General features: G+C 32.6%; 1 protein-coding gene across 1 annotated transcript; it reads left to right on the forward strand.

Annotated features, from left to right (window-relative positions):
- Positions 1-332: 332 nt before the first annotated feature.
- Positions 333-16,588, forward strand: LOC114325867 (pancreatic triacylglycerol lipase). The gene is made up of 7 exons (XM_028274001.2): positions 333-580; positions 795-884; positions 2,384-2,580; positions 8,282-8,597; positions 11,148-11,336; positions 13,605-13,758; positions 16,470-16,588. The coding sequence occupies exons 2-7, from the start codon at positions 830-832 to the stop codon at positions 16,525-16,527; spliced, it is 969 nt and encodes a 322-aa protein (XP_028129802.2). The 5' UTR covers positions 333-580; positions 795-829; the 3' UTR covers positions 16,528-16,588.
- Positions 16,589-72,089: the final 55,501 nt, after the last annotated feature.

Consider the following 72,089-nt stretch of genomic DNA (forward strand, 5'->3'; position numbering starts at 1 on the left):
AAAACCGAAATCCGGTTTTTGGAACAATTGTTTTTTTTTGTACGGTTATAACCGCCAGGTTAAACCGTAAATATAAAAAACCGGTATAACCGAAAACCGGTGTTTTGTTAAAAACCGCCATCCCTATGTCAGAATGAATAATGGGCGGTGGACGCAAAAATTACTGTGTGGAGACCAGCAGACAAAAGGAGCAGAGATATAACAATGGATAAACAAGAAGTATAACAATGAACACACGACGTCAAAATATTCGCGGAGAATTGCAGTGCATCATGGAGTAAGCTTAAGACCGACAGAACTGGAAGAAATTAAGAGAAGTGTATGTTCAACTTTTGACGCAGTAGGCTGGACAATAATGATAATAGACACTTAAAGGGTGTGAACTTTAATCAAGAATTTGTTTTACATTTTAACTTCAAGTACTGTAGATATTATGATAATAAACATGATAATTGATATTATCCTAATGATTTGACTAAAATAGTATATAAAAGATCGAACATGCTATTTATTGCACCAATTAATCCTTTTTACTTCGTACGTGTATACCTATAAGAAAAATCAATAAAATACATATTCGGTGAGTATAACATAGATAAGCTTGAAAACATTGTTTGCTTATGTACAACTGCGGTCACTGAATAGTTTACACCTTAATTTATATTGTTTTTTTTTATTTCAATCAACCTACTCTGGGTCCGCCACGATTGTAAGGATGTAAACTATTCAATGGCCGCATCTGTACCATAAATTCTTTATAATTAATAGAGCCGATAATTATATTATATTTACAGATAGTTCACTTGCTAAAGTGACATACAAAGAGAAAATGAAGGTGATTCTTTGTTTACTGGGGGTTGTTACCTTAGTACTGAGCACTCCAGGTAAGTAAACTATTTTTTCTAATAACACCGGGTATTATAAAACTAATTATTTTAAAATTCAAGAAATAAATTTTGTTATAGTTATATTTTCCTATATGACCTTTATTAACCAGTTTGCAACCGACGTCTTTCGTACTTCTGTATTCGTATCTAATTTTCATTACGACATTTCGATTATTCGACGTTTTTTTCTCGTACTGTTTTGACTATTTTCCCTTCTCCAATTCTATTTACCAGACAGACTATTTCAGTCATTCCTGCGTTTAATCATTTATAGTCTTTATTATGTTACACTCTTGCCTTTTATCTCTATTACTTTACCTATCCTAGAGTGTACTCTATAGTGTGTCCTCTATAATGACTATCTCCATTCCACATGTTTTCATTAGTGTTCTTCTTTAACAGTTATAATAGTTATATTAGTTAAATTTTGATTATAATATTTTTTATGCTTGTTACGGTCATCATTTGGAGTGGCTTGCAGTCTCTGTACTTCATCATTTGGATTACGCTTTCAGTGGGATTATGTCAAGTTTTTGTGAGAAACATAAAGCATAGGAAAATGGGTTTGTTGAAGTCAATGGACTTGTTTACTGGTTGCTGTAATACGAAAGTCGCGTCGGTTGTAGATCTATTGGTCCTGTATCCTTGTTTTTCTTCAGATATGTCTATGGTGATTTCTGTGATAAGATTTTAATTAACAATTTTAATGTACACTAGAGGATTGTTATTCCTCCTCAGCTCTTTCATTGTCAGGTATTCCAAGACTTGCAACTCAGACCGGTGAATAAATATTATCCTACAATTCTGGAGTCATATTTTTAATGGATGTGTATAGTATTAAAGGTTCAAGGTTTAATTTAAAAATAATTTATGTTTAACCAGTAAAAAATAATAGGTCTGGACCCCGCGTATGAAAAAAAAGTTGATTAATAGAAAGCTGAAAATTTGTTAATAGCTTAAGGGTGTCTAGTCGGATAAACTTTGATATATGGGAACATTGGAACAGGGGCAGTTTTAATTGTGGAACAGGTTAAAAATTTGGAACGGTCAGATCACGAAAACGGCACATTTATTTTGTCCGACAAAACAGACTTAAACTCTCCGAACAGAGATTAAACTCTCATGCAAAAATCAGACTGCTATGTATCACCTGTCATAATTCCTGTCGTTTGACATATTCTACATGTTTCACTCATTAAAACGCCCATTTGGTGATAAATAGCAGTCTGATTTTTGCATGAGAGTTTAATCTCTGTTCTGAGAGTTTAAGTCTCTTCTGTCGGACAAAATACATGTGCCGTTTTCGTGGTCTGACCGTTCCAAATATTTAACCTGTTCCACAATTAAAACTTCCCCTGTTTCAGTGTTCCCATATATCAAAGTTTGTCCGACTAGACACCCTTAAGCTATTAACAAATTTTCAGCTTGCTATTAATCAACTTTGTTTTATACGCGGGATCCAGACCTATAAAGACGTCTGTTATTTTTTATTTTAGTGTACCAGGAAGATTTACAGAAATATTATCCTCAAGGATCAATTCCATGCCCATTCTTCAAAAAAGACGCCAGTTTTAATGCATCTTCCGATGATATTAAAGTTTATTTTAGAAACAAAGATCATCCTGAGAGTTCAGTACCAATAGACATTAACCATAGTTCGGAAGTCGATGCGTTGGGATTTTCACCAAATAAAGTAAGATAGTTTTTTACTTCTTGCTTAATATAGAGCTTATTATAATATATTTCTGTTATATTGTCAATAAATGCATTCATCGTCAGCATATTCATCATTTAAGGTTTTCCGCATCTTATGTACTCTCCGGTTATGATTATATCATTGTACTAACTTGCTTTTATTGTTTCCCATTTTATTTTGCTTGATCTAACTTTTCAGTTACCTTACTTTTTGTCGTCTCCTTCATCACGTCCCTTCATCTTAAACTCATGATCGGACCTCTTATCATCCATTGTTTCTTTTCCTGTCACTCAGTCTTATTGCGAGCATACACCTTCCTATTGGCATGGTGGCACGTTTAAGAAGTATAGGCCATAGTGAAGAGCACGCATTGTTAATACTTTTCTTTTTTTTATATTTTTTAGCAGAACATTTCAGTGGTTTCTATGTTTCTCATTTTCAGTTGAAAATTCTCATTTTTATGAATTCGATAACGTCACGTAGATTGTACCTTTCATCCGCTGAATTATCTATTGAAAGAATACGTTTTCTTTTTGTATCCATTGTCACCATCATCATCAATTAGCCTATATTTGTCCACTGCTGAACACAAACTTTCCGTAAAGTTTTCCACCTGCCTCTGTCTTGAGCTTATTGCATCCATTTTGTGGTGATGCGCTTTATATCATCCTTCCATCTAGTCGGTGATCGTCCTCTGTTTCGATATGTGTCCTGTCTTGGTCGCCATTCCAGAATCTTTCTGGTCCATCTATCATCCGTCAATCTAGCAACATGCCCGGCTCATTTAGCCATTGCTATTTTTTTTTCAACTGCATCCGTGACTCCTCTTCTTCTTTTTATCTCTATGTTTGGAACTTTATCTCTGATGGTATTGTACTCTCTGAGATCAGTGGGAAAATTTACACTCAAAATAACAAAATTCAATTTGGCAACAGTGTGTGAATGTTGATAGTAACATATCCCTTTTAAGATAAACAGAACTGTAATTTAGTACAGACAAATTAATATTTTTTGCCGAAAAAATGAGATTTTTCAACCAAATAATGTTTCACAAAAGATGTTCAAAATAATTTTTAATTGGGTTCTGCTAATGAGCTTGCTTTTTTGTCATTTAAGTAGAAAAAACTTTAAATTTCACTCTTAGTCATTATCGATCAGTTATCGTCTTAATTATTTTAACTGTACTAATATCCGTCGCCTAATTCTGGATGATTAATGGGTTGTTATAACATTTTATCTGTAGCGGCTTCTGGAATGTCTTAAAAATATCGAATTTCATTGATAAAATGCTCATATCCCACTGATCTTCGCTTCGACCATTATGCCTATCTTTTCTTTTCTAGTATCCTAGTATCTTTTTTAAGTTGCTTTAATTGTTTCGTTAATCAATGATTTTCATCAGATCATCAAAGGCAAATGCTGTGACGTTCATGTTCGTTTAATAATTATTTATAGTTCGACGATAACAAATAAAAAATAGATAAAAATATAAAATAAAATTTTGTTTTTATTCTTCAACACACGTGGGGGCTTCTTTCTATTTACATACTCAAAGTATTCATTGTATTCAAGCTATTTCGTCTTTTAGACATTTTAACAATACCAAGGTATTTTATCGGACATCATCAATAATAAAATCCACTTGATTACTTACTTATCTAACACTCATTTATCTATCTATTAAAATATAGTGTTATTTTATCTGTAAAAAACAGAGGCTCTCAAGTAAGGCATCCTATTGATAACATTTACAAAAGATATTTATTTTTTATTGTATGAAGAAGCAAATAAGTACTTAAGGGATATTAATTTGATAACGATAATAACAAACTTAGAGAGAATGCTACTAAATTCACTTCATGAACTTCACGTTTTCAAACAATGATTGTATTCCATATTATATCTTGTTGCAGTGAAGTTTATATACATATAATGTAATCTCACCGTCTATTTCATACAAATGTAATTTTTATTTTAATTTATTTAATGTCTTCTAACACCAACACGATGAATTTCAAGGTTTATGTATTTAAGCGTGCAATTTATGTTTTTTATTAAGTTATTTTAATTCTACTTTTATATTATAAAGTCACCTAACTTTTCGAAACGCTGTCGGTACCTTGTGGAATTTTTTCAACATTAAATCAATAATATACCATTGTTTCACCAAACGATATATACATATTTATATTGCTTGAAGAATTCAGTTACATTTTTATATTTCTTACTCCGACTGAAAACGAATACATTGTAGTACCTTTTTCAGTAGCCCAAAGACGTAAAAATCACAAGACGGTAAATCGGGAGTATAATATGTTGAATGCTCTAATATTCTCCTTCTCAATATTGTCCGAAATTGCGCTTATTGAAATTCGATGATTTTCTCTAATCAATTCTTCCACTCAGGACACATCCATGTATGTATGTTAATGCATTAGTCAATGCATCTGGTCGTGGCCTTTCATTCATAAATATCATGTCTTCCAATCTTAAATTTCCGACACCATTCCTTGACAGTTCCACCACTACTTGCATTCTCGTATGAATTTTCAATGGTTGTAATCCTTCAGCACACTAAAATTATTAAATGACCGCACGCTGATTATTTTTAAACGGATTGTTATAGTGCAGTCACTGAAGGTGGATATGAGCTATTACCTCTGATTTCGTTGAACTTCCATCGATTTGGATGAAAATTAGTGAGTGGTTAGAGGATATCTCAAGGAACAAAGGTGACATGGTGCCAACTTGCGCTTTTACACTGGGGGGTGGATGCCACTTCTTCTCGTGGGTGAAAATTATTTTATTAAAAATAACCCCATAATTCGATAGAGGAACTAACTCTAAGCAAAATTTATTTTATAAAGTTATTGAAATAAATCAAAACTTTTGAGTTATTAAAGATTAAAAATGTTAATTTTTCGTGAGGAAAATGCATGTTTTTAACCGATTTTTTATAAATAACTCAAAAACTATGTTTTTACAAAAAAGTTATTATTACCAAAATTGAAGCTAATAAAAAATGAAATAAATTTCTTACCAGACAAACCTTTTAATGTTAACTAAAAGTGAGTTATAGATAACTGAATGTCTCTTTCTTTCGGCGACTACCCAAATCTAAGAATGCAAGCTTAAATAATGGGAAAATGACGCATTTTATAACATTAACTTATAAAACATTTGTCAAAGTATTTAAAAATATCTATCAAATGAGCCCCCGAACAAGTTGATAGCATTAAAATTTATGCTCCAAAAATTGTTCAAAATTTATCTTTTAAGATTTTTTCCAAAAAATGTTATTGTTTTCTTTTAAATAACTCCATTAGTTTTGAGATGTCAGATTTACCTAACAAATTAATAAAAGATAAAACTAAAGGCTTTTAAACCACGTTAAACTTAGTCTTTTAAACTCCTTACTTTAAAAAAAAAAAGGTTAAATGGCCCCGGTTACATGGTTTCCGCAGCAAAATTTAAGCTTTAAACGTTTGTATCTCGGTTATTTTGTACCCTGCAGAAATAGTAAAACAGGTAAAATATTTGATACAGAAAAAAATAAAATTTGGTTAAATATAATTTTTTTCTTATATTGAGTATTTTTGGAGTTATTATTAAAAGAAAATGAAAATTTGGATAGTTTGAAAAATTCTGATTTTTTAAAATTATATCTTCTTTTCAAAAATATGCATTCTAAACTGGTGAAAGTTGTAGAAATCATTACCTATGCTAATATAAAGAAATTACTGTAAGGATTTCTATAAATTTTAATGATTTATTTTTCACTTTTTCCAAAAAAAATTCGAAAGGGTTCTCTTATTTTCATCATAACTTGCTTAATTTTAATGCTATTAACTTCTTCTGGAGCCCATTTGTTAGATATTTCGAAGTACTTTGACAATTTTTTAGTAGGTATATTTTATAAAATGCATCGTTTTTCCGTTATTTAAGCTTGAATACCTAGATTTGCGTATTCGTCAAAAAAATATACATTCAATTACCCATAACTCACTTTGAATTAACATTATTGTAGTTCTTTAAATAAGGAGTTTATTCAATTTTTTATTATCTTTAATTTTGGTTATAATAAATTTTTTGTAAAAGCTTTTAATTTTTTAGTTATACGTGAATAACAGCTTTAAAACATGCATTTTTTACGAAAAAATAAAATCTAAAACAAATTGTGCTTATAATTTGTCCCTCTATCGATTTATGGTATTATTTTTAATGAACTAATTTTCACCCCCGACAAGGGGTGGCGTCCACTGCCAGGGTAAAAGCGCAAGTTGGCATTATGTCACCTTTGTTCCTTGAGGTATCCCGTAACTACTCACAAATTTTCATGAAAATCTATGGAGGTTCAACGAAATCGGAGGTGAAAACCTTCAGTGACTGCACTATTAAAAATAGGAACTAGTCAGTGTGCGACTATAGTCATAACTACACTAAATTCAAATAAGACATTCAGTGCATGTAAACAAAGATTACAGTTGTTACAGGTATTCAAAACGTATCTGCTCGTTCCATAATAACAGTATATTATTTATCACTTTGTCGCTTTTCTCGATTATTAGAGTTTATTGTATAGTATATAAATTACTGTAGTCATCGGATACATAGTTAGTGAAAAATAATACTTTTAATTAAATAACTGAATAATTTACGCGATTATACAAGTAATTGTTGTCCAAAAATATTCAAAACCTGAACGGAAATTGCCATCTCTTATGTTGCCGATGACGACATCGCTGTCAACTAATGTTTAAATCCAATGCATGTCTCATGCGATTAAACTGTAACATTGCAGAGTGTCAGTTGAGTGATTACAACTGCTTCCAAGGCTAACCTGATCAAAGATGCGTTTCAATTGAACAAGCGTATAGTAATAATTGTATTACTAGTACAGTATAACCTCGATAACTCGGATTAATCGGGACCGCGGCCGATCCGGGTTATCGAAAATCCGGGTTAGCCAGAGAATATGGTAAAAATTAATAAAATACGGTATACTTAAAGATAAACTCCGTTATAATTGAAATAACATGAAATATGTATGCACAGTACCTACACATCTAAATTATTAAGAACACGCAAACACAAACCTAAGCAAACGGAAGCAACAATACAAGACTATACTACACACAATACAGTCACAATCGGAACGATGTTATGAACAGTGAAAACTAAAACCCTTGTTTAAAAAAGATTTTTTTAAATAGTCTGTTAGTCTTTTTTAAACAATCTAAGACTGTTTGAAATAAATAAAGGAATACTACAACAGGTGCCTGTTGTTTCGGATAAACCGAGAAAATGAACATCGCCCTGCTCTGCCGCCGTGTGCCATGAATTTCTACTATCGTATAGTTCAAACTACACATTATCTCTCAAATATTATATTACATACTATCCCTTGTAAGATAATTCGGATGGAATTCCCCAGATTAAGAGACTGGACCGATATCAAGCACAAAATAATCTGGGGAATTCCATCCGAATTATCTTGCAACGGATAGTAGTTTTTTATTGTTGAAATGTTTGTCTGTTGAAAATCGGTCCGGGTTAGCCGGACTTCCCGGTTATCGGAGGCCGACTTATCGGAGTTCCACTGTAATAGTAATTATAGTAGATATTTTGTATAGTTTTATTATAAATTATAATATCTTCATAGCATTAAACGGTATATTTTTATGCTGTTAAATTTTAGGATACAATGTTTGTTGTCCACGGCTGGCACAACGGTCACGACTCGCCAGTCTGCGATGAGATATCCAAAGCTGTCCTCCAGAAAAACGACATAAACGTTTTCCTAATCGATTGGAACAAAATCGCCAGCAACCTCTACTTAGTAGCTTACAAAGCAGTTCCAGAGGTCGGTCAATTACTAGGAACACTCATTAGAAATTTGGTCAACAACAATAAATTGGATTTGAATAAAGCTTCTATCGTTGGCCATTCTTTGGGAGCTCATGTCGCTGGATTGGCCGGAGCTGAACTGAACGGACGGATTAGTAACATTGTAGGTTAGTATTTTTATCTTACTTACTAAAAAAGTATACAGGATGAGGCAGATAGACGGCCTATTAGAAATATCTCGAGAACTAAAGGCAACTGAAGCATGAAAATTGGAATGAAGCGGTTTTGAAAATTGATCTATTTAATGAAAATATTTTTATCTATTTTCTACTTCCGGATATGCCAAGATGAAAATGACGCCAGAACCTGTTCCAAAATGACACTTTTTTGTTTTATCGTTATAACCATGTCATCGGTAAATGTAACAAAAATTTTTTTGTAAGTAATACAATGAGATACAATGTCTGTTCTCATGATTATTGATATATGAGTCAATGAATACTGTTACAAGAATTGACTTTTCTAATTTGCTTTTTAGACACTAATATTTATTTTGAATTGATTGGTATTTATTTTTTTAAAACTAATGATATTTAAACTAGAGTGACTTACTGTGTACTATTTTATTTACACTTTAGACACTTAAAATAATATAATTTATTATTTAAGGCAAACACTACAAAGTCTAATTTATATACATTATAATTATTTATTTACAATTTAACTTTTCCCGACATCTGATTCCGATTATATTCACAATTTAAAATATCGCGCACAAGTTTATAACACAACTTACCACATTAATTCAAATGCACCATCTTATGGTGCACATTATTACAATGTGCTAGGCTAGAATAATAAAGATTATTACGGAAGAATTCTTACAATATAAACATCTCATTCTAGCTTAACCATCGAAGGGTTATTTACATAAATATCAAATAAACAACATTTTCTATAATAAAAAAGAATTATCGAGGTGTGTACCTGTTAACAAGGTCCCCCTTCAAAAACAAATCAATCACCAGTACGAAAAGATTCTGCTTAAATTATAATAAATAATTCTGTATAGTAGACGATTAGGAGCGTAAAATAACGTCATAATTAGTCCAGAAAGCCACTGCGCATCCGCTAGGAAAAATATTCTGATTCGGATTTTTTGCATAATCTTTCTCAAAATGGACTCCTTTTAACAAAATTGCATGTTGCCAGGACCAAAAGGTAGTCAAAAATTTTTTAAACGTTTTTTTTTCCTAAAATTATTTTTTTTGCATGGAAAAAAGTTTTTTACGTTCTTTGGATCATTCCAAATAGAAAAGGTCCTTAGCGACTTTTCTCTAAAAATGATAGTTCTTGACATATAAGCGATTAAAAATTGAAAAATTGCGAAATCGGCCATTTTTAACCCTCAAAAACTATGTGAAAAACTGAAAATTTTAATGTTACCAAGGCAGGTAGATATTCTTTAAATATCGATTGATGAAATTCCGAAGAGTTTTTTGCAATACAATATTCAAAACTCCTTTGTTTTTAATTGCTAATCAAGCGTGCGCAACACTATTTTCCACCGACAGTATGGTGTAAATGAAAGGAATAAATTCGTTATTTCGTAAACTGGCGGCTTTAAGGAAAAATCCCGAAACAGGTAGATTTTTATTTTTAAGTTATGATATTGTGGCATATATTGTATACTAGTGACGTCATCCATCTGGACGTGATGACGTAATCGATGATTTTTTTAAATGAGAATAGGGGTCGCGTGCTAGCTCATTTGAAAGGTTTTTTAATTATCTATTCAGTAATATAAACATTTACATAATTATTTATACAGGGTGTCCAAAAAAATGTTATTAGATTAAATTATTTGACAAAAAAAGAAGTAGAAGAACACCCTGTATAAATAATTATGTAAATGTTTACATTACTGAATAGAGAATTAAAGAACCTTTCAAATGAGCTACTACACGATCCATATTGTTATTTAAAAAATTATCGATTACGTCATCGCGCCCAGACGGATGACGTCACTAGTATACCATATATGCCACAATATCATTACTTAAAAATAAAAATCGACCTGTTTCGGGATTTTTCCTTCAAGTCGCCGGTTTACAAAATAACGAATTTACTTCTTTCATTTGCACCATACTGTCGATGTCGGTGGAAAATAGTGTCGCGCACGCTTGAATAGCATTTAAAAGACAAAGGAGTTTTGAATATTTTATTGCAAAAAACTCTTCGGAATTTCATCAATCGATGTTTAAAGAATATCTACCTGCCTTGGCAACATTCAAATTTTCAGTTTTTTACATAGTTTTTGAGGGTTAAAAATGGCCGATTTCGCAATTTTTCAATTTTTAATCGCGTATAATATAGTCATATATAGTAATATAATATGTCAAGAACTATCATTTTTAGAGAAAAGTCACCAAAGACCTTTTCTGTTTGGAATGATCCAAAAAACCTAAAAAAACTTTTTTCCATGCAAAAAAATAATTTTAGGAAAAAACAAAAAAAACGTTTAAAAAATTTTTGATTAAGTTTTGGTCCTGGCAACATGCAAATTTGTTAAGAGGAGTCCTTTTTTAGTAAGATTGTGCAAAAAATCCGAATCTGAATATTTTTCCTAGCGGATGCGCAGTGGCTTTCTGGACTAAATACTTATATCTAGAATGTAAGAATATTAAATGTTTTTAATAAATTTCGATTTAACACAGGTCTGGACCCTGCTCTACCATGCTTCTCATACAACGATATCAGTACAAGATTGGACCCCTCCGATGCACAATACGTCGAAGTAATACACACATGCGCAGGTTTACTCGGTTTTGATGTAGATATTGGACACTCAGATTATTACCCTAATGGCGGAAAAGATCAACCTGGTTGCACTTTGGATGTTGTAGGTAAGAAATACATACTTCACTTTTGACGTAATACTCACTTCTTAATATTTATATGCCTATACTAAATTTAAATTCAAGATACAGTAGAAATAAACAAACCAAGGCACGTTAAATGCTACTAGGAGCAGGGGCACTCTTGAATCATAATTTGCAATGTATAAATTTTGGAAATCATAATTTGGGATTTACAATATATGTCCGGGGGTATATTTATTCTCACATGTTGAGGCATTATGACATTTCGAGTTGCACAATACGTTAGACCTTTTACACTTACATAATTTGAAAGAGCATTTTTTATTGCAGTAGCATTTTATAAATCCTTGTCCTCCAAATTTAGAATCTTTTGTACAAATGCCTCTTAGAGACAGAGACAGCTTAACTTCTGGAACATCTTCGAAATTAGGAAATTTCTCTTTGCATTCTCTTATTTGATTTCTTGAAAAAAGTGTGTTTATTGTTACGTATTTCGCACCAACTCTATGTAAACTGTCAATTGTTTTATCTTGTATGCTACTCAAAATATTTCGAGCATCCTCTTTGACTGTATCAAAGCTGGGAATAGGTATTGTTACAGTTTTTCAGATCGAAATTGGAGAAAACAAATTTTTTCACTTCATTGTTTCATAGCCTCTAGGCATGAAGACCTTCAATCGCATTTCCTTTATTTATTTTAATATTTTCTGTCTGTGCACAACGCATGCTTGAACGCGTGCCAAGGAGATGCTCGAAATATTTTGGGTATCATACAAGATAAAACAATAATTGACGGTTTATATAGAGTTGGTACGAAATACGGAAATATAAACACACCTTTTTTCAAGAAATCAAATAAGAGAATTCAAAGAGAATTTTCCTAATTTCGAAGATGTTCCAGACGTTAAGCTGTCTCTAAGAGCAATTAGTACAAAAGATTCTAAATTTGGAGGACAAGGATTTATAAAATACCACTGCAATAAGAAGTGCTCTTCAAAACCATGTAAGTGTAAAAGGTCTAACGTATTGTGCAACTCTAAATACCATAATACCTCAACATGCGAGTATAAACACTAATTTTTTACAGGTATTTTTTAACACGTATTTTAATTACGACAATATAAAAAAAACAAACATTACAATTAAAAAATGACGTTCTATTAAATCTAATCTAACAAATTAGGACATGTTAATAGCTGATCGCGGTTTGACTAGTCAAACCCGGATTTCATAAAATTAAATTTCAACCTTTGCCTGACCAACGTAGTCTCTCCTAGGTTTGACTAGTCAAAGGCCGAAACTGTAATTTATTTCGGGCTTTGAGTACGACCCTCAGTCAGACCTGAGGATTGCCTCGTCAAACCTAGGAGTGCTTGAAATTCGGGCTTTGACTATAACATATCTGGACCTCGGAGGTAAACTACACTATGTCGACATGGTGTTGTTTTGTTTTGTTGATTTTAATCCACTTATTTCATTTTTATTAACATCCTAAGTGCTCTAAACTTTGTTGCAAACATAAGCTAAACACAATTGCTTGAAATGACATAGTGTAGTTTACCTCCGAGGTCCAGATATATACATTGAAAATTATGATTTAACAGTGCTCCTAGTAGCATTTAACGTGTCTTGGTTTGTTTATTTCTACTGCATCTTGATTGTAAATTTAGTATAGTACTCTACTGTAGCTCACTGTATAAGGTATAGGAGGTTACTATGCCTCCTATAGTTGTTTCTTCTCAAGTCTACTTTACCTGTTTTAACCAGGTTTTACCGTACTAACGAAAACCAACAAGTCATAAATACGCGTTTGTGGTTCGCTTCCATATTTTCTATACATTTATTTTTCCATTTCTTTACGTGCGAGCTATGCTTAACTGAAGCCTTTTTCCTGCATCAACCTGTGGCTGTCGTAGCTCAGTAAGTAGCTAAGTTACAGACATTCTAACTCGAGAAGCACGGGTTCAAATCTCGGCAGGGAAAACGAAATTTTCAATTTCTAAAAATTTTACGAGGCGTCGCTGTATTATGGAGGACACGTAAAGCCGTCGGTCCCGGCTGCATAACTGGTGGTTATCTTCTATAAGGGGCCCTCGTGCTGCCTAAAAACCCTAATACTGGACTTAAGCCAGATGGTTACTCAAATTTTACTTTTTTATTTCAATCTTTTTACTTTATAGTCATGTATGAAGCAGATCCAACAATGAATCTGGTTCAAAATACCCTAAAACCGATCAACTCTTTTCAGCTTTGCTTTATATATGTGACACTTATTTAATATTATATTTGTAGGAATGTGCAGACACAGTAGATCATATTACTACTATGCGGAGTCTTTAATTAGTGGAGGATTTGCTGCAAAACAATGTAATTGCTACAAAGATTTTAACAACAATCAATGTAATGGAGGAACATCCAATATGGGAGAATACAATATCAACAAAAGGTAAGAATTTTAATATGTAGAAATGTATTTATTATTAAGCTAAAAATAATTGATCATCGTTTATTGTCTTAAAAACAAGGCAGCTGTCGTCAATAGTTGAAACCAATAAAAATATGGATCGTAGTTTAGTTGTGGAGGTTTCGGAAAATCCTAGTTGAACGCTCTAGGATTATGTTAGTGCCATATTAAGCGTATTTGTTGACCTGTATAATCATGCTTTAAAGTTACATCTTATAATGGAACCAGATTACCAACTAAAAGTTGATGACCAATTATCTATAGAAGTCAGAATTGGAAGAGGTATTCATCAGGGTTGTATGCCACATATGCTGTTGTTCAACTTTTATAGCAACAAAATAATATATAATGAAATCTGTAACTGCGAAGAAGGTCTGACCATAAAGTATATAAAATTTGCATCCACAAGTTCTGATTTCGGATCTAACCTGAATGTAGGAAAACAAAGTAGTTGGTCATCTCAAAGACAAAAAGATTATGTAAATATTGAAAAAAATGACCTACAAGTAAAACAGGTTCAACCCTAGAAATACCTAGGTTGTCAAATTAATCAACACTGATAATAGGTAATAGGTTCGTGAAATAAACTCGAATCGGAGAGGACAGGGCATGATTTATCAAAATAAAAGCAGTTTTGTCTAGTCGCAATCTAAGCATGCCACTACAAACTCGGGTGCTATGCTGCTATATATTAAGCATTTTACATTATGGCATGAAAGTTAGTAAGTTTTACTAACGGCATGTGTAAAACACTGCTAGTCTTTAAGATTTGGTGGGACCGTGGGATGCTCAAAGTATCACTCATATTGCTCAAGGATGGACATAGTGCGTTATAAGGAAGTCCTACAAAGTTTGGATAGGAAACCCGAAAATACGTACAAACTCCTAAAATTAATAATAGTACCAAATATCGAAGAAAAAGGACCACAAGTTGTAGACGTACTTTCTTTCTGACAAAAGAACCTTGGACAATGGTATGGAGTCAGCAGAACAACTCTCTTTAGAAAACATTTCAGTTTTTTTATAAACATTAAACCGTCCGTTTGAAATACTACATCATTTCTAATATGTAAGAAATATGCAAATTGGGGAGGAATAATAGATATAGTCATAGAATTTGTATATTAAAGTACAAAAACTCACCCAAATAAGCCAAAATTATTGTCAACCATAGAAAAAAGTAAGTAGGTAAGCAAAACAGTAAGTTTTTAAATGCCTTTTCACACAATAAAACAATTAAAAAAAAATTTACTGAGCGAGCTCCCCAACATAACGTACTCATTAGAAACCTGGTCTCTTACAAAACCCAAATTTTAAAATTAATTATAGAACAAGCTGAAAATGCGAGCATTATAATAACGAAAACTTTTTTTATTTACGTATTTTAATTCATAATATGGAAAATTGCTATTATGAAAAGTTGTTGAGAATTAAAAATTATGTTTTAATGTGCAATTATATCATTCTAATTTAAATGGTGTGAACTATAAAGGTACTTTACTCTTGATCGAAATTAATATTTTTTATATACCTCGTATAAAATTAATAAAATTTGATATATGATGCTTGCATCATAAATCTTAGACCATGAAGAGGTTTTGATGAAGAATAACTTTTCTTCGTCAAATTAAAAATAAAAGAGTTATAAATGAAAATGTTGTTGGTATCCATAATTTGAGAAAAATCTTCAAATTTTTTTTCCATTAGAAGGATGTAATTGCACATATCAGACCATACTTTTTTATACCAAACAACATTTCATAAATATAGTCGGTTCGCTAAACTCAGACACAACTGGCTAGTGATTTTAGTTAGTAATTTTGCTAATTTGGCAAAAAAAATTACTAAATAGTTAATAATTACTAAATAATTAGTAATTTTAAAACAAAAAAATTACCTACTAAAATCACTAGCCAGTTGTGTCTGAGTTTAGCGAACCGACTATAATAATAATTTTCATTTCATAACAAATGGAACAGTTCATTTATCATTAGTTGGGAGGCCGTATACTCGTATAAACCTTTTTAAAGTTTGTTTTTTGAAGTTAATTGTATTTCTGAACATCTTTTATTTATTTTATATAATAATTAAATTCACTATCAAATGTCATTGATATTTTATTAATACTTCATTTAAAATTTAGTTTGACATTTATGAAGTGTCAAACTCAAATGTAAACAAACTATGCTTTGCTTAACAAATTCAGATTAAAAAACTAGCCTACTTACTAGCAACGATTTCATCTGACGTTTAGTGTGTCGGCAGAAAATAAAAGGATTGTGACGTCACATTTTAGACTTTGAGGTCGATTATCTCGAAGAACGGTTAAATATATCGAAATGCCGTTTTCAGATTTGGATTCAGAAGTCAAAACTACATAAAAATACATCGATAAATCTGCTCTAAGTATTGCAGGAGCGGCAACGCAATAACACACAGACTTTGCGAATTTATAAACGAAAAGTTTTCTTTGAAAATTATAGGAAAAGTAATAGCAAACAAAGAAGTATTGGAGTGAGGTAGCAAAACAGTAACTTATGTAGACAGTAAAGCACAAAGCGATATAGTGGAAGTTCTTAAAATATTCTTCAACTGTTGTATTATCTCTTTTCTTCTTAAATGTCGAAGTAAACTTTAAAATAAATACAAAAATAATGATTTAAACAAATCTAATTGATTTTATTTATTTTTAGTGCCAAAGGCGGATATTACCTCAACACAAATAGTCAATCACCATATGCCCAACATTGATATAAATGTATAACAGGAAAAAATAAAAAAAAATAAAAAATAAATAATTGAAAACCCTTAATTACTAACTGGTTTTTATTCCTGCATGTAATGGAAACACCTACTCTTCACCACAAATTTTGTTTTGAGGGATATTTTGATCTGGTTTTGAAGCTGCTTTCTTGTTGGATTTGTTTAGACATAAACGAAAATTGTAATTACTAAAATCCATTATCATCAATAGCTATTACGTCCATTGTCGGATGTAAGCCTCCCTTAGGTATATAAATCCATTCATTTCTGTTCGTTGATTTTTTGTATCCATTCGTACCAGCCAGTCGCTTGAAGTCATCAGTCCATCTGGTTTGAGGTCTACCTCTACTCTCTACTTCTCTTATTTGTTTTTGGTCTACATTCAACAATTCCCTTCATCCAACGGTTGTTTTCCATTATTTCCATATTATTGTGACCTGCACAGTTCCATTTCAACATGGCAATCTTCTGGATCACATCTCTTACTTCTGATCGTCTTCTTATATCTTTATTGGACTTGCGATCACTGAGCTTAATGTTAAGCATTCTCAGTTCTATAGAGAGTTACTTGAGAGTTTAAACGTGTTTCTCCCGATTTTGAATGTTAAATGATTCAGTTACTTCAAATATCCCCTAAAACAGTTTTTCGGAGTTTTGAAGGTAGCAAAACTTACGGGAAAAATCTGAACAAAATTAAAAATAAAATGTTTGATGAACTACACAAAATAAATTCTGTCGCTTGGTTCTAAAAGGGCCAATGTCAGTAATTAATTTTTTTGTACAGCTTTATTTAAAATTTAATATTGACAAAACAAAACGCAGAATATTGACATTGGCCATTTTAACACAAAGCTACATACTGTGGCTTAGTGTTAAAATGGCCAATGTCAATTTTTTGCGTTTTGTTTTGTCAATATTAAATTTTAAATAAAGCTGTACAAAAAAGTGAAATATTGACATTGGCCCACTTAGAACCAAGTCACAAAATTAATATAGGTAGACCTGCAGCCATCTCCAAAAAAAAAGACCGAGACCCCTAAGAGTCTACAAAAAATAGATATATTTTGTAAAAGCCTCAACTATGCTTGTACATTTTTTGAAATTTTTAAATTAATTGCATCTCATCTAAAATAAAACAAGAAATTACGTTTTTTATGGAGAGGTGAGGGAGAAGGCGTGGTGGCTAAAAATTGCGCTAAGTCTTGTTTTCTAATCACATGAATGTAAAAAAATTGAATTCTGGGTGTGAGAACATTTTGCCTATCTTAACATGGGGTACACTTTAATTTATTTATCCCGTCCATAAGTAGAAAGTTTGATGCGCCACTGTCGACGTATGTGCCACTGAAAAGTGAGGGCATAGTGCTCATAATAATGTGTCTTCTGTTAGGTTCTACTATTTAAGTTATAGTCTCTTACGGTACCTAAAATGATTAACAAATTTTACCTATCCGGGCACTTAGTCTATGAATACCACTAGTGATTTTTGGGAAAGTCAATAGAAAAGGTGTACTATCACGAGGGTATCGAAATTTGTATCAACATTTAAGCAAAAGAAGCAACCAACCATTTTCATTCATTTCAATATTGTGAAAGAGCTAAGCATTGTCCATAAAAACGTTTAACAGACGACTTTCTTAGTTTGCTTTTTAAAATGAGATTTTCTAAATTAAATAATGTTTATAAACACAAATTTATTGCAAATTAAACCCGAAGGTAAGCCTTTTTTCGATTGTTTATGATTATTAAAATAAACAACAAATATGTTTAAAGTACATTAAATGTTTTAACCTTTACCAAAATCAAAACACGCCATTGAAAAAGTTATAATAAAAAACACTTATTTACAAAAAATTGTATGCCCCATTGCACTGGAGATAATTCTTTTTTTATTCACAGAGCAATTGTTTATAAACATTAAGGAGTGGAAATTTAGGTACTTTCTAATGAATGTTCAGTGTTTCGTTTAAAATTTAATTAGCTTTAATATATTTATAATTAACATTGTGGAAACTTGTTAAAATTAAAGAACCAAAAAAGGCCGCCGAGGACACATGGTGGGGGAAATTCCTTTCACTCTCATGAAAACTAAAAAATGAACTTTAGAACGGAGCGCGCTTGAAAAACTGCAATATCTCGGGTTCTTCACGACGCCGCACGGTGATCCTTTTTCATAATCTATGGTTGCAAAAGGTATAAAATTCATCTTCAAGTAATCGGTTGTAATGACACTCATTGAATACCTAGATAGCCAGGTAAACAAAATAAATCATTCTTAGAACTCAACTCCCACCTCGAAGTGAACAATTGAAACCGAAAGTTGTACTTCTTTACCGAACTTACGCTCAGTAGTTTCAGGCAATTTACCAGCGCCCGCGCTCTTTCAAAGTGAATTTAAGTGTACCTAAAACTGTTATTTTAATATCTTTTTGAAATGGAAGTCGATCGAACAGGTATATTTACAATATTATGAAACAATAGTTGTACCTTTGTTGATACAAAAAATATTTGATTGTAAAGATGATGATAGATTAGCACTAATATAAGAATTTGTAAAGATTTTAATAGAGTAGAACTTTTGGGATTGTTCGGTATTTTTGCTAAACTATTTTTTTATTGTTACTTTATTTATTTATCTCTCAGAAAAAGTTACTCTTGTGTGCTTGAACGTGCCCTTTCTATATTTTTTAATTTTTGTAGGTTCTTGTATTTTACATATACAACAATGTTTTACCTGTATACGAATTTTCAGTCCCTTATATTTAGTCTAAGAGCTGGGAGAGGATTTTGTGCGTGATAAGTAATATGGAAAAACTATACGGGGATATATTGAATTAGTTGTGTACGACTTTCCTCAACGGCCGGAAACCAGAGTGGGGGCGAGGGTAGTTATAAGAGGTCAAAGTCGCGGTTTTTATTTTTTCTTTTGTGACGCTCATGATGGAGATAGTGCACCAAAATTTTTGAATAAGTAGATCATGACATTACTAAGTAAAATCTCCAGGGGCGGAACGCTGCTTGGCGGGCAAATGTTGTGATCCGTCACAAAAAAATAATACAAACTGTGATTTTGACCCCTTAAAACTACCCTCATCCCCAACTCTGGTTTCCGCTCCTGGAGATTTTGCTTAGTTACGTCATGATCTACTTACTCCCAAATTTTGATTCACTATCTCGATCACGAACGTCACCAAAATCCTTTATAATTTTTATATTCACTCCTGCCCCCACCCCTTTGTCGGCACGCAACGTTCCGCCCCTGCAGATTGTACTTACTTACATCATGACCTACTTATTACCATATTTTGGTGCACTTTCTCGATCATGAGCGTCACAAAAAAAAATAATAAAAACCGTGATTTTGACCCCTTATAACTACCTTCGTCCCCCACTCTCGTTTCCGGCTCTGGGGATTTTACTTAGTTATGTCATGGTCTACCTATTACCAAATTTTGGTGCACTATCTCAGTCACGAACGTCGCAAAAAAACCCTTTATATTTTTTATATTCACCCCTACCCCCATTTCTTTGTCGGCCACGCAGCGTTCCACCCCTGGAAATTTTACTTAGTTACACGTCATGACCTACTTATTCCCAAATTTTGGTGCACTATCTCGATCATGAGCGTCACAAAAAAAATAATAAAAACCGCGACTTTGACCCCTTATAACTACCCTCGTCCCCCACTCTAGTTTCCGGCCGTTGGGGAAAGTCATGTGCACAACTAATTCAACATATTCCCGTATAATTTTTGCCATATTACTTATCACGCACAAAATCCGCTTCTATTTCTCCGAATAATTGTGGTGTAATTTTTTTGCAACCATAGATCGTCAGAAAGGACCACTGTGCGCCGCGCCGACGGTATGTAACTCACTATATTCAAAAATTGACCTTTCGCTGAGTTTTTCAAAAATGCTGTCGTAGTTGCTGATAATGTATCTGTTTCAGTTTCGTCCGGCCACCCGGTATAAATATACATCTATTTTTTTGCCATTAAATAAAAGTCTCCTCAGTTCTATATTCAATATTAACTCACATTAAACAATGAAACTAATTTTTTCATTCGAAACTACCCCGTAACTAAACACCACTATTGCCGAACATTGTATTTGATGTTATAGAGGTAAGAGAGTTGTCTTCTGATTGTTCTCTTATTTATGTTTGGACTAAGTGTACAGTAGACCCTGATTGATGTTCACTTCAATTGTTTAACTTCATCCATAGCCACCTGTTATTCGACTGTTTACTCCTTAGCTTACTTCGATGCACTTCAAAGGGAGAATCCGAAGGGATAATTCCTTAATTATGAAGAGGAGTAGCAGACGGGTTGTATGAAATTTTAGTTATTTTCTCTTTTTCAGTACTTACTTCATGTAGACAGTGATAATTAAGTCTTATAAAGGACACGTATGAAACATAAGGAATGTGACAAAAATTCAATTGATATACTTGCTTTTTTGGTAATTTTCTACAATCTTTAAACATAATGTTTGTCTTTGTCTGAAAAATAGTACAATCTTATATTGGTTTACCATATTTATGTAACTAAAGTTATTAGTAAACTACCATTTATTGGTAAATAAAACGAAATTGGTAAGTTTTGATGGACGCAATTGGAATAGATCTTTCGTTGTTAAGTTACTGAGTTGTAAAGTGATTTTAAAGATGACAACTAAAAAGGATATAAAAAAAGCTGCATTTGTTATTCTTCTTCTTCTTCTTCTTGTAGAGGCTATTCGTTTGGCATGTTGGCGACTATCGTGTCAGTCTGTAATTTGCACAAAGCTGCTCTTAAAAGATTTGTAGTTGTTATGTTAAACCATGAGGCAACAACGCATTGTGCGAAATAAAAGTGTTAAACATTTTCACCAGAGTTTATTCCGATTTTTGAGGTAATAGTGCGAAATAAAATATTAACTATATGCGAACATTTGTATAAGGTCATAAACTATCTAAAGTGCAAAAAATAGTGGCAAAAATCGGCCTATAAGTAACTTATAGAACATTTTATTTTAATCAAAACAAACGACATTTTATAAATTCCAGTTCTTTTGACAACAGATAAGAGAACAAGTCTTGATCAAATTAAAAGCGACGTTGCCGGTTTTCCAAAAAGTTTTAAAAATCCAAGAAAGGAAATCAATCAATTAATAATAAACTAAGTAAACAAGATTTCGAAGTAAAAAGAATTTTAATATATTTAAAGTCATACTCAATTATTGCTTGAGAAGTTCTAGAGCCTTCGCCGGGTCGACTGGGGAACTAGAGCTTATCGCTTGCTTTAATATAGAGTACAAATACATAAAAAATGGTGGATAGTGATAATGATTACACCTCAGAAGACAGTAAAAAGAGAAGTCTAGAGATAGATGCAGACAATATTTTTAACAAGAGCAAGAAACTATCCAGAACACCAACCAAACAACAGAAAGATGAAAACAAAATTGATCAGCTTTTAAAAATGATGCAAAATTTAACAGATCAAACACAAAGTTTAACATCGGAGGTAAAAGGAATAAAAGAAGAACAACGAGAATATAGAAATGACCTCCGAGAATTAAGAAAAGAAATAAATGAATTCAAACAAAGTAACCAACAACTACAAAAAGAAAATGATGAAATGAAACAGGAACTAAAGATAGTGAAAATGAAGGTAGAAAAGTTCGAGAAAGAGAGAAAAGCTAACAATGTTATTGTCCAGGGTCTACCGATGGATACAAATAACCCAAATGTAGTCAATGAGGTTATGGCAGATTTCGTGGAAAGAGAATTAGGTATTAAAGTAGAAATAGAAGAAGCTTATAAAATAGGGGACAAAACATGTCTTGTAAAACTAAAAAACAAAAATGAAAAAATAAAAATTATGAAGAACAAAAACAAACTAAGGAATTCAAAGCCGGAAATATATATCAATAACGATCTAACGCAAGAAGAGATGAAAATACAACAAGAAATACGGAGAATTGCAAAATTTCAAAAAGAAAACGGTAAGAACACTAGAGTAGGTTATCAAAAATTAATTATTGACGGGACTGAATGGAAATGGAACAAAGAGAAGAATGAACTGGAAAGGGCAAAGCAGGACACGCCAAAAAACTGATAAAAAAACAAATATTGGATACAACACAAAAAACGGACACGAAAATGGCAAAGAAAAAGGACCTGAACAGATTAGATAAAATAAAACATACGAACACAAAAAAATATAATAAAAAACCGAAAAAATGTGATCAACTAAAAATAAGTACGTGGAACATCAGAACAATGCTTGAACCAGGAAAAATGCAGGATATCGTCTCAGAACTAGAAAGATACCAAATTGATATTGCAGTGATTCAAGAAATCAGATGGGCAGGTCAAGGAGAAATAAATAGAAAAAACTACACACTACAGTACTCGGGACATGAAAAACAAGGTCAATATGGAGTTGCTTTCATAATTATGGGAAAAATAAAAAATAACATTATGCAATTTAAACCAATAAATGAACGTATGGCTTACCTGAGAATTAACGCCAAACCATTTAATATATCAATCATAAACGTATATGCCCCAACTGAAAGTGCTACTGCGGAGGAAAAAGACAAATTGTATGAGGAACTCGAACGAGAAATGGAGAAGTTACCTAGAGAAGACACAATACTGGTAATGGGAGATTTTAATGCCCAAATAGGTAAGGAAGACTACATTAACCAAGTAGCAGGTAAGCACACAATACACGAAAAAACTAACGACAATGGCCAACGATTATGTAATCTAGCATCTAGTACCAATATGATTATCGTCAGTACAAAATTCGAACATCCCAAATACCATAAAGTGACGTGGATTTCCCCAGACCAAAAAACATGGTCACAAATAGACCATATTCTGATTACAAGAAGGAAGCAAACATCGGTAACAGACGTGAGGTCCTACAGAGGTGCACATGCAGACACAGACCATTTTATGGTGACTGCAAAAGTAAGACAAAAAGTCAAAAGAACACTAAAAAACACGACAACAAAAAATAAATGGCACGTAGAAAAACTGAATACTCCAGACATAAGGATTAAATATGCTGATGACATGAACAAAAAACTGAAGGAACAATCTAAACCTACAAAGGATATAGAAACAGAATGGAGAAATATAAAAAAATGTATAAATGAAACAGCGGAAGTACACGTAGGGATAAAAAGAAACAAAAAAAGACAAGAATGGTATAATGAAGAATGCCATAAAATGTTAAAAAAGAAGGTAGAAATGAGACAAATGTGGATAAGAACAAATAGACAGGATTATAGGGAAGAATACAATATAATAAGGCATGCATGTAAGAAAAAAATAAGGAAAATTAGACGTGAGTGGTTGGATGATAAGATAAAAGAAATAGAAAAAGAGAGTAAGAACAGAAACACAAAAGAATTCTATAAGAAAATTAGTGAGCAGAACAAAACGTTTAAAGGAAAGATAAAAAGCATAAAAGATAAAAATGGAAAAGTATCAGAAAACGATGAAGAGTATAAAGAAATTTGGACTAACTATTTTAAAGAATTATTAACAGAACAACAAGATCAAGACCTAAATGAAAACAGAGGAGAAGAGACAATGATGTTAGGAAACCAGCTACAAATACCAACAAAAGAGGAAGTTGGGGAAATTATTAATAGCAGCCGTAATGGTAAAGCCTCAGGATCGGACTGTATCAATATGGAGCTTATAAAATATGGTGGTGAAGAATTAAAAGATAGATTATACAATTTAATAAAAGACATATGGGACGAAGAAAAAATGCCGGAAGAATGGTACAAAGGACAAATTATCACGATTCATAAAAAAGGAGATCAACAGATGTGTAAAAACTACAGAGGACTGACGCTATTAAACACAGCATATAAAATCATGTCCGCCTTAATACAACGAAGACTGACCGAAGCTACCACGAATATCATAGGACACTATCAATGCGGATTTGTTAAGGGAAAGTCTACAACAGATGCCATACATACAGTTAAACAAATTATGGAAAAAGCTCATGGATATAAAATAGAAATTGAACTGCTTTTTATAGATTTTCGACAAGCATTTGATACAATAAATAGATCAAAACTAATGGTAGCTCTGAAAGAAATGGGAATACAACATAAATTAAGAAGATTAATACAAATGACAATGAGTAGAACTGTAGTTAGTATAAAAACTCAAGTAGGCGACACAGAAGAATTTGTCATCAATAAAGGGGTGAGACAAGGAGATTCATTATCAGCAACTCTGTTTAATCTTGCCCTAGAATACGTCGTCAGGAAGATCAACAAAGGCACCCTCCGAACGAGAGAAGGACAAATAATAGCATACGCTGATGATATTGTGCTAATAACAAAAAATAGAAAAACAATGGAACGAATGTTAAACGAAATGGTAACAGAAGGAAAAGTAATGGGATTAAAAATAAACCAAGAGAAAACTAAAATAATGAGATTTGACAAAAACTTTGAAAACAGAAAGGTTAGAGTAGGAGAATACACTTTTGAAGAAGTCGAAAAATTTAAATATTTAGGAATATTAATAACAAACAATGGAGAAAGAGAAACCGAAATCAAAGAAAGGATTATTACAGCAAATAAGAGCTTCCATGCAAATAAAAAATTACTTAAAAATAAGTTATTGAGTAAGAAATCAAAAATGAAAGTATACAAAACAATAATTCGACCGACGATGATGTATGCAGCCGAAACTCTTAGCATGACAAAAAAACAAGAGGAAAACCTTAGAATACAAGAAAGAAAAATACTAAGAGCAATATTAGGACCAATAAAAATAAATGACAATGAATTTAGACAAAGAACGAACCTTGAGTTACTGGAAGAAATTGAGGAGGATATAGTATGTAAAATAAAACAGCAAAGAGCAAAATGGCTAGGACACATATGGAGATCCGGATCAACTACGACGATATACTCAATATTGGAATGGACACCAGCTGGCAAAAGAAGACGTGGAAGACCAAGATCTACATGGTTACAAGAAGTAGTAAGTGATCTCAACAATGCGGGCATACGACATTGGAAAGGGAAAACCAGAGACAGGAAAGAGTGGAGAAAAATAACAGAGAAAATTAAATAACGAACATGAGGACTGATCTACCTCAAAACATAGATCTAGAGAGCGTAAGCGGCGTAACCCCTAAAGGGGTGTTTAGCCACTATATATATATGTTAAACCATGTACTTAGATTTTTTAGCCAGTAAACCCTTGCCCCTCCCGGTCCTTGTTTTCCTTCTACTTTTCACTGTTGGATTATTTGCAGCAGTCCAAATCTCTCTTTGTTCCTCATGATGTGACCGAGGTATTCGATTTTGGCTGTTTTTATTGTGGGTAACAGCTCTTTTTCTTTTTGTATTCTCAACAAAACACCCTGATTAGTAACGTGATAGGTATATAATATATTCAGGATTCGACGCTAAAGCCACATTTCGAAAGCCTCAAATTTCTTGCAGATGATGGCGTCTGTGAGAGTCCACGAATGGTCTCCGTACAACAGTATAGGAAAAATATAACATCGAAGTAACCTGATTTTTATGGGTATTGATAAATAATGATATTTGAATAGCTTAGGCATTTTGTCAAATGTAGATCTTACTTTCTCTATTAGTGGAGTCACTGAAGGTTTTTACCTCCGATTTCGTTGAACCTTCATCGATTTTCATGAACATTGGTGTGTAGTTAGAAAATACTTCAAGGAACAAAGGTGACATGATTCCAACTTGCGCTTTTACCCTGAGGGTGGATGCCACCCCTTATAGGGGGTGAAATTTTTTTTATTAAAAATAAAACCAGAAATCGTTAGAGGGCCAACTTCTAAGCAAAAGTTGTTATATAAAATTATTAACATAAATCAATACTTTTTGAGTTATTAAATATCAAAGATTTTATTTTTCCTTAAAAAAATGCATGTTTTAAAGCAGTTTTTCACGTATTACTCAAAAACTATAAGCTTTTGTTAAAAAATTATAATTACCAAAATTAAAGAAAATAAAAAATTTAATACACTGCCTACTTAAAGAACTAAACTAATGTTATTTCAAAGTGAGTTATGGGTAATTGAAAGTATATTTTTTTCGACGATTACTCAAATCTAAGTATTCAAGCTTACATAACGGTAAAACGATGAATTTTATAGAATTTATTTGTTAAGCACTAGTCAAAGTACTTTTGAATACCTATCAAATGAGCTCCAGTAGAAGTTAATAGCATTAAATTTAAGCAAGTTATGATGAAAATAAGAGAACCCTTTCGATTTTTTTAGGAAAAAGTGAAAAATAAAACATACGCCATTTCCACAAAAATTAAAATTTGTGGTAATCCCCACAAAAATTTCTTTAGGTTAACATAGTTAATGATTTCAACAATTTTGACCGGTTTAGAATGCATATTTTTGAAAAAAAGGTATGATTTAAAAAAATCAGAATTTTTAATATTATCGTACCTTTCATTTTCTTTTGATAATAACTCCAAAAATACTCAATATTCGTAAAAAATTATATATAACCAAATTTTATTTTTTTCTGTTCCAAATACTCTACCCATTTTACTATTTCCGTAGAGTAAAAAATAACCGAGATAGAAACGTTTAAAATTTCAATTTTGCTGCGAGAACCATGTAACCGGGGCCGTTTAACCTTCTATTTTTTAAAAAGTAAGAGGTTTAAAAGATTAAGTTCGACGTTTTTTAATGACTCTTGGAATCAATTTTGATTATTGTTTAGGTGAACCTCATATCTTAAAAATTAACGGAGTTAATATAGAGTTATTTACAAAAGAACAATAACATTTTTTGGAAAAAAATTTAAAAGTTAAAATTTTGAAACATTTTTGGTGTATAAATTTTAATGCTATCAACTTGTTCGAGGGCTTATTTGATAGATATTTCTAAGAACTTTGACAAATGTTTAATAAGATTATGTTATAAAATGCATCATTTTCCCGGTATTTAAGCTTAAATACTTAGATTTGTGTACTCGAAGAAAGAAATATACATTCAATTACCTATAACTCACTTTTAGATATTATTGAAAGGTTTTTCGAGTAGGGAGTTTATTTGATTTTTTATTAGCCTTAATTTTGATAATTATAACTTTTTTGTAAAAACTTATAGTTTTTAAATTATTTATGAAAAATCGGAAAAGAACATGCATTTTTCTCACAAAAAAATAAAATCTTTGATCTTTAATAACTCAAAAAATTTTGATTTATTTTAATAACTTTATATAACAAATTTTGCTTATAATTTGTCCCTATATCGAATTGTGGGGTTATTTTTAATAAAATAATTTTCACCCACGAGGAGGGGTGGCATCCAACCCCAGCGTAAAAGCGCAAGTTGGCACCATGTCACCTTTGTTCCTTGAGATATCCTCTAACCACTCACCAATTTTTTTTTATTTTATTTAAAACTTACAAACACCACCTAGGTAGTAATTACATGTAAGAGTGCTCATTACTTGGTATAACAATATACACACAAAAAGTACAAAAAAATACAATATACACACAAGTACAAAATAAAAGTACAGAAAGTAAACACATTAAAAAAAAGACACAAGTTAATAAAATTTTAAAATTGAGCCCATTACTTATCTATTGATGATAACATTTTTTAATATCCCTTACACTGCAGTTAAAGAGGTCTATATCACAGATATTTATTAATGCATTACACTGATATTGCATATAGTTTATTATTGCACAAGGATTATATGGACTACAAGAAAATAGGTCATTACTGTTTACTCTTAGGTTGACCTTTGGCACATGAAACCTAATAAAATTGATCAAACCACATGTCTTATATTTAACATTGTTAATAATATTATGTATAAACACAACACAATGCATATTTCTTCTTTGCTCTAATGACTGCAAGCCAAATATTTGAAGCAATTCTTTTGATGGCGTAAGGTGACTATACACATTGTATTTCTTAAGGTATAAATACCTTAGAAATCTTTTTTGTACCTTTTCTATATGATTAATATGAAATTTGGCTTCAGGAGCCCATACCACTGATGCATATTCCAAGTTTGGTCTGACTAAAGCGTTATATAGTCTAATGGTTGTGTTTATACTAAAGTGTTTGGAATTTCTTATTACAAATCCCAATATTTTGTAGGCCTTATTAACAATATGTATATAGTGTTCATTAAATTTCATGTTAGCCTGTAGGTATATTCCCAAATCTTTACATTTGGTTTTCCTAGATACTACACAGTTGTCAATTCTATAATTATTTTGAATGTAGTCGATTTTGCGAGTAAAAGATATGACTCCACATTTCTTAATATTCAAGATCATATTGTTGTCCCTAAACCATTCTATAACTGAGGTCAGGTCCTCCTGTAGTAACTGACAATCATTTGGATTATGTATAGTCTTAAAAAGCTTAAAATCGTCAGCATAGATCAAACTAGAAGAAAATTTAAGAGATTGTGGTAGCGAGTTGACAAAAATTAAGAAAAACAAAGGCCCTAAGTTGCTCCCTTGGGGGACACCAGATGTAGCCTGAAATTTATCTGAAAAACACCTACCAATTTTGACTCGTTGAAACCTTGATTCCACATACGATTTTATAAATGTACAAGCATCAGGCGAAAAACCAAACTCATTCAATCTCGATAAAAGAATGCCATGGTCAACCATATCAAATGCCTTTGAGCAGTCAGTCATTATTAGATCTAATTGGAGTTTATTATTTATTGCCTCACTAGCAAAATTAGACAGAATGCACAGATTACTAGTTGTGGATAACCCAGGCAAGAAACCATGTTGTTCTGGAGCAAATTCATTTTCAAAATTTTTCAGTATATTCATATAGAGAATAGATTCAAATATTTTAGCCAGGGAATATTTACCAATTTTCATGCAAATGATCTGTGAATTTGTGAACTGATCTGTGATTTTCTAAATTTATGGATTGCTGTATAGAATTTTATAAGATTAGATATACAAGCCAGTAACAATTTTCAAGGCCGTTGAAGATGTGTTTTAATTGAGCACGCCTCGTAATGTCTGACAACATTTAGTTGATTATTATTAATTATCCATTAATGAAGATGTGTGATTAAAGTACGTAATAATAGCTAATAAACGGATAATTTTTAGTAACGACACTGCAAAGAAACAAGGGGTTAAAAAGGGGCCAGAAGGAAGGGGAGGCAGAACTCGAGCGGTGTGTGCCAGGACGTTAGGGGTTCGAGGAGAAAAGGGGGGCGGCGAGAGGCTTCGTGTACAGGCACATCACATGTTAAGTCCTTAATACGTGCAGAGACAAAGTAACTCTACTGTAAAGCCAACTCGTTGCTGCTTTTGACAACGCGACATCGCTAATTAAATATATTATTATAAATATGGCCCTTTTGTATAAGGGGGGTGAAAAATACAAGATTATTCGTTTATGTGAGCTTTTAAGCTAACATCATGCCATCGTCAGGGATGTTTCTCTGATTTCTGGTCGCTGTGTCTTTACCAAAGATTACGCCAAACAATTTTATTTCTTTTTTTTTGCGGATTTGTATATATTCTCAGTTTTTTGAATTTTATTTATGTCTACCTAATATTTTTTTTATTTTAAAAAATATTTGGCAAATATGAAAATAAACTCTAGTAGTTTTTAAGCCATACGCTTTCAAGCAAAATTATCGATAATTTTGACGCACTTGTGTAATTACCCCCGATTGTTTCATTCATAGGAGCTTCTGACCAATAGAAAGCTACAGAAATAAAAATTAAACTGAAAATTCCACACCTGTAATTTTGAACCAATCAAAATACGTTATTTTGACAGATCACCATGGCAACGGAGGTATTTTATCGGAAATTTTTTGCTCGTGGGGTACCCAACAGCGAATTATAGTGGAAATTTTTTGACGTTTACAATAACAGAACATTTTTGACAGACTGGTTTTTATTTGTTTACATAATTTAGTTTTGATTCATTTTAGTTACAAAGCTAAGATGTTTTCTATATTCTTCGGACACCTCCTCTCTTCTTAATGGCGAAAATGCAGGACTTTGAATGTTTTCAATTAAGTTTCTATGTCTAATAAAATATATATAATATTTAGACACTAATTTATTTACCTTTTTCCCATTCAGTACTTTCAATTTTGCGTAGTTTAGACAAATACGCCAAAAAATAATTTTCTATCACTTGTAGTTACTCAAAACTTATGTAAAATTGAAGAATATACTATTTTCTATCTTGAAATGGTATTCCCATGCAACTACAATGAGTAGAAATTACGAATTTGAAAGCCTAAATAATTGCTGACAAAGGTATGGCGCGCTATTAATCTGTTCATGCAGCTTTGGATTTTCAAATGCAAATTTGGTGTGGAATTTTCTTACCGAATACCATGCGAAGTCAAATTAATATCCGGAAATTTTTTTTTGAGCATGAATATTTTTAGAAAATTTCCCTCGTCTGCGACTCGGGAATTTTTCAAAATATTCATGATCTCAAAAAAATTTCCGGAAATAATTTGACCTCTAGTGGTATTACTAGTGATAATTTTTGATAATATCCCGTCGTCAAGTATATTACGTCAGATGCCCTTCGTTGCTACGAAAAAATACATTCAGTGACATTAATGACAATTAATGTTTTAAAAATTATAATAGTGATGACTTTCAACCGTCAAATATTTATAACAACTGTGTGTTTAATTGTACTAATTTGTACTTACATAAATAAATTACAATAAAATTTTGGTTTTGAACAGTTTTATTCATGAAATAATCGCAACAAATTGCACTCGATCTCTAAAATTATTATCGAATTTTTGCCCTCGTGACAGTTTGACATAATTCCGAAGTGAAATTAAAACTGTCAAAGTATCACTCGAGAAAAATTCGATAATTTTCGAGCTCTTGTGAAATTACTACTGATAATTTCCCGTCGTCAAGTATTTTACGTCAGATGCCCTTCGTTGCTACGCAAAAATATATTCAGTGGCATTAATGACAATAATTGGACCGCGTTATGTAATAGCGGATTAAGCACCAAAATGTAGTTTTGAGATAAATCGGTTTAAAGATTTTAAATTTGTTTTTGGTACTATTTCTAAAATATAGTACTGACATGTTTCATATTTAATATATTAATGCAAATGTAAATAGACTTTTACATGTGTTTAAAATTTTTTAAAAATAATTTATATTTTAAAAGTTATTCGATCAAATGTCGCTTAATTCGTTAATGATTTTTTAAGATATGCATGAGTTAAGATCCGAATACCGGATTAAGAAACATATTTGGCGCTTAATCTGATGTTACCTTACAAAGGATGTCTTTTAATTCGATATCTTTAACATTAGTAAATATGTTATGTTTTGTAATAAAGAATTAACCGACTATTCGTGGCGCTTGATTCGTTATTACACTTACAAAGATGCGGATTTTTGTTTTTGACAATGGATTATGTACCATTATTGGCGTTTAGTTCGATATTACAAATCCTAGTGTGGGAGTTTTTTTAAGAAAATAAAAAATGTCGCTTAATACAGGCATTTAAGAACAGCTTTTTTTTTAATTTTTTTACAAAAAACATATTTTTATACATAGATTTGCACCCTAGCTGCAAGAGGGCACTATTATCTCGATTTTGGACTTTTGGCGGTTAATCCGTTATTACATAACGCGGTCCAATTGATGATTTATAACTTGTCACAGAGAACAACAAGAAACAGGTTTGGCAAATATTCAGGCGAAGATATCAATAAAATATTAGTTAAAATGATTTAAAAAGACAGTTTTATTCATAAAATAATCTTACCGAATTGCTCTCGAGCTCAAATTATCGACTTGTTTTGCCCTCATAACACTTGACATAATTTGACACTTTGACAAATTAAAACTGTCCAAGTGTCACTCGGGATACAAATCGATAATTTTAGAGCTCTCGTGTAATTACTACTCACAATTTACTCATAAATATTAAATTCTGTTAAATACAGTCGACTCGCGTTAATTCAAACCTGCGATAATTTGAAACTCTCTATAATTCAAACTTATCACGAGTTCCCTACAAAATCTCTTTATATTTCGAACTAAATCAATACATTTTTATGCACTTGGTAATTCGAACGAAAAAAATCATTGCTATGTGACAAAACGACGCGTTAATTCGAACTCATCGGCGTCCAACACTCGACAATTCAAAGTTGCAGAGAGAAAGAGGCGAAAAGATTGTAGTAAGTACAGTTTTCAAACTTGTTTCAACGCGCCTTTGTTTCAGTTAAGGAAGCAAAATCCTCATTTGATACCTTGTCTACAGAACGAAAGTGATGAAAAAGCATTTCAGGCACTTTTTCTCTTAAAAAAATTATTGAGCTGTCTGAGCAGCAGCAATGTGCTTTGAAGCAAAGCAGTATAATAGAGTTTTTTCGAAAGATTGATTAATTCACATTATGAATACATACAAGTACCTACGCGAATGTACCTCTAAACCTTTGTCAAATAATAATTGATCAACACTTAATAACTCGGAAGTTTTATTTATTTTCTCTCACAAATTTCGAACCATTTGATATGACAAACACTCAATAATTCGTAATATTTTAAGAGTCCCTCGAGTTTCGAATTAACGAGAGTCGACTGTATACGTATTTAAGGAATTTTACTAAATGTTCAATTTTACTATTTTCTTCTAAGATATCACTTGTTGATCCGATGATGTGGTTGGTTTGTCTCTGCAAGTGGTATCGTGGACACTCTGCAACGACAGCTTAACACTGAGTGGAACAAGACAGTTGCCACATAAAAGGGATTAGTGTAACCAATTGTATGTCCGTTGGTAAGCCGGGTATGTCCTAGACTACGATAGTATCGTATTAGTCCTGTCGCCAGGGGGGGTACAACGGCCTCCTTAATTCAGATGGACTTACCCAAGTTTTTTTTATATATTTTGACCCGTAGAATACGAATTTTTTGGGTAACAGTTGATCCGGATGTCGATAAGATTGTTATAGACAAAGAACTTGAGGAATTACATAACAGCGATTTCTCGCAAAACAAAACATCTTTTTGTATTTTTTGGGTCATTTTAAGCAAAAAATATTTCTACAAGTTTTTTCGTAGAATGCATAGTTTTCGAGATAACCGCGGTTGAACTTTCAAAAAATCGAAAAATTGCAATTTTTGAACCCAAATAACTTTTGATTAAAAAATAAAGTAGCAATTCTGCTTACCGCATTTGAAAGTTTAAGTCAAATTATATCGGTTTTGATTATTTTCATTGCTAAAAATTAATTTTTTTATTGTTAAAATAATCTATAAACACATAGTGTTTCCCGTGCCTAATACATGCGTTTTAACGTATGCTACGTAGAAATTGCCTCGCTTGCACTCGTAGCTACTCTACCTACTCGTTCGATTTTAAATGAGAAATCATTGAAAACATCACTCACATACTAGGTGTTTGTAGCTTTGTTTAACAATAAAATAATAAATTTCTAGCAATGAAAATAATCAAAACCGATATAATTTGACTTAAACTTTCAAATGCGGTAAGCAGAATTGCTACTTTATTTTTTAATCAAAAGTTATTCGGGTTCAAAAATTACAATTTTTCGATTTTTTGAAAGTTCAACCGCTGTTATCTCGTAAACTATGCATTCTACGAAAAAACTTGTAGGAATATTTTTTGCTTAAAATGACCCAAAAAATACAAAAAGATGTTTTGTTTTGCGAGAAATCGCTGTTATGTAATTCCTCAAGTTCTTTGTCTATAACAATCTTATCGACATCCGGATCAACTGTTACCCAAAAAATTCGTATTCTGCGGGTCAAAATATATAAAAAAAACTTGGGTAAGTCCATCTGAATTAAGGAGGCCGTTGTACCCCCCCTGGCGACAGGACTATATATAATATCATAAGAGAGAAAATTTTGCCGGCAATATTTTCGACTAGTATGAAAGTTTGTTGCATGGAAATTTTCGCGAATTAAATTTTGACAGTTAAATCACGGGATGTCAGTCGAGCGATTTTGTCAAAATTTTATAATCGAAATTTGCCAAAAGGCAACAAACTTGAATAAAACTAGAAGAAAATTTTGCCGGTAAATAATTTTTTCTAGAATGATATTCGACAAGATTAAAAAAAACGAAACAATTAATGCACCATATCAACGAAACATCATAATCTTTATTTATTATTTGTTAACAATATTAAAAATATACCATTATTATAAGCTACGGTGGTTTGCCCATTCTTTTCTACCAAAGCATGATTTTGTGTGTTATTGACCTGTAGCATTTGGAAACTCGAAGGTTCAGTTTCATTTGTTGTTCTGAGATTTTCGATCAACTTCTAGTGGTGACTGGAATCCAGCTGCAGATGTGGTTTTAGAGAACTTGCATTTGAGTGACCTGTTAATTTAATTAACTCCTGTTCAGAAACATATTGCTTGAATAAGGCTGGCACAGATGAAAATCGATGAGAATGGTTTGTTATTTTACGTTTTTTTGTGTCTATTCCAATTTTTTCAGCTGATATTTTTGTCCACTTAGATACAGTGTTGATTCCAAGTGGACAGTTTTTGAACCAAGATCCATCCTTCCAGTTGGGGTGAACGGTAAGAAAGGATCTGTCTGATAAAATCTTTGGTCCCCTTTTTTCCTCGCTTTTTTCCATTAATTTCAAAAATAATCTAACTGGGCATTAATTTTCGTTTGATGAATACCAGCCATTTTTTGCTGCCTGCCAAACTTTTCGAACCGTCTTGATTTGTTTTGGAAAAAATGATGGTGTATTCAATTAGGCCCTTAAATTCTCTCATAACATCATATTCCTTCTGGAAAAACGGCAGTTTTTCCAGAAAGATTCTTGCAGTTTACGGCCTCATTGCCTTTCCAAGCAAGTTCAAATGAGCAAATAGTCTGGGCTGATTATCGGAGAATAGGCCATTTTTGAGAAAAGTTAGTTAAGTTTTGGGAAGGATGCAGAAGGCAACGGGGAACCACTGCATTAAAGACTCATAGAGTACCCCTAGTTAAGTCATTACGGTGTACACCAAAAATAGTGGAAACTCTACTGATCATGGGAATCGGATACCAAGATCCGGCAGAGAGAGAAAAGCACAAGACTACAAGGCTCACTCGGTCGTAAACCTGCATAATCCTTGTACAAAAATGCAGAAACCAACAACTTTAAGAGTTGCAACGTGGAATGTGAGAAGTTTGTTCTCTGCAGGAAAACTGGATAATGTTGAACAAGAAATGAATAGACTAAACATCGTTGTTTTAGGAATCAGCGATACACAATGGCCAGGATCCGGGAAATGTTCAACACGAAATGATGGCGTATTTTATTACTCCGGAATCGACAACAACACCCATCGGTACGGAGTTGGAATCATCATTTCAAAGAAATGGAAAAATTCTCTGATTACCTGTACTCCTTACTCAGAACGCTTAATATTAATACAAATTAAAGAAAGACATAACTTAATAAATCTTATTCAAGCCTATGCACCAACAGCAGATAAAGATGACGATGAAATCGAACAATTCTACAACGACTTAGAAGAAATGCTGAAAGTAATAAAAAAGCAACACATTAACATACTAATGGGCGATCTTAATGCCAAGGTCGGTCAAGGTAAGGTAGGAGAACATGTAGGAAACTATGGACTTGCAAACAGAAACGACAGAGGAGATCGATTGATTCAATTTTGCCAGAGCGAAGGCTTCGTAATAACAAAAACCCTTTTTAAATTACCTCCTCGGCGATTATATACATGGACATCTCCACAACATACCAAAGAAAAAATAGTGAGAAATCAAATAGACTACATTCTGATAGCAAGGAGGTATCGTAATGCTGTTAAATGTACTAAGACGTACCCAGGAGCTGATATAGGCTCAGATCATAATCCGGTAGTTACTGTGATAGAGGCGAGACCAAAAAAGATAAGGAGACCACAAAGAAAGACACTAGATTTAGTTAAACTTAGAAACAAAAATATACAACAAGAAACAGGAGAAGAAACAAATGAAAACCTCAGTTCAGTGCAACAACAAATTAACGATACAGATAACGTTAACCAAAAATTAAAGTACATAAATACAGCTATACAAACAGCAGGAAAGGAACATCTGACAAAAACGACAACAAAGAACAAGGGGTGGATGACACAGGACATACTAGACTTGATGGAACAAAGAAGAAATATGAAGAATTACCTAGACAAATACAAAGAAATAAACAAACACATAAAAAAGAGAATAAAAGAAGCCAAAGAGGCGTGGATTAAAGAATAGTGTGAAGAAATGGAAACCTATGAGAAAAAGTACGATGCGTTCAATATGCACAAAAAAGTAAAAGAGATAACAGGAAGCATAAAGAAATGCCAAATAGGTAAACTTAAAGACAAAGATGGAAACCTTATTGTAGATCTAGAGAATAAAATAAAAAGATGGACAGAATACCTGAATGAATTATTTGAAGACGATAGAAACAACTTAACTCAGATAATCAATGCAACTGGGCCAGACATATTGAAAGAAGAAGTAGAATACGCAATAAGAAACGCTAAAAATGGAAAAGCAAACGGACCTGATGAAATCCCTACAGAACTGCTGAAGCTTTTGAATGTTCAATCCGTAACCATAATATTGCATATATTCAATACAATATACAGTACTGGTATAATATCACAAGAATGGTTGCTGTCTACGTTTGTCACCATACCGAAGAAAACTAAGGCAGTGCAATGTTCAGATCATCGAACAATCTCCTTGATGAGTCACCTGCTTAAATATTTCTTAGAGTCATCCACAACCGAATCTATCAAAAACTAGACATCGATATTAACGATACACAGATGGGATTCAGAAAAGGATTAGGTACAAGGGATGCTCTCTTTGCCCTGAACGTTCTAACACAGAGATGCCTAGATGTTAACCAAGAGGTACACGCCTGCTTTATAGACTTTGAAAAGGCCTTTGACAAAGTACGCCACAGTAAACTCAAAGAAATCCTGGAGAGTAAGAACATTGACACCAGAGACATACAAATAATATTAAATCTGTACTGGAATCAGCGAGCTAATATAAAAATAGAAGACCAAACATCGGACGAAATAGAAATACGTAGAGGGGTACGACAGGGTTGTATATTGTCACCGCTCTTGTTTAATATCTACAGCGAACAAATATGCCAAGAAGCTCTCTCATATGCAAACGAAGGGATAATAGTCAATGGAGAAGTTATCAATAACATTCGATATGCTGACGATACTGTGATAATGGCAAGAACAGCGGAAGATCTACAACATCTAGTTGAAAGTATGAATGAGATATGTAATAACTACGGCATAAGGATGAACGTCAAAAAAAAACAAATATATGACCTTCAGTAAGAATCCAATAAATGACACTAGTATCACAATAAACGGTACCCAACTTGAAAAAGTAAACGAATACAAATACTTGGGAATCCATATCAATGAAACAGGTGACCAAAATCACGAGATAAAAAGACGTATTGAAATTGCCAGGTCTACTTTTATAAAAATGAAAAAATTATTTTGTAATCGTGATATTAGTATTCATCTACGAACTAGAATGTTAAAATGTTATGTATTCAGTACTTTGCTCTACGGTGTTGAGTCATGGACTCTTAAACAGAGGAATATTAAAAATATTGAAAGCTTTGAGATGTGGTGCTACCGCCGTATACTAAGAATAAGTTGGGTGGATAAAATTACAAATGAAGAAGTAATACGCAGAATAAATAACAAGCCAGAAGTTCTACTGAATATAAAAAAGAGAAAACTTGAATACTTAGGCCACCTGATGAGGGGACAAAAGTACACATTCCTACAAAACATAATGCAAGGAAAAATCCAAGGACGAAGAAATCGAGGCCGTAGAAGAATGTCCTGGATGAGAAATTTGAGAGAGTGGTTTGGCTGTACCACTAACGAATTGTTCAAAACAGCAGTAAATAAAATTAATCGCCCTAATGATATCCAATCTCCGATAGGAGAGGCACTCAAAGAAGAAGAAGAGGGAAAAGTTATTTACCAGCAATTTTATTGCTGGAATCGAAGCTTATGATTATATATATTAATAATATAGGTATGCAAAGTCCGCAGATAGTGTGCTACTTTTTTTATTAACAGAATGGCGCCCCCAAATCGTGTTTTTTTCAATTATTGCTTTATAACTCCGAACATTTTAACTCTACACCAAAAACACCCTAATAAAAATTCACCGAAATTAAATTCTGCATATAGACGTGTTTTTCTTGATCTGCTCCGACGAAAATTTTCCTCGGAAAATGCGGGTTTTCCCAACAAAATCTTTAAATTTCAAATAAAGTTTTAGATAAGAAATTATCTACCAATAGTTAAATACCTCGGTGACATAAAAGTTTTCTTGGTTTAGATTATAGTTTCAGAAGCCGGTGAAAATTAAACGAATATTTTAGCAACAATTCAATTGTTAATTAATAATTTACGGTCGCAATAATAACCAAAATAATTATGATACACTGATCAAACTTTGAAATCTTATAAATATAAAATGCCTATTTAATATCTGGTCAACAAAATATAAATTTTTAATTTTTTTGAATAATCTTTAAATGTTAAAAAAAATAGTTATAAACAAATTAACGTTTCTCAGAAAGTTTTTATTATATTCTAATTTTAAAAAATAGGTAAAACGCGTATTTTAAGGATATTGAAAATGAATGCTTTAAAACTTTTTTGCAACCATTTTTAAAAAAGTTATGAAATAGCAAAGTAAACATACGATTACTATGTTGTTTATAATTTTTTTTAATTCATTAAAAGCGTAAAAGTTAGTTTAAAGTACAAGCTAATTACTTACAAAAAATATCGATTATTAGTTTAATGGTTACATTTTAATTAAAGATTATAAATATTTTTTTTTGTAATTTACACGTGCGAAAGCAGACTAATACAGTACCGTAGCTAATAACATTTTCACTCGAAGCGACAACCGCCCGCGACGTACAGTAGTTAATAAATAAAATTAAGCTTCGGCTCTGTATCAAGCCTATTTTCGCGCTAAAAATTACAAAAAAAAACATTTTTAATCTTTGATTAATATATAACCATTGAACTAATGTTTGATATTTTTTGAGAGTAATTAGATTGTACCATAAACTCATTTTTAAGCTTTGAAACAATTAAAACAAATTATAAAAAACGGAGTAATCGTATGTTTACTTTGCTGTTTCATAACTTTTTTGCAAATGGTTGTAAAAAAATATTAAGGCATTCGTTTTCAGGACCTTTGAAATACACATTTTAAGCATTTTTTTAAATTATAATATAATAAACAATTTCTGAGAAATGTTAATTTGTTTATAACTATTTTTGTTAAACATTTAAAGATTATGCAAAAAAATGAACAATTTATATTTTGTCGACAAAATATTAAATAGGCATCACATATTTATAATCTTTCTAAGTTTAATCAATGTTGCATGATTATTTTAGTTGTTATTGCGACTGTAAATTGTTAATTCACAATTGAATTGTTGCTAACATATTTGTTTAATTTTCACCGGCTTTTGCAGTTATAATCTATACCAAGAAAGCTTTTATTTCACTAAGTTATTTAATTATTGATACATAATTACTTGCCCAAAAAATTTGTTTGAAAATTCGAGATTTTGTTGGGAAAACCCACATTTTCCGAGGAAAATTTTCATCGGAGCAAATCGGGAAAAACATGCCTCTATGTAGAATTAAATTGGGGTGAATTTTTATTTCAGTGCTTTTGGTGTAAAGTTAAAATCTTCGGAGTTATAGACCAATAATTGAAAACAACACGATTTGGGGGCGCCATTTTGTTAATAAAAAAAGTAGCACACTATCTGTGGACTTTGCATATCTATATTATTAATATATAGGATCATAATATTCGATTTCAGCAATAAAATTGCTGGTAAATAACCTTTCTTTGTACTTTACTAATTAGACCAGCGTATTATAACTATTTTTTTTTCGAAATTTAAAGATTATGCAAAAAAACGAAAAATTTATATTTTGTCGATAAAATATTAAATAAGCATCTCATCTTTATAATCTTTATAAGTTTAATCAATGTATCATGAATATTTTGGTTATTATTGCGATCGTAAATTGTTAATTAACAATTGAATTGTTGCTAAAATATTCGTTTAATTTTCACCGGCTTCTGGAATTACAATGTACACCAAGAAAGCTTTGATCTGACTAAGTTATTTAATTCTTGATTAATAATTACTTACCTAAAACTTTATTTGAAAATTAGAGATTTTGTTGGGAAAACCCGCATTTTCCGAGGAAAATTTTCTTCGGAGCAAATCGGGAAAAACATATCTCTATGCAGAATTTAATTGCGGTGAATTTTTATTTGAGTGTTTTTGGTGTAAAGTTAAAATCTTTGGAGTTATAGAGCAAAAATTGAAAAAAACACGATTTTCGGGCGCCATTTTGTTTATAAAAAAAGTAGCACACTATCTGCGGACTTTGCATACCTATATTATTAATATATAGGATCTTATAATTCGATTCCAGAAATAAAATTGCTGGTAAATAACTTTTCCATGAATTTTGCTAATTAGCCCAGAGTAAAAGGTGAAAATACTTTTTTGTGCTCCATCGAGGGTTGTTTCCTCGTCGTAGCTTTGGATGATTTTGTACTGAGTTTTCTTTTTTCTTGAACACTTTGAAGCTGCCTCCGATTGGTATCTCTGGCCAATCTTGCACATTTGAAAGGTATATCTGTGAAAGGGTCGATTTTTATGCCGTACTCCGTAAAATATTTTTCTTGTACCATTTTTGCTTTAGTATTCCACATTGACTTTACAGACGAAACTTTATAGTCTTCGCCATTGCCTTTTTTCATATAAAAGGCTTAATCCTCGAGAACTTTTGCTAGTTCCATTATGGTAGTACATCTTTCAAGCGTAAAATTTCTCACCCGTAGGAACTCCGAAAATTGGGTCCAAATAGAGCTTCTGGAACTCTGCGTGTCTGCGCTCGAGTAACTGCAAAAATTCCCGCTTGGACTCCCCTACCATTATATCTACCTAATCTGATTAGAGATTTAAAACATATTAACCCTTAAATATAGCAGCATAAACTCTGATGGAAAACATTTATTTAATTTCAATTTTAACCACAAACTTAAAAATAATAAGATGAATATTATATTGCCTTAACACATCATAGCAACATATTTATATCATTATAACAACCACATTTTCTCAACAGATTTACTGGTGTGTCTATCAATGTTTGCATTACTTCTGGTATACACTTGAGTCCACGATTCATTACCCGTACGTTATTAATACCTGGCGAGATAAAACACATACTTTTTATCTAGCATCATTCTCTTCCATGCATGAAACTAATGACAAACCAACTACCGCCTGTTATTAAGTAAAAACACATGTTATTTTTATGAACGATTTAGCCTCAGTACATTGAAAAGAAATAGGTACAAAAAAGACGATTGGGGATGTTTTCATATTTTAAGTACAATTTCTGACGTTTTTGTTTGTTTACTTTTGTGGCTGTCAGTTTGTTGAATTTTTTGTTGTTATTTTGTCGATTTTTTTTATTTTGAAGTTTTTATAGTATACAAACAGTTGTTTTCACAACCAATTTTATATTGGAGTTTGAAATTTTATGGTAAGTTTATGTTACTTTACGATTAATTTTGACAACATACAAAGCTAACCTCATTGACACAGTTAAGAAATGCTTGTGTTTAATGTTCCGCCAAAGTGATTAAAATAACAGAAAATATGTTATAGAATTTTTTTATAAATTGTTTTTGTATTTATTAAACAATGATAATAAAATAATTTATTAAGCTACTTCAAATGTAGCGTAATTATGCACCAAAATTTTTAAGCAAAACTTAAATTTAACATTCTATTTATTTGATACCGTCAAATTTTATACTATAACCCGTGAGCGGAATAATACCCACTTACTCTTGCGTTTAGTAAATTTCCGACTTATTTCGATTGCTTTAAATGATGACGCACGGGTAAAGACTCGTGGTCTCAACTGTACGTTATGTCAGAATGTGCGCTAAGAGCGAAAGTACTTGTGCAAGATTTAATAAATATTTGTGCATGATATCTGCCTTCCAAATACGTTCAAATACGTTTTAGTTAATATATTAATAAATATGTGTGGCGACACGTTTCAATTAGTATTTTATTATTTTGTAAATGCTAATTTTAATTTTCAAGTTTTAATAACTTTTCTCAAAACGAAAAAATATGTCTCATTTAAAATTCACACTTAATATACAAATCCAATGCATAGAAGGGTCTGTTAAGTTAAGAAACGAAATATATCATTTATTTAGGTAAAGTAAACTGCCTTCTCAGCTTTTAAAACACCAGATAATGGTCTGTTCAGTTTATTGGAAACAAAATTCCACATGTCAATAAATCAGTCTTCTACTTCTTTAAAAACCACAGACATGTAAAACTAATGTTTGTAGTTCAGATAGTCACAGCGGGCACCCGGGGCAGACACTACAACACTCACAAAGAATAACAAACCCTCTTTCGAGAAATATTCATGCTATTTTACCGACACAAATAAATATATTATTGACAGTTTGTTGTGTTTACATTTACTTTAATTTCATTTAATTGATTCCGTAAACCCTCAACGAAACATATGTGTTTTAACCTGTGCATTTTAAAACGTAAGTAGAAACTTTTCGTATGTGTATCTTTTTATTTGTACAAAATCTTTAAATACTCTTAGGATCACTTTCAAATAATTCCTAGTTTCATCAGTAAAACTTGAGTAAATTTAATCACTGCACATCCCCAATTCGACGATGAGGAGATACAATCCAACATGTCTAAGTTATAAGACGCAAATTAACAACCCGTCTTGGTTATTTAGCAATACGCGATGCTTACAAGACGTAGCCGATCAGGCAGAGGCGGGTGCAATAATCTAATTTTTGGTGGTCAGTCGACAAAATTTTAAATGCCTACACGAGTTTCTTTTTGGAGTGTTTTCACCAGCTATTCAAAGTTTTTTAGTATTTTCAGAAATGATTGATTTTAAATGATATTAGTAGTATTTTTTTTGGAATCAGTTGATGACAGACAAACACAAGTTACAGCTATAACTGAAAACGAAAGAAATCAAAATGCTCTAAAAATAACAGAGCAACTGGCCCTGGAGACATAACTGCAGAACTGCTAAGGTACGCCCTTTCGGCCTTAATACCTGTTAATTGTTAACATGTATAAAAAAAGTGAAAGAAGCGGCTGGTATCTTCAATAAGAAACAAACTGCATTGCTACAGGATCAACATGGTAAAGTAATATTTGAAGTAGAGGACAAACTTAAAGAATGGAAAAATTACGTTACGAACCTATTCGAAGACGATAGGAGTAGTTCACCTCCCGATATTACTAACTGCGACGGACTCTAATAACACGCTCTGAGGTAATAAAAGCCATACAATCATCAAAAGATGGCAGAGCGACTGGTCCTGATGAAATTCCAACTGAAATATACAAGCTTATAAATGGTAGCAATGTTTTAGAGGCTATAACTTCGTTTTTCAATACCATTTATACCAGCGGACAACTACCTAATGGTTGGTCTAATTCACTGTTTATAGCTCTACCTAAGAAGACAACAGCAAAAACCTGTGCTGATTATAGAACCATCAGTTTGTTAAGCCATTTATTGAAAAATTTTCTGAAGGTAATACATGGTCGTATCTACAATGAATGCGAAGAATACCTGGATGACACACAGTTTGGTTTCCGTAACGGGTTTGGAACGAGAGAGACACTGTTTGGAATGAACGTACTTGCTCAAAGATGTCGAGATATATCTGTAGACATATACTGTTGTTTTATTGACTTCCAAAAGGCATTTGATCGTGTTAAGCACTCTATATTGATCTAAACTCTAAAAGACATTGGCTTGGACGGCAGAGATGTTCGAATACTTGCAAAATATTGGAATCAAACATCAGTTTTAGTAGATGGTGCGGAATCACAGGCTGTTAATATTAAAAGAGGAGTACGGCGGGGATGCCTCTTGGCACCCCTGCTTTTCAACGTTTACTCCAAAAGAATTTTCAGAATAGCACTTTCTGAAAAACAAGAAGGAATACTTGTTAACGGTGAAGTCATTAATAATTTGCGATATGCGGACGATACAGTATTCCTAGCTTCTACTCAAGAAGATCTGCAAACACTACTTGATAGTGGCGTTGAGAGTTGTAGGGAGGAAGGTCTGGATCTGAACATACATAAAACCAAAATATTCGTAATAAGTAAACAACAGCATATAAAACCGCTTATATATGTAAATAATACCAAACTTAAGCAAGTTGATAAAATCGTTTACCTTGGACAGCAATTAAGTTGTAACGCAGAAAGTCACGGCGAAATTAGATCTACGACAGAGCAGGCTAGAGCCGCTTTTAGAAGGATGTCCAAGGTGTTATGTAACAAAGACCTAAAATTGGCATTGAGGATCCGCCTACTTCGCTGCTACGTGTTTTCGGTCATACTTTACGGTGTCGAGTCCTGGACTGTGAATAAAATCGATCTAAATCGCCTTGAGGCTTTCGAAATGTGGTGCTATAGAAGAATTTTAAAAGTTTCCTGGGTGGAGAAGATTCAAAACTCCACAATACTAGAACGTCTCAGCAAGACTACTGAGATCATAAAAAGCATGAAGCAGAGAAAGCTGGAGTATTTCGAACATGTAATAAGAGGTCCCAAATATAGGTTGCTACAGAATATCATGCAAGGAAAAATAGCAGGTAAACGCAGTCCAGGACGAAGAAGAACCTCATGGTTGAAGAACTTGCGAGATTGGTATGGTGTTGATACAAGCATGCTATTTAGGGTGCCAGTGAATAAAATTAAGATAACTATGATGGTAACCAACATTCTGAAAGAACATGGTACATGAAGAAGGAGAAGGCGTTAATACAAGAAACAAAACAAATATTTAACAAATGCTTATTTGATCCAAAATGTCTCATGAATGGAAAATGGGCCACTTAAACTCCATTCATAAAAGGAAAACAGAAAAGACTCCAACAATTATAGGATAATATGCGTTACACCTTCTAAAGATGTGGCTACGTTTTATGGGACACTTATTAAAGAAACCATTAAGGAAAAGCTGCTAATTTCAGAATAAGAAGTGATTAATTAATATTATAATTAATAGTGGTTTTCCCGGAGGCTCATTTGCCTACTCATAATACACTCACCGGCATAAAATTCCGCCACCCAAAATTTTTGATTAAGTTTGACAATCTATAACTTTATTATTTGTACTCCAATTTTCAAGATTCTTGCATCAGTTTCTAAGTACATGTATTGATGTCGTTTGTTATTATTCCGGTAACAAAAATTTTTTGCTTAGATGGCATTATACGGGGGTGACTGGTGCAAGTATCTTGAAAATCGGAGCACAAATATTAAATTTATAAATTGTCATACTTAATCAAAAAATTTGGGTGGCGGAATTTTGTGCCGGTGAGTGTAAAGGGTACCCCCGTTAAGTAGGCAAAATGCCCTCACTCCCAGAATTCAATTTTTTAATTTTTTTACGTTCTATACAATTAAAAAATGAGATAACGCGGATTTTTAGCTCGCCACCCCCCTTACCCCTCCCCCCACAGCCAAAATGGTAGATTTTTAGATTTATTTTTTTTTAGTTAGGTTGTAATTGATTTAAAAATTTCAAAAAATTCACACATGCATCTGAGACTTTTACAAAACATGTCCATTTTTTATGGACCCGTAGGTCGAGTGTACATAACCTCAAAAAATTTTTTAACTTTTTTAAAGCTTATAACTTTTTCTTGGAGGGGGCTGCAGGTCCAATTTTTTTTTTGCATTTTGTGTATTTTATCAAAAGCTATCTCTCTGATTTTTTTCAGATTTTTTCGTTAGGTGCGCCATCTTGAAAAATCCGGAAAACTGTTTTTTTAGGGGGTTTTTGAGGATTTTCTCCATTTTATAGACTGCAATATAAATCAACTCAAGGTTTTGTTAATAGATTATGCATAATTTGAAATAACTGAGTATTTTAGGACTATCAAAAATTGGGCAAAACACGATTAAACCCCCCCAAAACCATGTTTTTTAAGTTATATAAGGGTTTTTGCCGGCTTAATATTTAGATATTTTTTGAGATCGATACAGCCTAAATATTTTTTTTTCATTTTTTTACTTTATATGTGATTAAAAAATAAGACTCATCGCATTTTTAGCCCACCACCCTCTCCCCCTGCCTCCACAAAAACGTCAATTCTTCTATTTTTTTTATTTAGTTAAGTTGCAATTAATTTAAAAATTTTATGAGGCTTTTACAAAACATATTTATTTTTATAGACCCGTAGGTCAAGTGTACACATAACCTCAAAATTCCTTTTTTATTTTTTTAAAACGTATTTTTGACTTCGATCGATACTTGTTTTATCGATATTTTTTTAAAACGTCCATTGAATTATACATCTCTCTCGCGGACGTCCGCCTCAATACGTGCTTAGCGCTCATTTTTAATTATTAAAATTAATAGTTAGTAATAAAATAATGACAAAAATTTCTTCAGGCTCTTGTAGGGAGGCTTTAAACTTTGATTTGGTCACTACCTGACTTTCCTAATAATAATTTTTAATCGAGTTATTAAGCCTTGAAAATGGCCATTTTCGCGTTTTTCAAATTTTAAATCGCGTGTAACTCGACAACAGTCAATTTTAGAGCGAGATCAAAAGAGACCTTTTTTGTTCAGGTTGATCCAGAAAATCTAAAACAGATTTGTCCGAAGTGAAAAAATTGATTTTGTGAATTCGTTTAAAAAATTGTTTAAACAATTTTCCGACCGCAGCACCTTGTAAATTTGTTTAAAGAACCTGTTTTCGAATAAGTTTGTGCAAAAAAAACAAATCGGAATAATTTACCTAACGGGGACAAGCATACATCGTGGACTATTTGCATTATGAGCCAAATGTAGATGGTTTGGAAAACATTAAACGATAGATATCTATGTTTTGTATATCTTGTAGATGCGAGTTGCGCAAACGGCAACATAACCATATGCTGTTCTGTTGTTCGCATGTAGCTGCCATAATATAATATGTATGGCATGGAAGATATTCTACAAAAATAATCAAGCCAGCAGAATATCTTGCAAAACTCTTTGACAATACAGATGTTATACCTGTAATAGACGAAGACAGTGATGAAGACTTTAGAACTGTTAAGTGTAGTACCAACGAATATAACTCTCCGAATACTCTATGAATATACCTATACGGAGCTATATATTCTTTGGTAGGTAATACTTTCCTCATTCTTTTTATGGTGTTTAATAATAATAATTAGAATATGTATAATGTAAGGTAATATCGCACCTTGAAAACCATAGGGCAGTAACTGCAAAAATCATAATATCGAGTTATGAGCATTTTAAGTTTTTGTAAAATTAATTTTATTTCCTGTAGTTCCAAAAATTAAGCTACAGACCTGATATTTGGTATAATTGTCTTTAATTTTGCATATTTTTATATGAATTAAGAAGTACATAAAATTTCCTCCAGGAAATAGGTATTTTAGCACATACGGCCATATGGTTTTAAAAAATATATCAATTTTCGCAAATGACGCAGTAAAAATGCATATCAAACAACAGTTTTTTTTATTTAAGATTGTACTTATTTATTACAAATTTTTAGTGTTTACGCTTAATCAAAGTCTTGCATATTATAATCTGTCTGTTCGGTTTCTATTGTTGCATTGGTCACGTGTAAATCTGCATAAAACCTATGATAGTGCTCTTGAATAACATTAGCCTTACATAGTGAGAGTCTACATCTTGTTTTTTGAGATTGCATATTCCTGGTGGATGCGAATATGCTTTACTTAGTTCCATATTAGCCACCCTCCCTCGTTGTCTTTGCCTTATATTAATGGTTCTGAACTCTGTATCGTTGAAGCTTGCCTTAACCTGAAACTTATTTTTAAATGTCTTCTCCACCTAGCTCATCTTATGTCATTCCAGACGACCTGATTTCCTTCTTCGTCAATGTTATAATTGTTCTCCATTTCCTTACATCGTTTTTTAAAGTCCAAGATATCCGATGTACACCTTTCATTAATTTTATAAAGTTCACCTGGTTTTTTCGCTGTTTGAACTACTGTGAACCATTGCGCAGCCACGTAAATTTTTCATCTTTTAAAGCCTTTTTTTTTGTTTCTCAATCAAAGAATGCACTTTATCCACCGTATTTTGGAAGTGACCCGTTATCAAAAATTTGTGGGTAATTTTAGGTTTGTTCAATTTCTGTACTGCATATTGATAAATATAGACAATATTTATACTTGTTCTTATTTTGCCCACAGTAGTTATCTGAGTATAATATTATTTCTTTTTCCCTGGCATATTTCCTCAGAAATTGTAACAGGAACATCGCTATTTCATTTGAATCACGATTAGCAATTCGCTCGAACCAAAGACAGAAGTGTCGTGCATTTGTGGTCAGGTAAAAAATTGTGAAATTAAATAATGTTGATAATCTCCTTTTGTAATAAAATAAAGAGACTTCGCCTGAAGGTGTCGGTAGTAATGATTGTAAATCAAAACAAGCAGTGATGCAAGTGTTGGATTTTGTAGATTTTAACATTTTGCATTAATTTCTCTTTCCTATTGAGTTCTACTTCCTGACGGTGAGTATTATAGGCTGTTTCTAATGTCGATTTATCTAATTAATTTCTGTAACTTTCTCACAGCAAGCAAAGGTATTTTTGTTATTTTTTTGTTTTTAATGGCATGGACTTTATGTCAATCAGCCAGTCACAACATGACTACTATATCAAAAAGATTAAATATTTGAAGACCGTAAGTCCATAAAATATCAATAACGAAGAAAAATTAGTTCAATAGCTGTTGAGAGGTAATTTATGTACTGAAATAAAGAGATGGTACTAAACTAAGGTAAGCTAATTATAGCCTCCTTTCAACATCATAGGTGTGTTCAAAAACGATCAAAAAACGATCTTGGGCTTAAAGAAGTCTATATTAAATTCCGTGTGAAATATGGTCATCATCGTAGCGTAATTTCCGAACACCGAACCTTTTTCTTTGCAAAATTTTACATAATCGCGATGAATATCAGCTAGAGTTTTGTCATCGCTGACGAATTATCTGGTAGTTTGTTTCCTTAGGTAGTGAGATTTCACTCTAGGAATGGACTCGATCTAAATCATTATGTTTTGTTTCACGACTTCGTTGGTCGTTTTTCCATTCTTGTGAGTTCCTCGCTTTTCTTTTGGGATAAACCCATCTGCAGTATGACGTTGTATATTAATTTGTTATAGTCTTGTCGCTTATTTCCAGTGTTGCAATGAAATCTCTATGCAGCACTCTATGTTTTGTTGCGTTCAAAAGATTTTTCCTTAGTACATCTTGCTTTTATTTTACGAGCGTGGGTCACATTTTGCAGATATTGCCATATAGATCTCCATCTAGCTGAGTTTTTGTTCCAATTTTAGAACCGTAGAGCATCAACTGCAGATAATGCCTGATGGTATAAAAAGAAGAATCGATTTTTGAAAAAAGCCATATGGATGTATCTTTCTGGTGCCGAACTTAAAATTTTTTTGCAGATGCTGCTATATACCATTAAAAAATAGATCTTTTTTCCTATTAGACTGCATTCAAAGGTCATTTCATGAAAAAATTGCAGATATTGCCATATGGTTTTCAAGGTGCGATATTAGGGTACCTACTAAATACAAACTAATGAACAAAGAACAAAATATTTTGATTTACACAACTACAAGAAGTATGATATATTAAAATGTACTTTTTGTAATTTATAATTTAATAATTATTAGCTATTCTAAATGGGAAATAAGCCAAAATTTAACTAAAAAATGATTAACGTTTCGACATTCACCACAGATGTCGTTGTCAAAATACAAAATATTAATAAATTAAACAAAAATGTTGCTTGCTAAAAAAATCTTATCTTAAAAATATCTAATAATTTAATTTAATCTAACTTATTTATATAGATCGCCCCAAACCCTTTTTTCAGTGTGTCACAGATTATCGAATTCTCTCTAACGCATTACAGATGGAAAATAAAATCATTTTTTAGTTAAATTGTGGCTTATTTTCCATTTAGAATAGTTAATTACAAAAATGCCACAAGGAAATAGCTTTAGAACAACATTTGCGATTTAATTGCAAAGCCAACTTAAAAAAAAAATAAAATCGAAAAACTTACGTTTTTTGCTGTGGGGGAGGCGTAATAGGGAAAGTGGGCTAAAATTGCGGCGAGGCCTAAATTTTTAATCACATAGAACGTAAATAAATTAAAAAAAAAATATTCAGCATATTAGATATTACAAATTATAAGAATAATTCAATTTCAAAAAATATTATTAGACCCGCAAAACCCTTACAAAACACTAAATAAAAAATAAATGAATTGACGTTTTTGTGGGGGCAGGGGGAGGGGGTGGTGGGCTAAAAATGCGATGAGTCTTATTTTTTAATCACATACAGCGTAAAAAAATGAAAAATAAATATTAAGGTTGTATCGATCTCAAAAAATATCAGTAAGCCCTCAAAAACCCTTATATAACTTAGAAAAACATGGTTTTGGGGGGGTTTAATCGTGTTTTGCCCAATTTTTGATAGTCCTAAAATACTCAGTTATTTCAAATTATGCAAAATCTATTAACAAAACCTTGAGTTGATCTATATTGCAGTCTATAAAATGGAGAAAATCCCCAAAAACCCCCTAAAAAACAGTTTTCCGGATTTTTCAAGATGGCGCACCTAACGAAAAAATCTGAAAAAAATCAGAGAGATAGCTTTTGATAAAATACACAAAATGCAAGAAAAAATTGGACCTGCAGCTCCCTCCAAGAAAAAGTTATAAGCTTTAAAAAAATTTTGAGGTTATGTACACTCGACCTACGGGTCCATAAAAAATGGACATGTTTTGTAAAATTCTCAGATGCATGTGTGAATTTTTTGAAATATTTAAATTAATTGCAACCCAATTAAAAAAAAATTAAATCTAAAAATCTACCTTTTTGGCTGTGGGTGGAGGGAAAGGGGGGTGGCGAGCTAAAAATCCGCGTTATCTCATTTTTTAATTGCACAGAACGTAAAAAGATTTAAAAAATTGAATTCTGGGAGTGAGGGCATTTTGCCTATCTTAACGGGGGGTACCCTTTGCTATAAAACAAAAAATACAATAAAAATTCTATTTTTATTCAGTTGCAATGCGAAGGCAAAACCATCTTATTTTTCACTTAGAAGAGGGAGCGCAAACCAGCACTCTAAATCGACGATTTTCGACTCTATTTGGAGTCATCATCAGAGAGGCGTAGGTTTTCTGCTTTCTGCCCGAAGTGGCAAAACTACGAAAGCTTATCCCCGCATTGTAACTCACGTTTATGGAGTAGGTGACTAGCGTCATCTGGCAACTGAAAGCAAAGTTTTCAACCTAATAGAAACATTAATAATATTGAAAAATATTAAAAATATTACTAAAAGATTCTTAATTGCAAACTTATTGGTCCATTTCCCTGGTAACACCTCCATGGCTTCTAAAAATTTAAAGCCAGATGGATACTTTGCAAGTCTTATTAATTCCGGAGAACTGAACACTTCTATTGGAACCAAGTTCTGGTAACAGCTGTATTCGTGCTTGCTAATATTTGCAAAGCAGATGAACGAAAAATTATAAAAAAGTCTAGAGAAAATCTAAAATTTTATTTTACTACCTGCCTACTTATCTAAGTAATAATTCCAACGAATATTGGTTCCCTGTATTCAGGTAGGAGTACTACTTACTTACTCCGTGACGTTACAACCCTTCGTGGGTTTTAGCCAACTCGACAACATGCCTCCACTCTTCTCTGTATTGAGCAACCTCTATCTAATTCTCTACGCCCACAGCTATCAGGTCTTCTGCTATACTATTTCGCCACCGGAGTCAAGGGCGTCCGCGTGGTCTTCTTCCAGTTGGGACTTCCTCCCATACCAGCTTTACTGTTCTTTGGTCACAATGTGTTCTGATGTGTCCTGCCCGTTGGAGCATTCTGGACTTTATTTCTTTTATTACGTTGGCGTCTGGGCAAAGCTCTTCGAGCTCTTTGTTAGCTCTTATCCTATATTGTCCTGCTGCTTCATCAAACACATGCCCAAAGATCTTCCTTAGGATTTTTCTTTCCAAAAAACATGTGTTTGAGAAGGTAGGAGTAATACTTAGGGATCGGAGAAGCTCCGTGGTTTGCTCTGAACGAAAAGAGAACTAAGTGGTCTTCCAATGTCAAATTAAAACAAATAATTCGATACGCACGCTGTAGCGACATCTACTTCAAAAGTTCAAAGCTTTAGTTCCGGAGAACTAAAGATTTCTATTGGCACCAAGTTTTGGTAACAGCTGTATTCGTGCTTTCTAATATTTGCAAAGTCCTAAAAAGGGTGAAACGTACGTAAGAAGATGTTGGTCTTCTCTGAAAGAATTGAAGTATAAGATATTTCTCATTTTCATAATTATTTAACAGATTTTATATAATAAAATTGTCATAATTTATTAAACAAATAATCAAACAGATGACCGAAATAGTTCAAAATGTAAAGGATAAACACTTAAAGGCAGATAAATTAACCAAAAAGAAATCATGGATGACAGATGAGATCCTGAAACTAATGGACGAAAGAAGAAATGCCAAAAACGACCCCGACACATATAAAACAATCAATATATCAATAAGAAGGAAAATTAGAGAAGCGAAAGGAAAAGAAGCAATGGAGAGATGCCAAGAAATTGAAACTCTACAATAAAGTACGATAGTCACAATGTACATAGGAAAGTTAAAGAACTCACAGGTGGACCAAGACTGAGACAGAGAGGAAATCTAACTGATTCTGACCAAAACATCTTCTTATACAACAGAGGAAAATTAGAACGTGGAAAGAATATCTAGAAAAACTATTTGAAGAACAAAGAGAAAACACCTTTAAGTTAGAAGAAGAGGTAAATGATGGACCAAGAATATTACAGCAGGAAGTTTATTCTGCCATAACACAGCTAAAGGATGGCAAAGCAGCAGGTCCCGATAATATACAAGCAGAACTACTTAAACTGATACACAACGAATCAATAGAAATAATCACAAAGATATTCAACAACACATACAACTCTGAAAAAATATAATCAGAATGACTGAAGTCTGAGTTTATTGCACTTCCAAAAAAACCAGGAGCCAAAAAAATGCGAAGAATACCGTACGATAAGCCTGATGAGTCATCTCCTAAAATTGTTCCTAAAGGTAATCCATACGAGAATTTACAAGCTATGTGAAAGTCAAATTTCGCCCAACCAGTTCGGGTTCATAAATGCTGTAGGTACGAGAGAAGCTTTGTTTTCAATACAAGTCTTATTCCAGAGATGCAGAGACGTCAATTGCGACGTATACGTATGTCTGTTTGATTACGAGAAGGCTTTTGATCGAGTACAACACGCCAAGATGATGCAAGTACTAAAAGAAACAGGAATTAACAACCAAGATCTGAAAATAATTAGAAACATTTACCGGAATCAGAGTGCAGACCTCAGAGTTGACGGTGAGCACACCGAATATGTGAAAATCATGCGTGGAGTGAGGCAGGGCTGCATTTTGCCCCCCTAATTTTCAATCTTTACTCTGAAAAAATATTTATCCAAGCTTTGCACAAAACTAAAAAAGGTAGGTATTCTACTAAACGGATACCGGCTAAATAACATCAGGTATGCAGATGACACCATAGTATTTGCGGACAACCTAGAAGACCTACAAGTCGTCATGAACAAAATCACGTATTATAGTCAACAATATGGACTCAATATAAACGTCAAGAAAACAAAGCTTATGATCGTCAGCAAGAAAAAGATAACAGAAGGTCAACTCTATATCAACCAAACCCCTGTAGAAAAGTGAGGCACTACAACTACCTCGGCACCATAATAAATGAAAAATGGACCTACAGTCAAGAGATAAGAGCGCGCATCTGAAAATCTAGATGAATCTTCAACCGTATGGGCGCGTTTTTCAAGAGCCACAACCTTTCTCTTGGTATAAAAGTAAGAATGTTGAGATGTTACGTCTTCTCTATCCTTTTTTATGGTGTTGAATCATGGACCTTGAATGAGGATATGTGCCGAAAGTTGGAAGCATTTGAGATGTGGCTATATCGGAGAATTCTTAAAATCACATGGACTGATTGGGTCACAAATGAGGAGGTCCTTAGAAGAATGGGGAAGAACCGAAAGGTAATGACCACCATCAAATCTCGAAATTTGGAATACATTGGACATATTATTCGAAATGAATCCAGATATGCCCTCCTACAAGCCATCCTGCAAGGAAAAATATTTGGAAAGCGAGGTCCAGGAAGAAGAAGAACATCCTGGTTAAAGAACCTCAGAACCTGGTTCAACACAACATCTGTGCAGCTTTTGAGTATTGCTGCAGATAAGGTGAAGATTGACATGATGATCGCCAACATTTGTCACGGATAGGCGCATCAAGAAGAAGAAGAAGAATAATTATTTCTATTTGGGAATGAAGCGTGTTGTGAATTATAATCTGAATTTCTTATATGATGGTGAATTATTCGAATTTAATCTTTGAGCTTTCGCTACCCTAGTTGAGGTACGCCCCTGGTTCGGATGTCGAGCTTTAACACATTGACTTTCAATTCAGTTGAAATGCGATAAGATATCGCAAAGTATGTACCGACAGTGACTGTAGGTGTGAAGTGGCTGCTGCTAGTGCTCGCCGTATTGTCTACTAATTAAATTTCTTGGAGCCCCATTTGTAGAGTGAGTCGGGGGCATACAACACGAGAGATTCCTCTAGTTCTGGCGCTTCTCTTGACAGTTGATCTGACGAATTCGCCAAGTATTACTTTACAACACATCTATTCGCCGACATCTTGGATTAATTCTAACGTATTTCCGTTACCTTTTCTCATATTTAATTTTATTAATTCGCTTGAAGGATCCGCGCTGCTCGAGAGAACTGAGTATGAGAACTGAAGAAGGGAAATTAAACGTGTATATGGTTTGTTGGAACTATTTTATGACACGAAACGTGTGGGAGTATCTCATTATTTTTCAATTTCAAGATCTATGGCCAATACCTACAGGATGTTATATAAAATTTTTAATATCCTTAAAGCAGGTTTTTTTTAATTTTTCCTTTATCTCAAAAGGCTGTTTATTATTTGTTATACCTACCTTAAAATTATAGCCACTTAATTATTCAGATCAAATGAACATGTAGTAGGGATGGGAAAGACATACCGGTTATAACCTAAAACTGGTTTTTTACTTCGCAATAACCGGTTTTGTCGGTTTTTTTTGGCACGGGTATAACCGGTTTTTCTTTTTAATGTAATAACCGGTGAAAAACTGGTTAAGTTACCTTAGATAGTAAAACCTTAATAGTTACCGGATAATAAAAAATAATGAATTCCGAGAAAAAATACTGTTTGTTTAAATTCGTCAATAATAATTTTTGATTTGTTTAATGTTTATATTCGTTAATGACTCTCACGCTCACTGAAATATGTTTAAGAAATGTGATAAGCTGAACAAGCTATTTTGATGAGCTTGAGAATAAGCACATCATGTTTTCTGAATTGGGGTTCTATTAAAAACACCCGTGTTAAGATGCCCCCCCCCCACTTGCAAAAATTAAAAAACAAATAGCCCTGATTTATGAGCTATTTATGAGCTTTTATATTCCGCAAACTAAAAATTTTGAGCTCGTTCCACTGAGCAGGAATTTAATACTTTAGTATTAATTAGTACTAATAATATTTAGTACTATTAGTTTAATACACTACTTAAAAATAGTAATATTGAATCGGTTTTTGCGGCAGAATCACGAGCTATTTATGAGCTCTTGAAATTATATAGTTTCGATTTTTGAGCTCATCCCCTTCACCCCCAAACAACCCTTTAATTGATTTAACTTAAGAGAAAAATGCTGAGAAAATTTAAAATATATCGTATTGCGGATATAATTCCTATAGCTTATATACTCTAAGAATAAACTATTAAATCACGTGCATTTTGATTATTGAGCTACAACCCCTTCGCAAGAAAACCACCCTATCTTCCCGGCTTAAGAGAAAGTTGTACTTAAATGCATTAAATTAATTATTTGGCGACTACATATCATTTAATAATTTATAAGCTTCCAAATTACGCGCATTTAGATCAGTAAATTGCAATTTATTTTGTATAGTGCAGTCACTGAAGGTAAAAATCAACGATTACCTTCAATTTCGGTGTACCTTCATCGATTTTCACGAAAATTGGTCAGTGGTTAGAGGATACGTCAAGAAACAAAGGTGGCATGGTACCACCTTGCGCCTTTACCCTGAGGGTCGATACCGCCCCTTCTCGGGGGTGAATATTATTTTATAAAAATAACTGCACAAATCTATAAAAGAACAAATTATAAGCAAAATTTATTATATAAAGTTATTAAAATAAGTCAATACTTTTTAAGTTATTAAAGATCAAAAATTTTAATTACTCGTGAAAAAATGCATGTTTTGAAGCGGTTTTTCGTAAATCACTGAAAAACTGTAAGTTTTTACAAAAAAGTTAATAGTTGTTTAATTCGTATAGCTTATGTTCTAAGAATAAACTCTTAAATCACGCTCCTTTCGATTATTGAGCTACAACCCCTTCGCAAGAAAACCATCCCATATTCCCGGCTTAAGAGAGAGTTGTACTCTTTAAATTAAATAATTTGAATTAATAATTTGGCGACTAGATATCGTTTAATAATTTATGAGCTCGCCAAATATACGCATCTCAATTATTGAATTGCCAGTTTCTTTCTATAGTGCAGTCACTGAAGGTAAAAATCAACTATGACCTTCAATTTCGGTAAATCTCCATTCATTTTCACGAAAATTGGTGAGCGGATTTTGATGCTATCAGCTTTTTCTGGAGCTAATTTTTGATAGGTATTTCTAAGTACTTTGACAAGTATTTAGTACCTAAGTGTTATAAAATGCATCTCTTTCCCGTTATTTAAGCTTGAATCCTTGGATTTGAATAGTCTCAGAAAAGCATATACATTTAATTACCAATAACTTACTTTAAATTAACATTAAAGGGTTTTTCAAGTAAGCAATTTATTACATTTTTTATTAGCTTCAATTTTAGTGATGAAATCTTTTTTGTAAAAACTTACAGTTTTTGAGTTATTTATGAAAAATCGCTTTAAAACATGCATTTTCTTTCACAAAAATTAAAATATTTGATCTGTAATAACTCAAGAAGTATTTATTTATTAATAACATTATGTAACAAATTTTGCTCACAATTCTCGATTTGTGGGGTTATTTTTAATAAAGTAATTTTCACCCCTGAGAATGTGTGACATATACCCCAGGCTAAAACCGCAAGTTGTTATTGTCAATTCGTGAAAATGAATGGAGATTTACCGAAATCGAAGGTGATAGTTGATTTTTACCTTCAGTGACTGCACTATAGAAAGAAAATGGCAATTCAATAATTGAAATGCGTATATTTTGCGAGCTCATAAATTATTAAACGATATGTAGTCGCCAAATAATTAATTTAAATTATTTTAAGTACAACTCTCTCTTAAGCCGGGAATATAGGATGGTTTCCTTGCGAAGGGGTTGTAGCTCTATTATCGAAAGGCGCGTGATTTAAGCGTTTATTCTTAGAATATAAGCTATACGAATTAAAACACTATTAACTTTTTTGTAAAAACTTACAGTTTTTCAGTGATTTACGAAAAACCGCTTCAAAACATGCATTTTTTTTCACGAATAATTAAAATCTTTGATCTTTAATAACTTAAAAAGTATTGACTTATTTTAATAACTTTATATAATAAATTTTGCTTTTAATTTGTTCTTTTATTGATTTGTGCCGTTATTTTTTTATAAAATAATGTTCACCCCGAGAAGGGGCGGTATCCACCCTCAGGGTAAAGGCGCAAGGTGGTACCATGTCATCTTTGTTTCTTGACGTATCCTCTAACCACTGACCAATTTTCGTGAAAATCTATGAAGGTTCACCGAAATTGAAGGTAATCGTTGATTTTTACCTTCAGTGACTGCACTATACAAAATAAATTGCAATTTACTGATCTAAATGCGCGTAATTTGGAAGCTTATAAATTATTAAATGATATGTAGTCGCCAAATAATTAATTTAATCCATTTTAAGTATAACTTTCTCTTAAGCCGGGAAGATAGGGTGGTTTTCTTGCGAAGGGGTTGTAGCTCAATAATCGAAATGCACGTGATTTAATAGTTTATTCTTAGAGTATATAAGCTACAGGAATAAAAAACCGCTAAACGCCGTAAAAATGAGTGGCGCATAAAATATTCCAGCTACAAAAGATCTGATATGAATATTACGTGGCGCGAAAATGGATTTTCATTTGATGCAAAACAAAATTCTAGTTTTATTTTAAAAGATTTTTCCATAATATTTGCTAAATTTGAAGTAAACGCGCCACAAAAGAGTAACTTTGATACAGTTTGAATTTTGAAACACTTTTGTAGCGCGTTTACTTCAAATTTAGCAAATATTATGGAAAAATATTTTAAAATAGAACTAGAATTTTGTTTTGCATCAAATGAAAATCCATTTTCGCGCCACGTAATTCATATCAGATCTTTTGTAGCTGGAATATTTTATGCGCCACTCATTTTTACGGCGTTTAGCGGTTTTTTATTCTTGTATCAGGAGTTTTTCAAAGTTATTTATAAATTATGAAGTTGAATACAATGTTCCTCTATTACACGTCAAGCTTTATAAATGGTCACCTTTGTTGCATTATCTCCCAAATGATCTAGTGTCCATCGAATGTACACTAGATTTTTTTTATTCGAAATCGATTGAAAAAAAAATATTGAGATGGCCGGTAAATGAAGTCGGATTGCCCGTTGCCAGATCAAATTTAGCGTCGTAACCACTACAACTACATAAATCAATTCGGGAATAATCGTTAATTGGATTATACTTTTGTAGCTTAATAACTTCTAAACGGCTTAACCGATTTTGATTAGTAAGCATGAGTTTGAAACGTATTGACCAGTAGTATCTGATGGATCTACGGTCAAGTATGATAACTGAAGCTATTACAGGAATTATTGAGCTTGAGAAACCGTTTTTCACACAGGAAATAGATTTTATCATACTTATGAAGCCTATAACCTAAAAAATTCAAATTTTCCGGGATATGAGGTATACACCGTTAAATTCGTCTTGAGTCCTTCTTCAAACGCTAAGTTATTGGCGCAATTCGTAGGTTGAAATGTTGAGTAATTGTCGAAAAACCAAAATTTTCAAAGTTTAGTTTTTCAGTTTTTCTGCTATACTGAGCCGTGTGTATGTCTGATCCTGATGGCTTAGACACCATTTGAAATCTTAAGTCAACACTATTAATTTGATGTATTTGCGGTTCTCCTGGCTCTTCTTGATCCGAATATATATACCCCCAAAACATATGCCATTTTGTACCTACCAAGTCCTATAGCTGGCTTATGGGTGGTCAAAAGTCACAAACTACACCGGTTCTAAATCGGCCCTGACCCCCTCTTCAAACACAGAGGAAAAATATCAAATCGGTTTTACTTTCAAACACACATACATATATATCCACAAACATTTTCCCTTTTTTAAATAAAAATTAAGTCACATTTCTAAGCTCTATAACTTTTGAATGGTATAACCGATTTTCAAAATTAGACATGCGTTGAAAAGGTAATGATCTGTTTTATTAGAAGCCGCAAAGGTTGGACTTAAATTTTTAAAGTTTTTGGGAGTTGTGGGGACGAGAACGAAAAACAGACCCTAAATAGGAAGGGCCGTAAAATCTACACTCTTGGACCAAAATCGATGGTTGACATATAAATGGGTGACTTTTTTTTCTGAACTTTAAGATGGGGGTTGGCCCAATTTTCAATTCAGTCAGATTTAGAAAATCGAAAATTTCGTGTATATATAGTGTCGCGTGTAGGGGGGTGTATTTCTGCGCCACTGGCGAGAACTGCCGTTCTCTGGTAATTTTTTCGATATAAAACTAACAGCTTCGATAACCAATAAATCGAAAACTATTAATTTTATCAAAAAAATGTATAATGAACATTTTTTGCTTATAATTAATATTTTTACCAGCATTTGCGGTCAAAATATAATAAAAAATTTCCACCCTCGAGATGAGGTGGCAACCACCCCATGGTAAAAGCGTCTTTCGGCATCATATAGATTTTGATCCTTGGACTATCCACTACCTGTTGTCAAATTTTCAAGCAAATCTATCCATTCTGTAAAAATTGCGAAGTGAAAAATTTCAGTTCCTGGACTAATTATACGTTTGGAGCTCTATAACTTCTGAACGGTTTACCTGATGTTAATCACTAAACATGAATTTGAAACGTATTGACAAGTAGTATCTGACGCATCCAAGATCTAGTATGATAACTAAACGTATTACAGGAATTATTGAGCTTGAAAAACCGTTTTTCCCATAAGAAATAGATTTGATTATACTTATGAAGCCTATAACTTACAAATTCGAATTTTCCCAGATATAAGGTATACACCGTTAGACGCGTCCTGAGTCCTTCTACAAACTTTCAGTTATTGGCGCAATTCGTAGGTTGAAATTTTGAGTAATTGTCGAAAAGCCAAAATTTTCAAAGTTTAATTTTTCAGTTTTTTGGCTCTGGTTAGCAGTGTGTATATCTCAGCTTGATCGCTTAGGCGCCATTTGAAAGCTTAACTCAACCCTATTGATTTGGTATATTTGCGGTTTTCCTGTCTTTTCTTGAACCTAAGATATATACGCCCAAAAAATATGCTATTTTGTATCTACCTAGTCCTCTAGCTGGCTTACGGGTAGTCAGGAGTCAAAAATTAAACCTATTCTGAATCGACCATCACACCTTCTTGAAAGACAGAAAAAAAAATTTAGATCGGTGCAACTTTTCCACACACATACATTACATACATACATACATATCCACAAACATTTTCCATTTTTTAAATAAAAATTGAGTCATATTTCTGAGCTCGATAACTTTTGAATGGTATAACCGATTTTCAAAATTAAACATGCGTTGGAAAGGTAATGATCTGTGCTATCAGAAGCCGCAAAGGTCGGGCTTAAATTTTTGAAATTTTTGGAAGTTTTGGGGACGAGAACGAAAAACAGGCTTTAAATGGGAAGGGCCGTAAAATCCACACCCTTGGACCAAAATGGAGAGGTAACATATGGATGAACGAGTCTTTTCCTAAACTTTAAGATGGGATTTGGCCCAATTTTCAATTCAGTCAGGTTTAGAAAATCGAAAATTTCGTGTATATATAGTGTCGCTTGTAGGGGTGTTGTGCGCCACTGGTGAGAACTGTCGTTCTCTGTGGATAGGAATTATATCCGCAATACGATATATTTTAAGTTTTCTCAGCATTTTTCTCTTAAGTTAAATCAATTAATGGGTTGTTTGTGGGTGAAGGGGATGAGCTCAAAAATCGCCCCACTAAAGTATTAAATTCCTGCTCAGTGGAACGAGCTCAAAATTTTTAGTTTGCGGAATATGAAAGCTCATAAATAGCTCATAAATCAGGGCTATTTGTTTTTGATGGTGGGGGGCAGCTCAACACGGGTATTAAAAACAGATATTAAAAGATATTAGTATCAATATCAATCAGCTGTGTGGTGTGCAGAATGTGAAGTCGTAGTTGTTGTATTATTTATAATAAATGCTATACCTGCACAAAAGACCCTGTGGAATCACTAAAAAAAATAAAAAAATAAAATAGTTTTGTGTATCTTGTATAAAATGTAATTTTTTTGCAAAACAAATTTGCAAAAACATTTAAGATAATAATACATCCAGTTCAGAATTTTAACCATAATTCATTATTTGTTTTTACTAGTTTTACTATTTTTGATAATACATTTTTGTTGTTATAATTCATATACACGGTCTTATTTACTTCATATTTATTACTTTTATAGTATAATAAATAAGTACCTTATTTCATTAATTTTGTATTTTTTAAATTATTTGGTATTATTTGGACCCGAAACTCTCATTGGGTTAGTTTATTATTATAAAGGTGTAACAAAAAGGTAGGAAATAAATTAAATCACATATTCAGGGACCAAAAATAGATCGATTTAACCTAATTTACCTTAGTACAAATGTTCACTTAAAAAAGTTACAGCTCTTTGAAGTTACCAAATGAAAAATGATTTTTTCCAATATATCGAAAACTGTGAGCTTTTATATTGAAATATACATATGAAGTATCACAAACTAAAGTGCAATGTAAATGTGACGTTGTAACTTATTGGGTATTGAATATTGATTCAAAAAACCTAAAACCGATTTTTGCGATAACCGGTTTTTTTGACCGGTTATAACCGCCAAGTTAAACGGTATGTTAAAAAAACCGGTTTAACCGAAAACCGGTGTTTTGTCAACAACCTCCATCCCTAATGTAGTCTGATTTACCGCTACCATAACGCTCGAAACACACACTAAGAATTTTGAACGTACGATGGTTAAAATTTATATAGTGGCTCGAGCAATCATATGGAATCTTTCTCCCTTCACCGAACGTTTCAAGCGGTGAAGGGAGAAAGATTCCATATAATTGCCCGAGCCACTATGGAGATTCCAATCATCGCACGATCAAAATTCCTAGTGTGTGAAACAATTGTAACTGTCTACGACCTCTAAGAACTAACCCTGGAGTTTATAAAAATAGTCTCCTGTATTTTACCGCCATCCCGACTTTGGGATTGTAGCAGGAGAGTCTGTTATATCTACGGCTCACGGTATACAAAAAAAAATCATCGTGTCAGTGCCTTCAATCGCCTATTATTACTCCTGGTTTTAACCAACGTACTCATTTTATTCAGATTGAGTCGACCTGGAGCCTATAGACATTTTTCTAAATGTCTAGGCGTTCTTACTTACACTTATTAAAAATCTGTACCAGTCCAATATAGCGACAGTGCGACTAGATCATAAGTTCTCAAACCAATTCAAGACCGAGAGAGGTTTTAAACAAGGTTGCGTGTTGTCACCTGACTTATTAACATTTATGGTGAACATGTCATGAGGATGGTTTTAGAAGGATGGGCCGGTGGAGTAACAAGAGCTGGTAGGAAAACCTCCAATTTAAGATTTGCTGATGACACTACACTTATAGCAGCAAATGAGCAAGGAATGTTTGATCTCCTGCAAAGAGTTGAGTACGAAAGCAATAAAGTTGGTCTAAAAATCAATAAAGTTAAGACAAAAATATCGAGACTTTGTCTATCTCGGGTCTAGTATAGCTAAAGATGGTAACTGAGAAGGAGAAGTTCAGAGACGTATTGGTATGGCAAAAAATGGCCTCACTAAAGTTTGGAAAGACAGATCTATCTCTCAAAATATCAAGATGAGACTGGTGAATGCCCTTGTATTCTTAATATTTCTATACTCTTCGCGAGAGTTGGACTCTTCGCGCATGCGAACGCCAAAAAATTGATGCCTTTGAGATGTGGTGCTGGAGAAGAATGCTGCGCATACCTTGGACAGCTCATAGGACAAACGTTTCCATTCTAAACCAACTCAAGATTAAAAAAAGGCTGTCCACAATATGTCTGCAACGAATACTGCAATTCTTTGGTCACGTGGTTCGCAGAGGTGACGACAGTTTGGAGAGATTAATTGTTTCTGGAAACGTTACGGGGAGATGATCAAGAGAGCGATCACCAACTAGATGGTCCGACCAAATAAAGAATTCAACTGGAAACTCATTCTGCGAAGCCCTTAGAGGAGCTGAAGATAGAGACCAATGGAGAAACATTGTTAGGAATATAGGAAGAAACCACGATCCTCAGTAATGGGGAAACGACAAGAGAGAGAGAGAGAGAGAGAGAGAGAGAGAGAGAGAGAGAGAGGGGGGGGTGTTCTCGCTTGCGCGGCGCTAGGCTGCGATCCCGTGCCTACTTGCGTGGAAGTCAGACATCCTACCGCCTGAGCTATTCAGCTCACCTCTTTAATGCATAATTGTTTATTTGTAGAGCGCTATTTTAGAACATGGAATTCGATTGGGCAGAGATAACCAGATATGTGAGCTCTCATGTCATATATGGACACTCCCAAAAAAGTAGTGAATAGGATTTGCGTGACACAGAGAGCTATGGAGCAACAGTTATTGGGTGTCCCTCTGCTAGGCCGGATCCCAAATAAAGAAATACGTCGTAGAACAAAAACAACAGAAGATATTAAAAAAATCATGTTGCTAAAATGCAATTAGGCAGAACACGCCGCAAGACTGTCAGACACCTGATAAACAAAACGTATTGTTGAGTGGAGGCCAAGATTAGAGGCATTACGGAGCAGAGGACTCCCACCAACAGATGGACTGATGACTTAAAGTGTGTTAACAGTAACTTAATGCATGCCGGACGAGACAGAGACAGATGAAAAAAACTGAGGGAGACCTATATCCGGCAGTGGACACTTACTGGCTGATGATGATGATTATGATTTAAGCCCGGATTATAAGCATGACCGAAAGGTCAAAATAAGCACTTATATAAGCAAAAAATGTCGCAAAAATAAGCAAAGTTTCTATGAAATAAGCAAGGTTCAAGAAAAATAACCTGTAAGTAGATAAGCATGGATATAATGATATAAATATGAATAAAGGACATTAAATTACATTAATTTTTAATTATCGTTTTATTAACAATAAATAAAAAATTAGAAAAGTGTTAAACTATAATGTAATAAAAAAAATCGAAAGATAATTAACATATTAATATATTTTTTATTCATGGCCATTAGTTTAATTTTTTTTGTTAATTGACAAAAATATGTTTTTCAAAATTTTCTTGTAAAAAGCTATACATATCTTCTATCTGCAGACATATTATTTTTATACGTAGAAAAAGTTCTTTCAACATCTGCAGATGTAAGTGGTGCGTATTTATTTAGACAAATGTAATACCGATAAGTATTTTACAACAATATAATAAATTTGGACTTTCTGCAGACAAATATTAGTTTATTACATGGACAGGTATAACGATAGGTTTTTCCCTTTTTCTCCTAAGCCTAAGGGATTAAAATGTTTATGGTTTATTGAATTATTAGGGTTTTATAGCTCTGTATACCTACTTATAGAATTTTGCTTAAGACAGGAAGTAATACATGAAATTTAACTATAGTTTATTATAAGAAGTAAAATAAACAAAGATAAGCAACATATTTTTAAAATATGCATTTTTACTAAAAATCCTAATAATAAGCAAAAAAGCAAACAAAAGCAAAATGCTTATAATCCGGACTTTAATGATGATGCTACCAATAATATTTGGAGTCTCACAATTTCGAAGATCACGTTTTTATTAATCTTAATCTTCAGAACTTTGCATAAATCTCAGAATAAATGCTTCCCCTGTTTAACAAGTTATTCCTGTAGTAAGTCCCTACACTACATACATTAATATTTGATTAATTAATTAATCATTTTGTTCGTAAAATCAATGATTTCTAGATTATTTTGTACCAACTCTTTTATAATAATAATGACATCTCTAAAACCAAATTCATTAAAAATTATAATAGCTTCTTCTCTTTCAATCCCCACCTAATCAAAATTTCAATTATAACTCCTGTAATATTACGGCCCAAATCAATATATAGAAACATATAGATGATCCCATACCTACAGGCATGAAAATTTAATCAGTGTTTGCATAGAAAAGCAGAAATCCACGTGGGGGATGAAAACTCACCCTCTTCTGTTTAAAATCACCCCCACGCGAGTCGATCTTTCGGTATCTGAAAGCTCGAGGTACAATCGGGGAGTGAGTGTACAACGACAAGTCAATAGTTTTTCATTTGCGGTTTGAATATTCCACGTGGCTTATCAATTTTTGGATAGAATTAACTATAATTCTTTTGAAATTAAAATTAAGTGATTTATGTAATACAATAAAGAACAAACATTAAACGGAATAGAGAATGTGATAAATATTTAACAAAAAGATAACATTCCACCAGGCCCGGCCCTAGGGAATTTGCCTCCCTGGGCAAGATAGGCGACTGCCTTGGTAGATCCAAAAACTCAAAAATTTCACCATGGCTCTTAATTTGCTGAAATCTATCACTTATAATGCATTAACGCTTATGTCTATAATTTTTAAATAGAAGTCAACTTAATGTCATTTTTCACTTTTCTCTTTCGTGCTATGACTGTGCGTCCGATTTTCGGATTCTCGATTTCTAACTTTTGAATAGTCTGTCAAATAGCCCTGCAATTTTAAATCACTTCTGAGAGACCTAAAATGGATTTTCGTTTTTCCTAATAAACTTACAGCTTGATTGATACACTCCCATACCAATACTCTGCAGTGATTTGCTAACTACGTTGATGTGAAGTAAAACGTCATGTTATATTACCACAGAGCAAAGAAAAGTAAAATCACGAATTTGATTTGCCAAACAGCTTGCCTCATGAGCAACCATTTTATCGTTGTTTTTATTGATAGTCATTTCTACAAAAGCATTGTAGATTTCTTCAATTTGGTATCTGATGGGAGTAATTGCATCAATTCTACTTTCCCATCTAGTTTCGGAGAAAGGTTTCAATTTTAGTCTAGAAATATGATTTTTCAATACAGCCCAACGATAAATAGATGCTGAGAAAAGTTGTAAATTTTTGTCACTAAGGAAAAGAAAGAAACTGCAAACTGTGAGGCTTTAGCAGCATCGTTCACGACTAAATTAAGTGAATGACTAGGCTAGAACATGGGACAAAAAATATTCTAGGATTTATTTTCAAACTTTTGTTTAGAACTCCCAAGTTCTTCACTATCATGTTTGTCCCATTATCATACCCTTGTCCTCTCATATCTTCCAAAGGTATTCCCAGTTCATTAAGTTTTTGCAAAATAGCTTCTGTAAGTCCCAAGCCAGTGGTGGCCACTACAGGCACAAATCTAAGAAAATGTTCTGCAATTTGTACACTTTGTGAAGAACAAGAACCTAAATCGACAAAACATACAATAGTCATATGTTCCACTCCAGAAATATTAGGATGTACGATCTAAAATTATGCTATAATACTTTGCTGATTTTAAAAAGTTTAAAATTTTATTTTTGATTTGGTCATAGAGCAGCTGAATAATTTCGTTTTGAATACGTTTTCCCAAGTAGTTATTTTAACTATTTATAGTGGGAAATAAGCCACAATATTATTAAAAAATGATTTTTATTAATGTTTCGACGCCCAAATCGGGTGCCGTTGTCAAAATACAATTTTGATTTGTTGATTTTGTATTTTGACAACGGCACCCGATTTGGGCGTCGAAACATTAATAAAAATCATTTTTTAATAATATTGTGGCTTATTTCCCATTATAAATAGTTAAAATTGTAAAATTGTCACAAGAAAATAGCTTCAGAACAACACCAAGTAGTGATGCTGATTGTTACTACCAGTCGTTGTTCTCATAATGTGCTCTTGTAAAACAGAATCAAATTTTCCAAAGAGCTCAACAAGCTTTAAAAAATTACCATTGTTGTGATGAAAAAGTTTATCAGAATCGCTTTTCAATGAAAGATAATGCTGTGCTAGGAACTGTATGATTCATATAAGTCGTTCTACATAACTTTTCGCTGTCGCTGTGAATGTCGATGAGCTGGAGACTTAGCGTGGCTGGACAAAGTCAGACATATGTTTCCAATTATTATATCCATTTTCACTAAATTTAATTTTGACATTGGAAAATATTTTACAGAAAAACTAATACACAGAAGTATTAGTCTTAGAATAAATTAACCACTTTCTCTCAAGAGTTTCACCATTGCAGATTTTGTAACTGTAGTAGTTGGTTGTAAATCTACGGGCATCTATCTAGAAATCTGAATTATCTTTTGGGCACAACTGAGCCTCTGCAACGGATAATTTTGGCGGGGGCCTCTTGTAACCAAAGTTGTTCTAACAAAATCATTAATTTTATTGGGCCACTTTGCTGGATCATAATAAATAATAACATTGTTACCTGTGACAGTAGACAGTAGTAGTGTCATCAGTAGCTGACGTAGATGCTGATGATTGTCCTAGATAACTGCCGTTGGACTGAGAGGGGGCGGCAGCAGATGTGGATGCTGATGATAGTCCTAGGTGACTGTCGTTGGTTTCGCCGCTTTTGTTCATAAATTTGTTTTTTTATAATATTAAAAACATAATTTATTTCTTTAATTTCAAAAATTGGCCGTCCTCTAAAATTTGCCGCCCATAAATTTGCCTCCCTGGGCGGCCGCCCAGTTCGCCCACCCCTGGGGCCGGGCCTGCATTCCACTGTTGTTTCAGTGATGCTTTTCATTAATATCAATAAATATAGCAATAATATACAGGGTGTCCCGAAAAGATTGGTCATAAATTATACTACAGATTCTGGGGTCAAAAATAGGTTGATTGAACCTCACTTACCTAGACAGGGTGAGGCAGATAACTGGCCTATTAGAAATATCTCGAGAACTAAAGGCAACAGAATCATGAAAATTGGAATACAGGGGTTTTGAAGGATGATCTATTAAATTAAAATATTTTCATCTCTTTGCAACTTCCGGTTATACCGGAAGTTGCTTATAACTTCGTTTTTATAAATGGGACACCCTGTATATTTTTATATTTTTGGATTCTCTTCAATGTATTCTTTCTTAAAATATGAGGTTTTGTAATATTATACAGGGTATTTTAAAAGATAATTACGTTTTTTTATTAATTTCGTAGCAAAATTAACACCCTGTAGAATTGTAGTAGTTTGACATCTGAAACTCTACTTACGTTCAAATGATTTTTTAATATACTCTACTATTGTGGAGAATCATTAGTACAGCTAAATTTTTAATTTTAGTATACAGGGTTGATCGAAACTCGGAATGAGTATTTTCTGAGTTTTCTTAAATGGAACACCCTGTATTTTAGTATTGTAATGAAATGATATTTTATGGTACTTTTTTATTTCTTAAGCATTCCCTATACCTAACTGCTTTAATTTGTGCTTAATTGTTAATCGCACCAATAATCTTAACTAAGTAGGTATTTCGATAGCTAAACCATTATTAGTAATTTTAAGGACCAGTCTGAATTAATATGTATTTATTTCTGAAAAATTATTTGGGATTGAGTATTTTCACGGCCAATCTAATAAAATTTGACGTATTTTTTGTTGCAATTAATGTTTAGCTTGAATCACCAATAACTCACAAATTAAAGCGGTTAGGTGTAGGGAATGCTTAATAAATAAAAAAGTACTATAAAATATCATTTCAATACAATAAAAAAATACAGGGTGTTCCATTTAAGAAAACTCAGAAAATACTCATTCCGAGTTTCGACCAACCCTGTATACTAAAATTAAAAATTTAGCTATACTAATGATTCTTAACAATAGTAGAGTATATTAAAAATTATTTGAACGTAAATAGAGTTTTAGATGTCAAACTACTACAATTCTACAGGGTGTGAATATTGCTACGAAATTAATAAAAAAACGTAATTATCTTTTAAAATACCCTGTATACTATTACAAAACCTTATATTTTAAGAAAGAAGACATCGAAGAGAATCCAAAAAATGTAAAAATATACAGGGTGTCCCATTTAGAAAAACGAAGTTATAAGCAACTTCCGGTATAACCGGAAGTTACAAAGAGATGAAAATATTTTCATTTACTAGATCATCCCTCAAAACCCCTTTATTCCAATTTTTATGATTCTGTTGCCTTTAGTTCTCGAGATATTTCTAATAGGCCATTTATCTGCCTCACCCTATATATAATAGCGCACACAAAAAAAGTTACAGCCCTTTGAGTTATAAAATGAAAATTGATTTTTTTTCATATATCCAAAACTCCTAGAGATTTTTTATTGAAAATGGACATGTGGCATTTTTATGGCAGCTACATCTTATAAAAAAATTAAAATAAAATTTGTGCACCCCATAAAAATTTTATGGGGGTTTTGTCCCCTTAAACTGCCCAAACTTTTGTGTACGTTCCAATTAAATTGTACCACAATAATAGTTTAGTTGGAACGTACACATACATTTGCGGGGTTTAAAGGAACAAAACCCCCAAAATTTTTATGTAAATAAATTACAAAAGAAGCCGCATCTCGATAAAACTGGCTTATCGAAAAAATACTAAGTGGTAAAAAAGTTTTAAAAACGTTGTGTTTAACTAACGGTACCACAATAATGAATTAATTGGAACGTACACAAAGTTTGGGGAGGTTTAAAGGAACAAAACTCCCATAAAATTTTTATGGGGTGGACAAATTTCACTATAATTTTGTCTTAAAATGTTCCTACCATAAGAATCATACATGTCCAATAAAATTCCATCTCGTAAAAAATCTCTAATAGTTTTCGATATATTGAAAAAATCGATTTTCATTTCGTAACTTCAAAGGGCTGTAACTTTTTTTATGGTCACATTTGTACTAAGGTAAGTTAGGTTCAACCGAACTATTTTTGACCCCAGAATGTGTGGTATTAATTTATAACCAATCTTTTCGGGACACCCTGTATAAATAGGTATAAAATTTATATTTACCAAAACAATGATATTAAATTGAATTCATATTAATACTTACCATTTCCTATCAATTATTGAGATTTACTATTTTTATTGGGAATAGGTAAGCCACAATTTTATTTTAAAACAAGTTTATTTTGACGTTTCAATTTCCACTTTGAAAATCGTTGCCAAAGTACAACAAAATATTAACAAATTCAACAATTTTGTTTTTGGTACCTACTTGGTAAAAAAGTTTAAATATTCTTCTAGTAATTTAATTTTTTCTGACTCATTCATATTGGCGATTCGGATATATGTATTTATTATACAGGGTGTAACAAAAATACAGGTCATAAATTAAATCACATATTATGGACAAAAATAGTTTGATTTAACCTAAAAACGGCGGGTTCGTTGGAAAAAATATTCCATGAGATTTTTTTGCATAATCACATTCGTTAGACACCCCAGAATAAGGTTCAAGAAGTCGCCCAGGCAAAAAGTGGTCCAATTTTTTTTAACAATTTTTTTTAATCAATTTGCAAAAATCAATATTTTTGGCCCGGAGAAATTTTTTTAGATTTGTCGAACCATTCCAGATAGAAAAGGTCTCTTATAATTTTTCTCTAAAGTTGATCGTGTTCGAGTTATAAGCAATTTAAAATTTGAAAAACGCAAAAATGGCCATTTTTAAGACTTAATAACTCGGTTAAAAATGATAATTATGAAAGTCAGAAAGTGACTAAATCAAAGTTAAAGCCCCCCCTTCATGATCCTGAAGAAATTTGTGTCATTAATTTATTACTAAGCTGTTATTTTTAATTATGAATAATGAG

This window comes from Diabrotica virgifera, chromosome 3 (assembly GCF_917563875.1).
Source record: "Diabrotica virgifera virgifera chromosome 3, PGI_DIABVI_V3a".
NCBI classification, from domain to species: Eukaryota; Metazoa; Arthropoda; class Insecta; order Coleoptera; family Chrysomelidae; genus Diabrotica; species Diabrotica virgifera.

Excerpts from the sequence above, each read along its gene's own strand:
- LOC114325867 (XM_028274001.2), top strand. The coding sequence starts at position 830 with ATGAAGGTGATTCTTTGTTTACTGGGGGTTGTTACCTTAGTACTGAGC. Across the intron at positions 885-2,383 it reads CTTAGTACTGAGCACTCCAG|TGTACCAGGAAGATTTACAG; the intron begins GTAAGTAAACTA and ends TTTTTATTTTAG. Across the intron at positions 8,598-11,147 it reads ACGGATTAGTAACATTGTAG|GTCTGGACCCTGCTCTACCA; the intron begins GTTAGTATTTTT and ends GATTTAACACAG.